General features: G+C 36.6%; 5 protein-coding genes across 5 annotated transcripts; 2 read left to right on the plus strand and 3 right to left on the minus strand.

Moving 5' to 3' along the window:
* Positions 1-11,088: 11,088 nt before the first annotated feature.
* On the minus strand, positions 11,089-12,039 carry LOC126079201 (olfactory receptor 52A5-like). The gene has a single exon (XM_049890131.1). It carries the CDS (start codon positions 12,037-12,039, stop codon positions 11,089-11,091), a length of 951 nt encoding a protein of 316 aa, XP_049746088.1.
* A 9,513-nt stretch (positions 12,040-21,552) lies between these two features.
* LOC126079993 (olfactory receptor 51V1-like) lies at positions 21,553-25,322 on the minus strand. The gene is made up of 2 exons (XM_049891325.1): positions 25,275-25,322; positions 21,553-22,533 (listed from the first exon to the last, which is right to left on the minus strand). Exons 1-2 carry the CDS (start codon positions 25,320-25,322, stop codon positions 21,553-21,555), a joined length of 1,029 nt encoding a protein of 342 aa, XP_049747282.1.
* A 187-nt stretch (positions 25,323-25,509) lies between these two features.
* Positions 25,510-32,325, plus strand: LOC126079994 (olfactory receptor 51V1-like). The gene is made up of 2 exons (XM_049891326.1): positions 25,510-25,538; positions 31,359-32,325. The coding sequence occupies exons 1-2, from the start codon at positions 25,510-25,512 to the stop codon at positions 32,323-32,325; spliced, it is 996 nt and encodes a 331-aa protein (XP_049747283.1).
* A 19,116-nt stretch (positions 32,326-51,441) lies between these two features.
* On the plus strand, positions 51,442-52,395 carry LOC126079199 (olfactory receptor 51A4-like). Its single transcript, XM_049890126.1, has one exon. The coding sequence runs from the start codon at positions 51,442-51,444 to the stop codon at positions 52,393-52,395; it is 954 nt and encodes a 317-aa protein (XP_049746083.1).
* Positions 52,396-61,038: 8,643 nt separating this feature from the next.
* On the minus strand, positions 61,039-62,013 carry LOC126079995 (olfactory receptor 51I1-like). Its single transcript, XM_049891327.1, has one exon. It carries the CDS (start codon positions 62,011-62,013, stop codon positions 61,039-61,041), a length of 975 nt encoding a protein of 324 aa, XP_049747284.1.
* Between the last annotated feature and the right edge of the window lie 10,076 nt (positions 62,014-72,089).

Consider the following 72,089-nt stretch of genomic DNA (forward strand, 5'->3'; position numbering starts at 1 on the left):
TATTTTTGTTTCTCACCCATAGAGGGCACTCCAAGCAGCTGCATTAGAGGAAAGTTTGGGGTTCATAGAAACATTACAAAAAGTATCTGTGCTCCCCTTAAGCCATCAATGAGGATGAATCACAACTGGATATTCTGTTGGGTTGCCTGATGCTGGGGAGCTGCTCTGACCAAAAACAAACAAACAAACAAATGAAACCCATGCCATCTAGTCAATTCCAACTCATAGCGACTCTTGGGGACAGAGCAGAACTGCCCCATAGGGTTTCCAAGGAGTAGCTGGTGGATTTGAACTGCTGACTTTTTGGTTAGCAGCCGAAACAGGCTCCATCCTTCCCTAAGATCATACACTAGTTCCCTGGTTTCCTAAAAGATTCCAGCCTTATCCAAAGAAAAAATTTTGTTTTGTTTTGTCTTTTCACTCCCGTTCCTCACCTTCCCTCCCCACAAAAAAAAAAAAAAAAAAAAAAAATTTTAAAGGGTACTATCAAATCATCAAGTAGGAATAGGTAAGCACAATTATAACTCCAACTCTGATAAATTCTTCATTTGGGCAAGTTTATGTGGATATGTGTTTGGCACTTACTGTTTTATAACAGTGGAAAGGAAAGAATACTAATTTGTAAATATCCTTGTAAAGCCTGATATTTTAATTGATATTATCTGCCTCTATTGTGATCCATAGAGCACTGACTGGAGCAAAGAGATTATTGTAGAGAAGAACATTTCATTATCCAACATTTTAAATCATTCAGAAGAAGTCACGTATGAGCAGAAGTGTCAGCTCAGGCACATTCCCTTCTCTTTGATATCTAAGATTTGTTATCTTCACGAACCTGAAAGTGGGAATGACCATTATTCAAAGTGAAAAAAACTAATATTCATTTCTGGACTTTTCGCTCCCTAGTCCCTCCTCACTATGTTTAAAACAAAAGCCCTCAATCCACTGGTTTTTGACTCAAGACAATATTCATATGTTTAGACAGAGAGGGACTCATAAGACCGATCTGTTGAGAAAGACTATCAAATATCCTATAACTCAAAACTTACCTCACTGTCAGAATGCTTCAAGTGTCTTGTTAGGATCCGTAGGCAATCTCAGAGTTCAATAGTCACTACAGGTTAGCTTGTCAGAGAACATTGATCTCCACCCACGCTTCCTCATTTCTTGAGGATTGAAAGTGGAAACAATAACAGTTAAAACAAAACTCATCCAATTTTGGAGAAAAGTAATTTATTTACTTGCATGCAATGTATCTGAACTTTCAAAGAAAAGGGCATCAGAATTTGTGAAATAGAGAAAAAATTGTATGGCTGTCACACCATTTAAATCAGTTTTATTCAGAAACAGAAGTTCCTAATCTCCAAAAAGAAAAACAGTGTATCACTGTTTTTCATGTCTTATCTCAGGTTACAGAGCTTTGAGATTCCCCCTACCAGTAATTTTGTTAGTTGCCTTAGAGTTCTTGCCAACTCAGAGAGATCTTATGCATAACAGAACAAAATGCACAATTTGATTGAAGCACAAAACATGTGAATGAAAGGATTTACCTTGGAATTAAGCTCTTAAACATTCAGATGACTTCATCCCCTCCTACTATCAAATTACAACTAGGTGGGAGATCTTAAGCAAGAGCTACCCAGCTGAGCCTAGTCAATCCACAGTAATGGAAATATATAAATGTGATTTTAAGCAATTCAATGTGGATTATTACATAGTAATCCATAACTGAAAAGCGTAAGTAATAAATGATGGTACCAGAACTCTAATTTGGGTCATCTGACTTCAGCATTGGAACCCATTTAGTTAAATAATCTGCTACATCCCCTCTTCATGCAAGTATTTAGCACAGTTTATTGTTTATTAAGAGTGTTATTAACATTGTTTAAAATAACAAAAAACTGAGAGAAATACAAATGTCCATCAATAGGGAATTTACTGAATAAATTATGTTACTTATATGTGAAATATAATAAAGTAGAATTTTATGGAGCCAATGAAAATTCTAATTCATATCTATGTCTTGCCACACAAATGCTCAATTTGTATATTTTTAAGTCAAAAAAGCATATTAAAAACCAGTATGATTTCATTTAATTTTGATTATCTATGAGTAGTGGGATCATAGATGACTTCCAATTTTATTTTTATTTTTCCACAGTGACTTAATGTTTTATTATGAATAAAATGTAATTATAAAAAAAAGCTATTTAGTTATTTTCAAAAGTAAAAAATTCCTAGGAAGAAAATGTTACCCATATAACACACAGAAAGAAATCTACATAGCACACAAGTATATAGAGATGTAAATATCTTAGACACTGCATTGATTCCATTATTAAAACAAAAGAATAACATTGCAACTACAACAAAAAATAATTTAAATTAGCAAAATTTAATATATTTATGTATGTCTCAAATTTTAAAAAGAAAAAAAAATCAGGGACATGGGACATGATGATGTAGGGGGAGATAATAATATTAGGACTAAAGAATCATAGTATTAGCTGTCCCTTTAAATGGACCTCTCATTTTCTTCATTATTCAATTTGTTCCTTTTTTTTTTCCCCCTGCAATGAAGTGTGGTAGTAATAGTCTACATTCAGTCTGGGTCATTTGGGTAACAAGCTTCAAAACGTAGATCTTTTTTTTTTTTTTTTTCATTCCCTCATTTGAATGTTCTTCTCAGAGAATGTCTCTATAGATTGATCAAAAGATTGATGTTTAGCTTCACCTGAGTTTTAAAGAGGTTACGGCAGACGGTTAGAAAGAATTTCAGCAAGGAGGAAAGGCTGACACCTTGTGTTGTATCTCACGCTGTCACTTGATTTCCCACTAAATATCATGACCCATGGATTTCTGAGTATTTGCAACCCTAATTCCTTTCCCTTCTCTAAGCAAATTAGTTCTAATTTGTGTCTAGCATATCTCTGATAACTGACCTTCCCTGGCCTCAGTGCTTCTCTAGTTTTTCAGATGACTTTGTTTTGCACAATGATACAGTTGTTAAACATTCCTGATTAACTCCAATTCCTAAGGTCCATTGTGCATTCATCTAATTCATAGAAATTATGGGGTGTGAGCAGATTAATGTTGTATCCGTGGAGTGGAGTGTGTGCATGAAAGAGAGAGAGTAGCAAATGCCCCAATTATGAAATTTTCTGCTTGATATCACAAGTCTCCACAGGGGCTAGCAACCAAAGCAATACACATTTCTATCAGAATACAGATAATGGAGTGCTAGCTTCACCTGGGCTCTTGAATTTAAAGACCATCTCGAGAACAGATTTGGCCCATTGAACACTAATGACTGAAGACCAGACAAGTTGTGGAATGACATCAAGACATCATACAAAAAGAAAGCAAGAGGTCATTAGAAAGGCAGGAAAGAAAGAAAAGAACAAAATGTATATCAGAAAAAGTCTCTGAGAGTTGCCTTGCATGCCCAGTAGGTAAAGGGAAAGAAGGAAATGATGAAGTAAAACAGCTGAACAGAAGATTTCAAGGGGCCTCTCCAGAAGACAAAGTATTATAATGACATGGGCAAAGACCTGGGATTAGAACACCAAAACGAAGAACATGCTCAATATTTCTCAAGCTGAAAGAAATGAAGGAAAAATTCAAGCCTCGAGTTGCAATAATGAAGAATTCTATGGAAAAATACTTAACAAAACAGGAAGCATCAAAAGAAGATGGAGGGAATAGAAAGAGTCACTGTACCAAAAAGAACTGGTGGGTGTTCAACCATTTCAGGAGGTAGCATATGATCAAGAACCGATGACGTTAAAGGAAGAAGTCCAAGCTATACTGTAGACATTAGCAAAAAAACAAGGCTCCAGCAAATGATGGAATACCAATTGTGATGTTTCAACACATGGATGCAGCCCTGGAAGAGCTCATTTGTCTATGCCGAGAAATTTGGAAGTCAGTTACCTGGCCAACAACTGGAAGAGATCCATATTTATGCCTATTTCAAAGAAAGGTGATCCAAGTATATGTGGAAATTATCAAACAATATCATTAACACCACATACAAGTGAAATTTTGCTGAAGATCATTCAACATGGTTGCAGCAGTACAACAACAGAAATTCAAGCCAGGTGCAGAAGAGGACATAGAATGAGGGATATCATTAGTGATGGCAGAAGGATTCTAGCTGAAAGCAGAGAATACCAGAAAGATGTTTACCTGTGTTTTGTTGATGATTGAAAGACATTAGACTGTGTGGATTACAACAAATTATGGACAACATTGCAAAGAATGAGAATTTCAGAACACTAAATTGTGCTCATGGGGAAACTGCATATAGATCAAGAGGCAGTCATTTGAACAGAACAAGGAGATACTGCATGGTTTAAAGTCAGGAAATGGCGTGTGTCAGGGTCGTATCCTTTAACCATACTTATTCTATCTGTATGCTAAGCAAATATTCCAAGAAGCTGGACTATGTGAAGAACAGGACATCAGAATTGAGGGAAGATGCATTAAGAATTTGCAACATGCAGAATGACACAATCTTGCTTGTTGAAAGTAAAGAAGGCTTGAAGCACTTACTGATGAAGATCAAAGACCTGAGTCTTCAGTGTGGATTACAACTCAATATAAAGAAAACAAAAATCCTCACCACTGGACCAGTAAGCAACATCATGATAAACAGAGAAAAGATTGAAGTTTTCAAGGATTTCATTTTACTTGAATCCATAATCAACACCCATGGAAGCAGCACTCAAGATATCAAACGATGTATTGCCTTGAGCAAATCTGCTGCAAAAGATCTCTTTAAAGTGTTAAAAAAGAAAGATGTCATTTTAAGGACTAAGGTGTGTGTGACTCAAACCATGATGTTTTCCATTGCCTCATATGCATGCAAAAGCTGGGCAATGAATGAGGAAGACTGATGAAGAATTGACGCCTTTGAATTATTGTGTTGGAGAAGAATATTGACTATACCACAGACTGCCAAAACAAAGAACAAATCCATTTTGGAAGAAGTACAGCCAGAATGCTGCTTAAAAGCAAGGATGTTGAGAATTTGTTTCACATACTTTGGACATGATGTCAAGAGGGATCAGTCCCTAGAGAAGGACATCATATTTGGTAGAGGGTCAGCAAAAAAGAGGAAGACCCTAAATGAGACCTATTGACACAGTGCCTGCAACAGTGGGCTCAAGCATAACAACAATCATGAGGATGATGAAGAACTGGGCAGTGCTTTGTTTTCTTGTACACAGGGTAGCTACGAGTCGGAACCCACTTCATGGCACCTAACAATAACAACAACACTAATGTTTCACCAATGAAGGAATGTTTATTAAAGGACCACTTCAGAATTTATTGTGAGTTATGGATTTTGATACTCATTATCTGGGATCCCATTTGTCCCAGTAGACCATGGATGATATAATTCTGCTGATATGAGTCAATGATAAAATAGTTTTTTTTTCCTTGAAAATTTGCAAAACATGAGGTAAAATTGAAGGCACCTGGGAATGACTGCACATACATTTTATTCTATTCTCCTTCTTCTTAGCCTTTTTATTGCTTTTCATGAAAGTTTTCCAAACATGTAACAATGTATTCTTCCTTACTGCAAAAGCAGTACTTACAGTCCAAAGGAATAAAGTCAAAGGCTTTTTTATCTCAGGAAAATTACCACTACAATACATCCTTCATTACTGTAAAAGTAGTACTTACAGGCCAAATAAATAAAACGGAAGGAATTTGAATCTCAGGAATATTATCACTACTATGTATTCTTCATCATAGCAAAAGTGGTGTAAACAGTTAAGAAGCAGAAACACCTTTCCTAGAATACAGCCAACCAAAAAACCAAACCCACTGCCGTCGAGTTGATTCCGACTCATAGTGACCCTATAGGACAGAGTAGAACTGCCCCATGGAGTTTCCAAGGAGCACCTGACGGATTTGAACTGCTGGCCTCTTGGTTAGTAGCTGTAGCACTTAACCACTACGCCACCAGGGTTTCCTAGAATACAACAGAACTGCTCAAAGGGTTGCATTTAACCTGCTAGATGTGGAAGCAATGATTGTGTCCTAAGACTGAGTGCAGGGTAAGAATAAATCACAGGAGTTCTGATTTCTTGAAAAGGACTATTGCAATGCATTATTCCTCATTGGAAAGGCATTATTTACGGTTTGAAGACAGAAAAGAATGGAACAAGTAGCACCTGGAAACAATGAATGACTGAATGAAGACTGGAAGTAGCTTATTTTTGTGATAAGTACATTCTCACAAGAACATAGCAACTGGGAAACATAGCGAGGAGGCTTATCTCACAGAACTAAAGGCAAACCTGTCGAAAGATTAGAAAATTCACACATTCTGGAGGGATCATCTAAGACAATGTTCAATCTACACAAAAATGAGGCTCCTACTCAGGAGTTTTGAGTTTCACGCATTTCAAAAGGCTCCCACCTTGAGGCTAAATGCATTAAAAATGTCCTACCCCCTTTCCAGTGAACACCAGAGGCATAAAATTGGGTGGGATACTCTATGTCCCACAGGTCTTGTTAAATGGAAGTGGTATATACAAGATCTGTCCTGAGCAGGACCTGAAAGCACAAGTAAGTTCCCTGAGTAAGTGTCCCAAATGTCCATGGTCAGCTCTCCCATCACATTACCTGCCCTGTCCCTGTCTGCACCTATGGCCTAATGGGGAGTTCCTTACGATCAGTTGACTACGGAAGATAAAACTCCTGCCGATTTACAGATGGTGCTGCAGAATATGCAGGCACCACTCAAATCGACAGCAGCTGCCCTACAGGCTCTTTCTGGGAACTCCCTGAAGAACAGCAGTAAAGGGAAGTCTTCCCAACTGGCAGAACTATTAGCACTGCACCTAGCTGTTCACTTTGTGTGCAAGGAGAAATGGCCAGATGTGCAATTGTGTACTGATTCATGAGCTATGGCCAATGGTTTGGCTGGATAATCAGGGACTTAGAAGGAACATGAGGAAAAATTGGAGAAAAGGAAATATAGGGAAGAGTTATGGGTTTGGGTAGGGAAGAGGTATGTGGATAGGCCTCTCTGAATGGGTCAAAGAAGTGAAGATATTTACCTCATCAAAGGGTAGTCTCGGCAGAGGAAGAATTTAACAATCAAGGGCATGGGATGATGTGTCCTGTGGAAGCCAGTCATCTTTTTTCCTGAGCCACTCCTCCCATCATTGCCCAAATGACTCATGAACAAAGTGGTCATGTGGCAGGGATGGAAGTTATGCATGGGCTCAGCAACATGGATTTCCACGCACCTAGGCTGTCTAGTCTACAGCCACTGATGAGTGCCCAATCAGCCAGCAGCAGAGACCAACACTGAGTCCCCCATGTGGTACTATTCCTCAAGGTGATCAGCCAGCAACCTGGTGGAAGGTTGATTACAAGGGACTGCTTTCATGATGGAAAGGACAGTGTTTTATTCTTCCTGGAATAGACGCGTACTCTGGATATGGATTTGCCTTCCCTACATGCAATGCTTCTGCCAAAACTACCATCTGTGGACTTACAGATGCCTTATCAACATCTTGGTACCCCACACTTCATCACCTAGGATCAAGGGACTCACTTCACAGCAAAAGAAGTGTGTCAATGGGCCCATGCTCATGGAATTCACTGGTTTTACCATGTTCCCTACTATCCTGAAGCAGCTGGCTTGATAGGATGATGAAATGGCCTTCTAAAGACACAACTGCAGTGCCATCTAGGTGACAATATTTTACAGATTGGGGCAATGTTCTCCAGGAGCCTGTGTATGCTCTAAACCCACATCCAATATATGGTGCTCTTTTTCCCATAACCAGGATTCATGAGTTCAAGAGTCAAGGTGTGAAAATGGGAGTGGTACCACCCACTATTATCCTTAGTGACTCCCTTGAAAAATGTTTGCTTCCTGTCTCTGCAGCCCTATGCTCTGTGGGGCTAGAAGTCTTAGTCCCAAAAGGAGGAAAGCTTCCACCAGGAGGCACAACACTGATTTCATTGAACTGGAAGTTAATAATACCGCCTGGCCACTTTGGAATTCTCATGCCTCTGGATCAACAGGCCAAGAAGGGACTTACTATATTGACTGGTGTGACTGATCCTGATTATCAAGGGGAAATTGAATTGGTATTGCATAATGGAGGTAAAGAAGAGTATATCCGGAATACAGGAAATCTCTTAGTATGTCTCAGTACTACCATACACTGCAATGAAAGTCAATAGAAAACTACAGCAACTCAATTCCACATGACCACATGACTACTAATGAAGGTTTGCATCACCCCATCAGGCAAAGAACCATAAACAACTAGGTGGTTGCTGAGGGCAAAGGAAACACAAAATGGGTGGAAGAAGGTAGCTCTAAATACCGGTTTCGACCACATGATCAGTTATGACTATTGTTATGACTATTTCTTCCTTGTATGCATGCACCAAATATTTGTGTCTACTTCACTTATAAAATATAAAGTATAAATGGGGCTAGTGAGTTTTCAGTTGAGCACATGTTAGTTGTACCATTTTAGGTACAAGTATGACATTGTACCATTTTAGGTGCAAGTATGACATTGTAATTGCTTTTATTTACAGATTGTGTATGGTTTAAGGAGGTATGTGCAGATGCCATGTTAACAAAGGGTGGACTGTGATGGTTAAGGTTGTGTATCAACTTAGCTGGGCCATGATTCTCAGTGGTTTAGCAGTTATGTAATGATGTAGCTTAATATAGCTAGTTTATACTTCTCATGCCGTTGGTCAAATCCAGACAATTAAATTAGCATTCTTTTTTTTTAAATTACTACTCAGAATGACTCCTTGGGCACAATACAGGGTGAAATTATCCACATTAACTTTAGGTCCTTTCTAAATATTTCTCTGTTTAGCTATCAGAGGCATCATTGGAGATGTGAAGATAAATTAGACAAGATCCTTTTGGGTTTTTTTGTTTTTATATGTAATTGGATACATGGTGGTGCAGTGGTTCAAAAATTGCTTAACCAAAAGGTTGGCAGGTTGAAACCACCAGTGGCTCCTTGGAAACCCTATGGGGCAGTTCTACTCTGTCTTATAGGGTCACTATGAGTCAGAATTGACGAAAACAGATTTTTTGGTATATGTAATTGACAACTGAATAGCTGTAGTAGGCTCTTCATTCTTTTCATTAAACATTTTTATAAGTGGAGTTTCTTGTACTTTCCCCCCTTCTAGAACCATCCTTCAATGTTTCTTATCGCAGTGAATATCACACCAAGTCACTGAAACCAGTAAGAGTCAGTTCAAATCACAGAGTATTTATTAAGTGCCATACATATGTAAAAAAAAAACAAGACACTAAGTGATAAACTATTAAATTACAAAATGTCCAGGATAAATCCCCAATATTATACATACATTTTGACATAATATAGTTTGAAAACTGTACAAACTATTATAAATTACAAAGAATAACTCTAAGCCCAAGAGGAAACCTCAGTCAAGGCATCCTGGAAGAGATGCTGAGAAACAATTGAGTCTAGATCTGAAATACGAGGATAGTTTTACCAGGTAAGTAATCAGGGAAAGAAGTTCCATGCAGAGAAAAAATAGTAATGAAATAGGGGGAAAAAAGATAAGAGAAGTATAAACGCTTCTAGGAGAGAATAATACCTTAAAAGCAAAATGAGAAGAAAGTTAAAAAAAAATAAAAATATAGCAGAAACGTCCAAAAAAAAAAAAAAATCTGGCTTTTGACAATATAGAGGTCATTGGAATTAAAAGACATTGAAATGTTATAAATGAAAACCATACAGTCTTGTATAGGACATATGAACACGAATTCTTATGAAAAGTCTAGTCTAAAACTTGAACATATTAATGAAATGGCAGTGCTACTTCAAATTTCCCTATGTTGTTTAATCATATGATAATGACACTAACTAGATTATATGTATCTCTGCAGTAGGCTGTGTGAAATATTTCGTAGGTAAAAAATGATTATAAATATATTTCAATGTATAAATTAAAAATCTCAATCTACATAGTGTTCAAACCATAATCATAAATAATTCAGGACTTTGTTGTTCTTGTTAGGTGTCATCGAGTTGGCTCCTATCCATAACGTTGCCTTAGCCTGGGTCTTTCTCACAATAGTAGGTATGATTGAGCCTATTGTTGTAGCCACTGTGTCAATCTAGCTCACTGAGGGTCTCCCCTTTTTTGCCCACTCTCTATTTTGCTAAATATAATGTCCTTTTCCAGGATAGCTTGTCCAAAGTAAATGAGAAGTCTGGCCATGCTTGCTTCTGAGGAGCATGCTGGCTGTACTTCTAAAACAGGTTAGAGCTTTAATGGTGATTATAATGATGATCCGCCACCTCTCAGTTTGTAATACTGTGGTGGATTAATGTTCTAATACTAGCAGAATAACCCATGGTGGACAGGTTTTAGCAGACCTTGGCAGGCTAGGAAGAAAGGCCTGGAGGTCTACTTCCAAAAAGCAGCCAATAAAAACCTTCCGAATCACAGCAGAATATCGTGCTGGAAGACGTGAGCCCTAAATTGCAAGGCACGCAAAATACACAGCAAGTGCAAAACCAGCTCAGCCTTGGAGAGGCAATGTTTCATTTTCTTTTACATGAGGTCACCATGAGTTGGAGCCAACTTGTTGGCAACTAATAACAACAATGACGACGATGAATGTGGTCATAAATGATAGCGAAAATAATTTTGATCATATACATTAGAATTACAACACATTAAACTGAATTTCTTTTTCAGGGACACCAATGCAGTAGGTATTTTAAAACAAAGGCTAACATATTAATATTCAGTTGTACTTTTAAGAAACTTCCTTCACCAAATACTAATAAATACAAATCTTCATGATCCTGCTTCTAATGTCATCTATGTACTAAATGTTATTATATCACTGTTTCCAATTATTCCAATAAAAAACAGAAATTGTTAAATGAGGAAAGAGGGCATTTATGCACGTGAGTGCAAAGCTACAACTTTATATTTCAGCATACAAGAAACTTCACATAACAAGCTCTGACTGAGTACAAGATGTTTCCACAGTGACATTTTGTTTTTTAAAATAGAATAAATGAGAAATCAAGAAGCGTCCTTAGAGTACAAAATCTTGAACACTCGATCTTGAATCCGTTTGGTCTTTATCCCATAAACTATAGGATTGAGCAAAGGGGGGACAAGAAGATAAAGGTTGGACAGAAGAATATGAATGTAGGATGGGATGTGGAACCCAAACCTGTGTGTAAAGAAGGAGAAGAAAGCCAAGAGATAAAATTCTAGGAAGACACAAATGTGGGCAATGCAGGTATTAAAGGCTTTGAGCCTTGCTTCCTTTTGAGGCAGGTTGAAGACAGTTATAAATATGCGGATGTAGGAGAGTGTGATGAAGATGATGTCAAATCCTAGTATGCTGAAAGCCACAAACAGACCATAGATCTTGTTGACGTGAACATCGTCTATTGCCAATTTTACAATGGCCATGTGCTCACAGTATGTGTGGGAGACCACAGTGGTCCTGTAGAATTTCAGGCAGCATTTGATGAGGATGAGAGATGGAGCTACAAGGAGGGCAGCTCTGAGTGTCACCGCAACCCCGATCTGAGTGAGAAGTTGGTGGGTAAAAATGGTTGCATGTCTCAGGGGGTCACAGATCGCCACAAAGCGGTCCAGGGCCATGGCCAGCAGAATACCTGACTCAATACACTGCAATGTGTGAATAAGCCACATCTGCAAGAGACAGGCTTCAAAATATATCTCTTGTAAGTGGAACCAGAATATACCTAGCATTTTGGGTAGGATGCATGTACTGAGAGCAATGTCTGTTGCTCCAAGCATTGCCAAGAAGAGATACATGGGCTCCTGGAGACTGCGTTCAGTTTTGATGATGACAAGAAGCAGGGAATTCCCAAAGATGGCAATGATGTACATGGCACAGAAAGGAATTCCAATCCAGAACTGAATAGACTCCAAGCCAGGGATCCCAGTCAGTGTCAGCAAAGGGGGCATGAAGATTGTGCCATTGAGATTGAACATGATGACTTAGGGCTGCCTGATTAAGGCTGACTGTTTCTGTTTGGATTGTCTCATCTGTTTCCTCTTTTCACCTATATTTACAGGAACAAAGAATATGACTTCAAAGGGCATTTTGTTAAAATTGTTCATTAACTGATGAGAAAATTATATTTGTATTACTTAGGCAAAAATAATACAAATAGAACTTGCAATGCCAAACAGTAGACTAGGCTAATTTATATTTCACTAAAACTTTATAGGAAACCCTGGTGGCCTAGTGGCTAAGTGCTACAGCTGCTAACCAAAGGGTCAGCAGTTCCAATCCGCCAGGCGCTCCTTGGAAGCTCTATGGGGCAGTTCTACCCTGTCCTATAGGGTCACTATGAGTCGAAATCAACTCGACGGCACTGGGACTGGGTTTTGAAATTTGATAAATAGACCAAATCTTCTTATGAAAATTTAGATCTGCAAATTATACCCAGCAAACTTTACTTAATAGAACAATGGCCAATAAGTAAAAGTTACTATGCAGTTTATTTCCCCAGGGAAATTTTCTATGATCAAAATCTGGTCAATAAATATAATTTTTATATAAAATGTATACAGGAAAGGATTGACCTTAATTAATATTATTTTAATAAAATAAATCAGAAAATATCCAAACAAGGCAAAATAGTGCTTCAAATGTACTATTCAATATAGGATAATTATTTGAGTTCAGTGGAATTCATGTTAGGATATGATCTCAATAAGATATATTTTGTTTTTATATAACCCCCACAAAAAAACCCATTGCCTTCGATACAGAGAGAATAAATAATAAAGTTTTCCTAGATGAAGTGATGTATCAATGAGTTATATAAAACTAGAGTTAATTCAAATTATTTGGAATTGTAGCTTTTAAAAAAGTGTGATATTTTGCACAACCCAACCCATCTACAGACAGTTCCTGGTTTATAAACAAGATGCATTCTCTAAGTGTGTCTTTAAGTCAAATTTTAGGTAAGCCAGAACAGGTTCATATGGTTCTTATTTAGCCTTTAGTGCAAGAAAAGACTCAAAGCCTTTTCAGTGATTTAAAATCTGTGCACGCAACAAGTAAAGGTGATTGTGATGGTGAATTTGTATCTAGTAGGGTTGGTTCAATCATTTCAAAGTGTGGACAAATTTACATAACTTTAAACGGCAAGTATGAGTTGTCCATAAATTGTACATTTGTAACCCGGGGACTCCTGTATATCCCATTTTGTCTTTCTTCAACTTTCTTTTCCTATGTAAGCCACCACTGGATATTAACATATGGCTCAGTTTTCTGTTCACTGTCAATCTGCCCTGTATGTGTTCATATTTGTTTCAATTTATATCTGTGCCTTCAAGTCAATTCCGAGTCATCACGACCCTATAGAAATGAGTAGAACTGCCTTGTAGCGTTTCCAAGAAGAGGGTGGTGGATTTGAACTGTAGACCTCTTGGTTAGCAGTTGAGCTCTTAACTACTGCACCACCAGTTGGTTGCAATTTCTATTTTTATGACAGTACTATAATCACCTGAAAGCTGATTTTTCTCCCACATATTAGAACCTGACATACCATTTATATAGAAGTCAGTTAAGTTCAACATCTTTTGTTGATCATCTTCTGTATATGAGGCACTGTGCCAAGAGTTGCATAAACAGACATGAAAGCTGCAGAACTTGCAGCAGAAAAAGAGGCTGCACTTTTTTGACTTCTTTATTTTCCTGTTTCGCTTTCATGCCAGAATATTTGGCCCTAAGATTTGATTATACCATGCATCAGAATCATCTTTAGCCTAATAATGCTGTTGTTATATGATATAAATACAAAATATTAGTTTATTTCATACTTGTAATAACTATTTTTTGGTCCTTTCTGTAGCACTATTTAATTCTACTCCATATATATATATATATATATATATATATATATATATATATATATATAGGGCCCTCAACACAAATTAGTCTCTGGGTTATGCAAATCGTTAACACACTTGGCTGCTAACTAATAGGTTGGCAGTTGGAATTCACCCAAAGATGCCTCAGAAGAAAGGTCTGACAAACTATTTCTGAAAAATCAGCCATTGAAAACCCTACTGAATACAGTTCTTGCTGACATACATGGGGTCATCTTGCATCGGTTGAATTTATGGCAACTGTCTTAACACAAATTATCCTTTCCTTTGAAGACTTTCAACATAAACACAATTCTGAGCCTGAACACATACTCCTTTGAAACACCCTGAAATGGACATATATGCAAAAGTTAGATGGCTTCCTCCAAGATTATCTCCAAGAGCTTCTGAAAGTACTGCCCTTTAAACCTTAACCGTTAAACCAAATATGTACCCTGATGCCTTCTTAAAACCTAATCATAGTTTAGCTTAACTAGCAAAGAACATCTGCCTGGAAAGTTGTGCTCTTTTAGGATCTATCTATATGGGATCAAATTGACAATAGCGACTTGAAAGATTAGATAGGAGACTTAGGGGGTAGTGAGTTTATGTTAGTGGGGGAGGAACAACTAGAAAAAGAAGAGTGAGAATGTTTGCACAACTCAAAAAATGTAAATAACGACACTGAATCGTACATATAGAAATTGTTGAGTTGGTATTATGTTCTGCAGTGTTATTCGCAACAGCAGCAATGATGAATAAAATAAACTATATATGAAAAAGGATTATCTCTGTATTGAAGTATTGATTGATTGGAAACCCACTTTTCTAATGCCCTAAGAATTCTTTTTTTTCTTTTTGTGCATATTTACTGGGTAATATGGAATTAAGTTAACTCTGTAAACATATAAAACCAAGCTTCCCATCAGTTTAGCTCTCAGATACTCTGTATCTCCGTAGATTTGAACCACATGCAAGCTCTCTGGACTGAGGTAATTACTCTGTTCCTTGGCTCTTGTTCTTCCTCCCACTCACCACTACCTACCTAATCCTGACTACTCCATTACCATTCCATCACAAATGGACACACACGCACACACACGTAAATGACTTGAAAAATGTGTCCAGTCATGTACATTTCAGTAATCACTAATATGGATGGATTCTTTTCTCTCTCCTGTGTGAGGGGAAAAAAAAAAAATGATATCTAGGGAAACGGCTTGTCACTTGCCCTACCTCCAGTTTTTCATGCTTGCTGATGACATCATTTTTGTGTGCCCTATTAGCTGTGGCAGGGCCACAGTGCAGGGAGCAATGAAGGGTGGGGGGTTAGAAAAATGGAAAACCAATTTACTAAAAATGCTAAGACTCTTAACATCTTGATGAATAAACTTTACCTGTTTTAATTAAAGTTTTATTTCCTATCTTGACCTGAGTGAGGATATATACCTATCTTAGCTGATGATTTGAGAATTTTGCTGTGGAAAAGGGAAGAAAAGAAAAAGGAAATGCTCACTAGAACAAGAAGAAAGCAGTGCTATTTGCTTATACTACCCATATCCTGGCTCAAATCCCATATGAAATATTAATCTCTTTTTCAGAATTTCTGCTTGGTGCTGACCCCTTATGCCAGATTACAGGGTGAATTCCCCACACTCCCTTTTGTAAATATTTATTTCTCTAGATTTTACAAGCACCTATGAGAACAATACTCACAAGCTTAATTCCCCAAACTTCTTGTGTGCACAGAACAGCTCAGGCTGGTGTAGAAATCCATATAAAGAAATCTGTCCCCAAGAGACCAATATTAATAAATATAGTGTCAACACTTGAGAAGGACTATGATGCAATTCACCTGAGGAATGAACAAGTGAGAAAAACAGCTTCTCTACCGGTCACCAAATTTAACTACTCCCTCCCCTTTATGTGGGTAGGTATATATGAGAGGCAATCCAGTGCTAATTGGCTTTCCCTCCATGATTTTCAGTGACTCACATTGTTCTTCCCATAAGATTTCAGGAGTATAAGTCTCAGTTCTGGGCTTCCTTTAACATTTCAGTTACTAAAAGAGAAGTCAAGAGATACAATAATCATAAACCATAGAGCATTTATCCTTGCTTTGAATGGCTCCAAAAATTGAATTCTGGATGGTGAAAAGGGTTCAACTCCAATTCCAGGACACAATTTCTAGTATACTCCAAACTTAATTTAAATTCATAAAACTCAAAGTGGTATGTGGAAATGGATTATTCTTCTGAATGAGAGCTGATCTAAAAACTCTCGATCTACTCTGTGAGTCCCATGACTTTTTTTTTTTTCACATATAACTTTTTCTTACTTCTAGAAACCACCTCTTGGGATAGTCGATTTAAAGCTAGGCAGCTCACCAGATTAAAAATCAACTACCCCGTCTTCCACATAAGCTGCCTCAAAGAGCATTTTTATTGCGGTTACAACAGAAAAATACCACTTTATGTAAAACTGAGTTGTACTGATTCATAATCCCTGTGATATCCTCAACTCATGTATTTAAAATGATTTTACCTATAATACTCTCAAGCACCAAAGACTGATTAAAAAGTCTTTGCTATTTTACATAGGAAAAGGTTTGTTGACCTGGAGATGGTTATTTCTAGTTTCTGAAGGAAGTTTTCTCCCATACATGTATTATTATTATTCCTATTATAAAATCAATGACACCATGAAGTCAGGAACTCTGCAGCTATCATACATATTTCTCTCTGAGAATAGTCCTGCTGAACAAAAAAGTAACTTATTTTTCTGGGTTCCTGGATGGTAGGGGGTATTGATCTAGTCTGTGCATTCTGAGTCATTCCTAATAAAATCTTTGGTAAATATGTGTCCAATTATTGATGGTCTTTATTCATGACATCTTTATGCCTTATCTCCTTTACTGTTAAATGATGGCATTGGGCTTCTTGATCTTGAAACCCTTGGCCTGCCCTGCCTTAACTTTCCATAACTATGTCAGTTGCCTGTGGATGCATGAAACGCCCACGAATGTGTGTGTGTGCGCACGCGCGCACACACACACACACAGACCTGAACAACCCAAACAAGAGCCTCCAGTCAGGAAGTGGGATGGAAGTCTTCAGGGGAAGGTTTTTAATCTTCACTGTAGAAGGCAAGACTGGCTGAAGGGAATTATGTATATATAATCCATGTAGTTTACAAATACCGTGGTTATTTTTTTCTAATTCCCATAATGATTTATGTAAGCTGAGAACTGCTTTCCAAATTCTGTGGCTCATAGACCTGGCTTTAGATTCTCTGTGGAGTGAGGGAATCAGAGTGGGAGAGAATAGGTCAGTCTTAGAATAAAATAATGAATTCAAGAACGGAATCTAAGGCTAGAATTCCTCCTTTAACTGTGTAAAAAATAACCTATCATATTTCTGAAGGAGATAGGTAGTAAAATTTTAAAAGATGTTATTTTTTAAATCAGTTGGAAAGTGGCTTATATCTAGGCTCTTCCTCTTATTTATGACTTTGGATAAATGATTTAAATTTGGTTTAAATATTTTTCTCATTTATGGAAACATTAATACTTAAAGTTGTGAAAACAATGCTATATAGTCTGTGAAAAGTGCTTGGCATAAAGCACTTATAAATGGTAGCTATTGTGCAAGTGGGATTGACAGGTTTCCATTTTCTGGGAAGTCCTCGCCTTATTGTGCAAGTGGGATTGACAGGTTTCCATTTTCTGGGAAGTCCTCGCCTTTAAGCTATATCCCTTACTACACTCTAACTTCGTATTTCTTCAGTAGTCAACTACCCTAGAAGATCCCTTATCTAATAAAACAGAACTCAAGTATTTTTAATTTATTATTAAAATTCAATAAATATAATCATTGAAAAACATATATATATACACATCATAGATTTTTTTAATTTTGACACATTAATGTTCATTCATTTGCGAATCTTTTCATGTAAAGATTGACAAAATTTGCTTTTGGATTATTTTCAGATTTCTATGTATGGATTTTTTTTTGCACAAATTACACCAAAAAGTCACTATACAAAATTATATTTCTTGGATCACCATCTGACTACTACACTTTCTATGTTCTACCCAATGTGGCCAAATTCTCAAATAAATCATTCATCCACATCATCTCCACATCCTAAATTAAATTTCCTTCACAAATTTTAAGATGTTGTTTCTACTCCCACTACTACAAAAATTGCTCATGATGTTCTTCAGCATTTCTACATCCAGTGGATACTCTTACCAATTTAAGTCACATTTCACAAGGTTGGTTTTGAAATAATTGATCATTACCCTCTTTGAAATACCTTTCCATTTAGATTCATTGAAACCATACTTTCCTAGTAAGTTTGGTCATCTAAGTTTTTTTTTAGTGTGGTTATGCTATATCCTTTACTTGGTTAAGTTATTCATACCCAGGATCTCAAACACCACATTTATATCCATCACTTCCAAATTCATTACTTAAGTCTACTCTTCTCTTCAGAACTTTTAATAGGTATATTCAATCCCGGGCCAGGCATCTCCTCTTACATGTATCTTTGGAAGATCAAATTAACCACACACACACAACAAAAAGGGTTATGTCTAAAACTAATCATATTGTTCTCACTTCTTTTTTATCTCATGGAGTCCCTGGGTGGCACAAAGATTAAGCACTCAACTACCAAAATATTGACTATTCATACCCACACAGAGATGCCTCAGAAGTAAAGTCTGGACGTATGTTTCAGAAAGGTTACAGCCTTGAAAACCTTAGGGAGTATAGTCCTACTCTACAAAGCATGGGGGGACACCATGAGTCAAAATCAACTTGAGAGTTACTGGTTTTCCTTATCTCAATAAATGGCAATATGACCTCTGCAGTTTCTCATTCCAAAAAGCTAAACATGATTTCGAAGTTTCCTTTTCTCTTACCCATCATAGACAATAAATTGTCAAATCTTTTCATCTTACTGATTAAACATATCTCATATGCATCCACTTCTTGCAATGCCTTTAGCACACCCTTGTTCAGGCACTGCTATGTATTTTTGATATCCTTTATCCAGTCTTCTGATGTTAACTCTTGCCCTCATCTACCCAGTAACTGGACTGATGTTCTTAACATAAATGTTTGATCATTCCACTATTCTAACTGTAATTTGTTCGAAGTTTCACATTGCCCTAATAATTAATACTAAATTAAAACCACTTTTTCTATACCTTTGTCCCTGTCTATTTTTCAGACCCTATCTGGAGCTTCTTGACCACTAATTCATCTATTTCTCATATAGTCTAATACCTTCTGAACTTAGTTCTTCAATTTTTTTTTTTTTTTTAGGCAGAAATTATTTACCTTCATTGTTCCATCCTCAATTACATATCATTTTCTCATTGAAGTTATTCCTCAAGTATTCTGTACTGGATTAGAGTTGCCTCTTTAAGTTGTCATTGCACTCCTCATTTCTTAAAAGTAACATTTCACATAGTTGTAAATACAGACACTTCTTTAATATTTTTTTAACGTCTACTATATTGTAGGCAAAAGACTTTTCTTTTTTTAATCACTGCTGGTTCTCTATATCTCAGTGCCTAGCACCATATCTAGAACCCAAGGATTCTCCCTTAATATTTTTGAATGAATATTAATAAATGTTCCACAGACACCTCCCACTTAATATGTTCAAAGGTTTCATTATCTCCTTGTGTAAGAACTGCTCTTCTTACTTCGGTTACTATCTCACTGAATGACACCAAAATTCATTTAATTTCACAAATCAGAGACCTGAACATCAACTTCAAAGCCTCCCTCTCTTCACCAAACTACAGCCAATCAGTTATTACAGTGTGTTTATACAGCCTAATTATCACTCAAATATGTTTTCATATTTCCATTCCCACAACCATTATTCTAGTTGACACCACGATCCATTCTCAACTGTGTTTCTGCAATAGTTTCCAAGTGTAACTCCTTTCTTGAAGATGTTATGAAAAAGTAAATGTGCCATAGGTAAATCCTGATGACACAATAGTAAGTGAAAAAAAATGTGGGATGAAAAATATATGTGAAGCTATAAAGCCACAAATAAACATGCAGGATCCTTAAATGTATATTTCTAAGTGAAAGAAGCCAGTCTGAAAAAGCTACATACAAAAAAAGCTATTAACTGTATCATTCCAACTATATGACATTCTTGAAAGGGAAACACCATAAAAAAAAAAAAAAGCCCAGTGCCATCGAGTCGATTCCGACTCATAGCGACCCTAGAGGACAGAGTAGAACTGCCCCATAGAGTTTCCAAGGAGCGCCTGGCAAATTCAAACTGCCGACCCTTGGGTTAGCAGCCATAGCACTTAACCAGCACACCACCAGGGTTTTCAGGAAAAACTATAGGGAGAGTGAAAATATCATTAGTTGCCAGGGGAAAGGGCAGAGGAATTGGTCCAGCAAAGGGCATTTTTAGGGCAGTGAAACTTTTCTATATGATACTGTAATGGTGGACACAGGAGACTATACATTTTGCAAAACCCATGGGATGATGCAACACAAATGTAAACACTAATGTGAACTATGGAAACACTGGTGGTGTAGTGGTTAAGAGCTATGCCTGCTAACCAAAAGTTTGGCAGTTTGAATCCACCAGGCACTTCTTGGAAATCCTATGGGACAGTTCTACTCTGCCCTATAGGGTTGCTATGAGTTGGAATTGACTTGATGGTACCTAACAACAACAATGTAAACTATGGATCTCAGTTAATAATAATGTATCAAAATCAGTTCACCAATTGTGACAAGTGTACCACAGGAATGCAAGGTGTTGATAATAGGATAATCAGCACCCAGGGATAAGAAGGCTATATGGGAACTGTCTGTACTTCTTGGACAACTTTTCTGTAAATCTAAAACCGATCTAAAAATAAAGTCTATTTTAAAAACTTTAAAAGTATATGCAATAAGCTGACTTTTTAAATTCATGGAAAGAAATTAAAAAGCAAATCTTTGGGATCAAGGGATTATAAATCTTTTTATTCCATGATTGCTTTTAATGGACTTGCATTAAGTCACTAATAAGTAAAAAACCAAAAGAGAGAGAAAAAGAGAATAGAGTGGAGAGAAGGTTCAACATCAGAGTTTCAGATGTACTCACCTCTCCCTTAGAAGAATGAGAAAAGTCCAGTTTCATTGTATCGGGTATTCTGATCATCATTACCTTAATAATCTAAACAATAGGTGGCACATTCCACAATTGTAGGTAAAAGTGTGTGGAATGAAAGTATTGATAGACTCAGAGTAACACAATTTTCCTATGGCAACCATCATTGTATGAAAATGTAAAGATTCTTATTGTCATGCCCATAATAGTTATGATTACCCTACAGCAAACTTTAGGAAACATTTTTTGGAATGTGGTTTGACAAAACAGTTCTATTATCTCTCTTGCATTAGCAAGCCACTTAAGTTATTTATCACTTGAGTCATCACACAATAACAAAAAAGTTTTAGAAAGTAGTATTCAGATTGTAAATTGTTGCCCATATAGAAACTAGCACTATTATTTTGACCTTAAATCTTTCTTACCCATGCCAATTTAACAGTTTCACTGTATTTTCACGGAGATTCAACAGTGTCAAAACATTTTTAGAGAAAACCATTTCTTCATCCTGCTTCGAATCTGCTGAGTCTTTACACTGTAGATGATTGGATTCATCAGGGGTGGAAAGAGGATATAGATATTGCCCATTAGAACATGAACCAAAGGTGAGAGATGCTTTCCAAAGCGGTGTACCATGGTGAGACCAATGATGGGGATGTAGAAAACCAGTACAGCACAGATGTGGGAAACACAGGTCTGCAAAGACTTGAGCCTCTCCTCCCGGGATGCAATTGCCAATATTGTGTGCAGAATGAAAACATAGGAGATGAGAATAAGGACAGCATCCAACAACAGGGTACAAATCACCAGAGCCAGGGCATAAAAACTGTTGAAGCGGATGTCAGAGCAGGCCAGCCGGAGTAGATCCTGGTGCAGACAAAAAGAGTGGGAGAGGATATGAGGATGGCAGTAATGGAGGAACTTTAAATGAATGATGACAGGAAGAATAGACAAAGAACTTCTCATCAAAATGGTCATCATGAAATGAATGATTCTACTATTAGTCAAAATAGATGCATATCTCAGAGGATTGCAAATTGCTGTGAAGCGATCAAAGGCCATGGCAAGTAGAACTCCCGACTCTGTGAAAGACAGACCATGGATAAAATAAGTCTGCGCAATGCAGATACCCAGATTGATCTCCTGGCTTAGCCCCCACAGGACCCCCAGCACCGTATGCACTGTGGACAGCCCCATGCACAGGTCAGTGATGGCCAGCAAGGCCAGGAAGTAGAACATGGGCTGGTGTAGGCTCGGCTCAGTACGAATTACATGGAGCACCATGCTGTTTCCTAGGAACACCATGGCATAGATTGAGGAGAAGGGAATTGAGAACCAAGGATAGTGCTTGTCCAGGCCAGGGAACCCTGTGAGGATGAATACTGAGGAATTTATAATGGAAGCTGGAGAAGAAGACATGAATATTTTAAGGGAATTTTCAAGATGAAATGAATACTACTCAGTTTTTTTCTTTTTTTTAAACCTGTCTTTGAGAACAGCCAACTATAACACAGCCACCCTGAGTATAGTACAGGTAAAACTAACTGTAGAGTTCTAGGGATGTTCAACTCTTCAGGAGAAATTGCATCATGAAATGACTTCACAGGGAACCTCCTTGGTGTTATGTCTCAGAGATTACAGGAGCAAATCAGTGTCCTGATCATTTTAGGCAAATTAGATTGTTAACAGTGTTCATGGTTGGTCTCTCTGAGCCATTTGTGCCACAAATATCAGTGTTCCTAAGCTAGCCACTGATACTTTCTCCTTTAACAGCCTTTCTGTCACAGGGAGTCAGAGCACTCAGTTTTATGAGGAAGGCGTGATGAGCCTTCTGTGAGATAGGCTAACCCAGGCTCCAGGGAAACTGCTAATCCCTGGCTGGGGATGTTGCAAGTGAGTACTTCTGCCTGGCCACTTCCAGGCTACAAATTTCCTGGGATTGTGAGAAATGTATAAATGGTAGCATATTCCCCAGAGTCCAAAGAACTTCTCGAATCATCAAGGGAGGGAAACTCAACTGCACAGCTGAAAATTTAATACCTAGGTAATGTTGGCCTCTATGAATGAATTAGAAAAAGTTCCATCTGCTTCCATTTTCTGGAAGAGAGTGTAGATAATTGGTATCATTTTTCCTTAAATGTTTTTAGAATTCATAAGTGAAACCATCTAGGCCTGGTGTTTTCTTTTTAGGAAAGTTATTAATTATTGATCCAATATCTTTAATAGACATGGAGTATTTACTTCTCTGTGAGTGAGATTTGGTAGTTTTCTATCTTTTAAGGAATTGGTTCTTTTCATCTAAGTTTTCAAATTTGAGGACATAGTCATTTATGGTATTCCTTTATTATCCTTTCCTGTTTATAGGATCAGTTGTGATGATATTTCTTTCAATTCTGTTATTAATAATGTCTATCTTTTCTCTGTTACCCTGTTGTTATTTTTATTGTTGTTAGTTGCCGTCGAATTGGTTCTGACTCATAATGACCCTGTGTATAACAGAACAAAACATTACATGGTCCTGTGACATCCACACAGTTATAGCTATATGTTTGAGCCCATTTTTGCAGCCATTGTGTCAGCCCATCTTGTTGAGGGTCTTCCTCTCTTTCACTGGCCTTCTACTTTAGCAAGCATGATGTCTTTTTCCAGGAACTGGTACTTCTGATAACACTCCAAAAGTACATAAGACAAAGTCTTGCCATCCTTGTTTCTAAGGCGCATTCTGGCTGTACTTCTTCAGAGACAGATTTGTCCATTCTTCTGGAAGTCCATGGTATCTTCAATATTCTTCACCAACACCATAATTCAAATACATGGATTCATCTTGGGTCTTCGTTACTCATTTCCAGCTTTCACGTGCATATGAGGTGATTGAAAATACTATGGCTCTAGTCAGGTGCACCTTAGTCCTCAAAGTGCCATCTTTGCTTTTTAACACTTTAAAGAGCTCCTTTGCAACAGATTTGCCCCATGGAATACATCATTTGATTTCTTGACTGCTGCTTCCATGGACGTTGTTTATGAATCCAAGTAAAATGAAATCCTTGATAACTTCTATATTTCCTTTGCTTTTTTAGGATGTTGATTACAATATGAATTTTATGGATTTTTTAAACTGGCTTTTGTTTTTATCTTTTCTATTGCTTTGTTATTTTTAATATTATTGATTTCTACTCTGATTTTTATTATTTATTTTTCTCTTCTTGCTTTTGAGTTAAATTTTTCTTCTGACTCTAATTTACTAATGTGGAAGCTTAGGTTGGTAATTTTAGATCTTCTTTTCTACTATATTCATTTAACGCTATAGATTTCTAAGTGTTTCTCTGCGGCTCACAAATTTTCATAAATTGTCTTTTCATTTAATTCAATTTTTTTTTAATTTCTCTTGAGATTTTCCTTTGGCTATATGCAGTTTAAAAGTATGTTCTTTAATCTCCAAACATTTGTCAACTATCTTTCTGTTTCTGATTTGTAGTTTAATTCCATTATGGTCTGAGGATATGGTTTATATTATTTTTTAAGGTACATTTTATGGCCCAGAATATGGTCCGTTTTGGTGAGTGTTTCATATGAGCTTGAGAAGAATATTTATTTTTTACTTGTTTAGTGGAGTTTTCTATAAATCTTAATTACATCAAGTTGATTGATTATACAGTTTAGGTGACCTATGTCTTTATTGATATTGTGGCTGCTTGTCTATCAGTTACTGAAAGAAGATTATTGAAGTCTCCAGCTATTGTAGTGGATTTGTCTATTTTTCCTTGAAGGTCTATCAGTATATGCCTCGTGTATTTTGACACTTTGTTGTTAAGTTCATACACACCATGAATTGTTACGTCTAATTCAAGAACTGATCCCTTTATTACTAGGTTATGCTGCTATACAAAACCAAACCAAAGGCAGTGCCATCGAGTCAATTCCGACTCATAGCGACTCATTAGGACAGAGTAGAACTGCCCCATAGAGTTTCCAAGGAGTGCCTGGCAGATTCGAACTGCCGACCCTTTGGTCAGCAGCTGTAGCACTAAACCACTACTCCACCAGAGTTTCCTATGCTATTTACCTTTGTTCTGATGTCTGCTTTGTCTGAAATTCATATAACTGTACCAGCTTTCTTTTTTCCTTCTAAATTTTACTTATTTTGTTGTCGTTGAGAACATACACAGTAAAACATACATCAATTCAACAGTTTCTACATGTACAATGTAGTGACAGTGACTACATTCTTCTAGTTGTGCAACCATTTTCACTCTCCTTTTCTGAGTTATCCCTCTCTCATTAACATAAACTCACTGCCCCATAACTTTACTATCTAATCTTTTGAGTTGCTGTTGTCAATTTGAGCCCATATAGATAGTTGTTAAAAGTACATAATGTTCAAGGAAGAATTTTTTTTTTACAAGTTAAGCTAAATTATTGTTTGGTTCGAAGATGACTGAAGGGGATATTTTTGGTTTAAGGTTTGAAGATTATCTCAGAGTCATAGTTTTAGGGTTTCATCTACTCTCCATGGTTCCAGAAAGTCTACAGTCCATGAGAATTTGAAATCCTGTTCTACATTGTCGCCCTTTTGATCAGAATTTGTCCATGGAATCTTTGATCAAAATGTTCACTAACAGTAGCTAGACATCATCCATTTCTTCTGGTCTCATGGCAAAGGAGGTAGTTTATCATGGAGTCAATTAGCCACAAATTCATATCCTCCTACTCCTGACTCTCTTCCTCTCTTGCTCCAGGTGAATAGAGACCAATTGTGACTTGAATGGCCACTTGCAAACTTTTAAGACTCCAGGCACTACAAAATGAACTAGGAGGTAGAATAGAAGCACTAAACATGTTATTAGCCCAGTTAACATGTTATTCGCCCAGTTAGCCTAGCTTCATATCCATGAAACCATGTCCCTAAAACTCCAAACCAAGAAACAAAACCCCATCACATCCTATCACATGTTTGATTGTCCATAAGCAGCCTCAGCACTACTTTTTTTTTTCTGTCCTTGTTGTAAATATATCCAGCACATGAGTCTTGCCAATTCAGCATTTTATAGGGGTCCAACTTATCAACTTATTCACAGGTATTATAATATCCAGCAACCCTACCCATAATCAATGTAATTTTTCCATCACTATTAACCCTCCTTTCCCACTCCCCACCCTTGGTAACCACTAATAAGCTTTGGCCTCTATACATTTGCCTTTTCTTGTCTTTTTATATAAATGAGGTCATATAATATTTGTGCTTTTGTGATTGGCTTATTTTGCTCAGCATAATGTCTTCAAGCTCCATTCATACCTTAGCATGTATTGAGACTTAATTTCTCCCACGGGCTGAGTAGTATTCCAGTGTATGTATATACCACAGTTTGTTTATCCATTCATCTGTTGATGAGCATGTAGATTGTTTACACCTTTTGAATATTGTGAATAGTACTACAATGAACATTGGCGTACAAGTCTTTGTTTCAGTCTCTGTTTTCAAGACTTTTGGGTATATACATAGGACTGAAAGTGCTAGGTCATATTGTTGTTCTGAAGCTGTGGTGGCACAGTTGTTAAGAACTAGGACTTTTAACTAAAAGGTCAGCAGTTCAAATCCACCAGCTTCTCCTTGGAGACACTATGGGGCAGTTCTAGTCAATCCTACGGGGTTGCTGTGAGTCAGAATGGACTCGATGGCAATGGGTTCAGTGGTTTGGTAGGTTGTTCTATTTTCAGTTTTTCTGAGGAAAGGCAACACTGTTTTCCAAAACTGTTGTACCATTTTGCATTCTAACCAGCAATGGATAAGGGTTCCAATTTCCCCACATCCCTGCCAACATTTGTTATTTTCTGTTTTTTTGTTTTTGTTTTTTCTTAGCCATCCTGTGAGAGTACAATGGTCTGTCACTGTGGTTTTGATTTGCATTTCTCTGATGGCTAATGATGTTGGGCATCTTTTTATCCATTTGGTATCCATTTGAATAGCCTCTTTGATGAAATGTCTTTTTAAATCCTTTGTCCATCTTATGACTGGGTTGTCTTTTGGTTGTTGTCAATATTTCATATATATTTTGTTTATTAGATTCTTGTCTGATATATGGTTTCCAAAGATATTCTTCCAGTCAGTAGCTTGTCTTTTCAATTTTTTAACAAAATCTTTTGATCAACAAAAGTTTTTAATTTTTGTGAGGTCTTATTTATTTACTTTTAGAGCCCTCGTGGCACAGTGGTCAAAAACATTTGACTGCTAACTGAAAGGTCAACAGTTCGAAACCACCAGCGGCTCCTCCAGAGAAAGATATGGTAGTCTGTTTCTATAAAGATTTACAGCCTTGGAAACCCTACAGGGTTGCTATGAGTCGAAATTGATTCAATGACAGTGGGTATTTATTTATTTTGTCTTTTGCTGTTTGTGCTTTTGTTTTTATGTAAGATAATTTATTGTTGAAAGCTAGGCCTGACAGCATTGTCCCTGCTTATTCTTCTAAGACTTTTAGGCTTTAGTTTTCAGAGTTAGGTCCTTATTTCATTTTGAATTTGTTTTTGTGTATGGTGTAACGCGTGGATCCTGTTTCATTTTTCTGCATGTGGCAATCCAATTTCCTTGCACCATTTATTGAAAAGACTCTCCTTTCCCCTTCAAATGGACTTGCACCCTTGTCAAAAATCAGTTAACCATAAATGTGTGGGTTTATCTCTGGACTCTCAATTCTATACCATTGATATATGCATCTATTGTTATACCAGTACCATGTTGTTTTGATTACTGTAGCTGTATAGTATGTTTTAAAACCAGAAGTGTGAGTACTCCTACGTTGTTCTTGTCTTTCAACACTTTTAGCTATTCAGGACATCTTTCCATTCCATATAAAGTTGAAGATTGGTTTTACTACTTCTGTAAAGAAGGCTGTTGGAATTTTGATCAGGATTGCAATGAATTTATAGATCACTTTGCATAGTATTGACATCTTAATCTCTTCAGCAATGCTTTATAGTTTTCATCGCATAAGTCCTTCACATCCCCCGTTGGATTTATTCCTAGATGCTATTGTAAATTTAATTGTTTCCCTAATTTCCCTTTCTGATTTCTCATTACTGGTGTATAAAAACCCAACTGATTTTTATTTGTTGACCTTTTATCCTACAAATTTGCTAAATTCCTCTATTAGCTCTAGAAGTTTTCTCATGGATTGTTTGAGGTTTTCTATATATAGGATCATATAATCTGCAAATAAAGATAATTTAACTTCATTTTTTCCAATCTGGGTACATTTAATTTCTTCTTCCTGTGGTATTGCTCTGGCCAGGACTTCTAATGCAATACTGAATAGAAGTGGTATCATGGATTAAATTATGTACCCCCAAAAATGTGTATATCAATTTGGCTGGGCCGTGATTCCCAATACTCTATGGTTGTCCTCCATTTTGTGATTGTAATTTTATGTTAAAGAGAATTAAGTTGGGATTGTAATACCCTTACTAAGGTCACATACCTGATCTGATTTAAAGGGAGTTCCCCTGGGGTGTGGCCTGTACCACCTTTTATCTTCTAAGAGACAAAAGGAAAGGGAAGCAAGCAGAGAGTTGGGGACCTCATACCACCAAAAATGCAGCGCTGGGAGCAGAGTGTGTCCTTTGGACCTGGGATCCCTGCGCAGAGAAGGTCCTAGTCTGGGGGAAGATTGATGAGATGGCTGACAGAGACAGAAAGCCTTCCCCTGGAGCCGATGTCCTGAATTTGGACTTTTAGCCTACTTTTCTGTGAAGAAATAAATTTCTCTTTGTTAAAGCCATTCACTTGCAATATTTTTGTCATAGCAGCACTAGATAACTAAGACAAATGGTGAGAGCTGGCACCTGTGACTTATTCCCTATTTCAAGAGGAAAACTCTCAGTCTTTCTCCATTAAGTATAATGTTGGCTGTTGGCTTTTTATATATGACCTGAATCAAATTGAGGAATTCCTCTTCTATTATTCCAACCTTCTTTAGGTTTTCATCAAGAAAAATTGTTGGGTTTTATCAAATGCTTTTTCTTCATCCATAGGGATGATCACGTGGTTATTTCTCTTTGTTTTATTGATGTGGTGTATTACGTTGATCGATTTTCTAATGTTGAACCATCCCTGCATTCCTGAAATAAATTTCACTTATTCATGGTTTATGAGTCTTTGAACATGCTGTTGGATTCTGTTCACTATTATTTTGTTGAGGATTTTTGCATCTATATTCATAAGAGATATTGGCCTGTAATTTTCTTTTCTTGTGGTGTCTTTGTCTGGTTTGGATATCAGGGTTACGTGTGTTTCATAGAATGAATTAGGGAGTATTTCTTCCTTCTCTGTCTTTTGGAAGAGTTTAATCAGTACTGTCAATTCATCTCTAAATATTTGATAGAATTCCCCAGTGAAGCCATCTGATCCAGGAATTATTTTTGTTGGGAGGCTTTAGATAACGGATTTGATCCTTCACTTGTTATGGGTTTGTTGAGATTTTCTCATTCCTCTTGAGTCAGTGTGCATAGGTTGTGTGCTTCTAAGAATTTGTTCATTTCATCTAGGTTATCCAGTTTTTTGCTGCACAGTTGTTCATAATATTCTGTTATAATTCTCTTCATTTTTGTCAGGTCAGTTATAATATTCTTTTTTTTCATTTTTTATTCTGTTTGCATCTTTTGTTTTCTTTGTCAGCCTAGCTAAAAGTTTGTCAATTTTGTTTATCAGTTCAAAGAACCAACTTCTGGTTTTATTGTTTCTCTCTTTTACTTTCTATTTATTTCTGCACTCACCTTTCTTTTTTACTTTCTTCTGGTAGGTTTAGGCTTAGTTTGCTCTTCTCTTCCAATCTCCGGGAGTTGATGAATTAGGTTGTTAATCTGAGATTTTTCTCCTTTTTTATGTAGACGTTTATTGTTATAAGTTCTTCTCTGACAGCTTTCACTGCATCACCTAGCTTTCTTTTAATTCGTTGGCATGGCATATTTTTCTCCATTCCTTTACTTTTAACCTATCTATGTTTTCAAATTTAAGATGGGTTTCTTGTAGGCAATATATATTTAGGCCTTGTTTTAATCTCTGCATATTAAATAGCATATTTAGATCATTCAAACTTAAGTTGACATTCAATGTAATATTATTCATAGTTTGTTATGATCCACACAGGCTAATGCCTTTGCATAGTCAATAAAACACAGGTAAATATCTTTCTGGTATTCTCTGCTTTCAGCCAGGGTCCATCTGACATCAGCAATGATATCCCTTGTTCCACATCCTCTTCTGAATCTGGCTTGTATTTCTTGCAGTTCCCCGTTAATATAATGCTGAAGCTGCTTTTGAATGATCTTCTGCAAAATGTTACTTGGGTGTGACATTAATGATATTGTTTGATAATTTCCTCTTTCAGCTGAATCACTTTTCTTTGGAACAGGCATAAACATGGATCTCTTCCAGTCAGTTGGCCAGGTAGTTGTCTTCAAAATTTCTTGGCATAGATGAGTGAGTGTTTTCTGCACTGCATTCATTTGTTGAAACATCTCATTTGGTATTCCATCAATTCCTAGAGCCTTGTTTTTCACCATTGCCTTCAGTGCAGCTTGAACTTCTTCCTTTAGTACCATCGGTTCCTGATCATATGGTTGAATGTTGACCAATTATTTTTGGTATAGTGACTTTGTGTACTCCTTCCATCTTCTTTTGATGCTGCCTGCATCAAAATAAGTAATTAAATAGTTAACTAAATTAAAGAGGAGTTAAATAAGTTTGTATGTGCAAAAAGCTTCTGATTCCATTTAGTTTCTTTTTTCTTGAGCTAATTTTATGATCTTCCAAATTAGATTAATTTTGCCAGTTCTCTTTCCTTTGGGATCTTATGACCTATTGGGTGTAGTAGAAGGAACAGTTGTGGTAACCAAGAAGAAAATTGCCCTTCTATTCATATTCCCCTGTGAGTGTTACAGTTCTGGCAGCAATGCATACCTTTTGTCATACATTATCTTCCTTCAGTAAATAACAGAGACTCCCAGAAGTCCAGTTCCATATCCAAATCCCATGTCCCCATTACTATTCCTGCTTCTGCATAAAACTCCTTGCTTTTCGGGCATCATTAGTCACTAGCACTAGAAATTCTGTCTAGAAAGATTTTGCCCTAAAGAGTAATCCGTAAAATAATACATAAGCTCTCTAATTTTCTGAGTTTATGACACAAAACTAAATTGAATTATATTTTATTTTCTTCTGAAAAGCAGAACATCACTCTTAGCAATTTGAGAATCATGAACCCATCTAATTGACTCTATCTCTCTAGAAATATTTTCAATCATCAATTAATATCTATGACCTTCATATCCAACTTCAGTGATTCCAGGTTTGTTCTCACTGGTTTTCCTGGCATAGAAGTTGACTACCTCTGGATCTTCATCCCTTTCTCCTCCATCTATGCCATGGTGTTCCTGGGAAACTGCATGGTGCTTCATGTTATCCAGACTGAGCTGAGCTTGCATGAACCCATGTTCTACTTCTTGGCCATGCTTGCCTTCACAGACCTGTGCATGGGGCTGTCCACAGTGCATACTGTGCTGGGGACCCTATTGGGCCTCATTAAAGAGATCACCTTGGATTCCTGCATTGCACAGTCCTATTTCATCCATGGTCTGTCCTTCATGGAGTCCTCTGTCCTTCTTGCTATGGCCCTTGACCGCTACATTGCTATTTGCAACCCATTACACTACTCCTCTATCCTAAATAATGACAAAATCATGAAAATCGGAATGGCCATTTTAGGTAGGAGTTCTTTACTCATACCTCCAGTCATTATCCGCCTGAAATTCTTAAATTATTGTCGTCCCCACATTCTTTCTCACTCTTTCTGCCTACACCAAGATTTAATTAGAATGGCCTGTTCAGATGTCCATTTCAGCAGCATCTACGGTCTGTTCCTGGTAATCAGCAACCTATTGTTGGACGCGGCTCTCATACTTATTTCCTACATCATGATTTTGCATACGGTCTTAGGCATTGCATCTCCGGAGGAGAGGATCAAGTCCTTGCAGACTTGTGTATCTCATATCTGTGCTGTTTTGGTTTTCTACGTCCCAATTATTGGTCTGACCATGGTGCATCGCTTTGGGAAACACCTCTCACCACTGGTTCATGTTCTTATGGGAAACATCTATATCCTTTTCCCACCCTTGATGAACCCTATTATTTATAGTATCAAGACTCAGCAGATACGAAGGAGAATCCAGAAACTTTTCTACCTGAAAGGTACTTAAGTTCCCTGAAATCAAATGTGACTATATTGAAAAGTCAAAAGTATGGTTCTAAAGGGTCAAAGTATATAATTAAAAATAGATTTAGTAATTTCTATATATTTTTACATGTTATAAATATATGCTTCTCCATTTTCCCACAATTTAATAAATCAGTTATTGATACAAATAGTATTGTGATCTATTTTACAAACCAGAAAATATATACACATTGGGCTGAAAATAGTATTTATCCTTGGGGAAAATTAGCTAGTAATTCTCACATCTTCCTATGGCTCATTCTTATGAAAAAGGTAAATTTTGCTAATGGCGCTTTTTGAAATATTTGCTAAAAGAGTAACCATTATTTTAGTCCATTTCCACTATTGTTTATTCTCGTTTATTATTTAGCTATTGTTCAGTTACATAGTCAAGTAATGGAGTCAGCAGCGTAGGAAGATTGGACTAATTGGATCATTTACAAAACAGTGATAAAGACAAACAAACTAGGTTCTTTCCCAAAACTCACACTATGACCTATGAACTGGAGGTATAAAAAAAAAAAAAAAAAGAACTGGAGGTATAGACAATCAGTAATTGTAGAAAGAAAGAGACTTTTGTGATAACTTAGTTAACACCAAAAAATAATACCAATAGCAACTACAATATGAAAATATTTACTATAAGTCTGTATCTATATCTTCGCTTTCTCGTTCAAACCCCCATCCCGGTTTAAGGAGCCTAAAAGAACAGGACAAACAAAATCAGATATTATTACTATGACCAAGAAATATAAATATGTATCTAGTTTAATTTATCTGCTAGTACTTGAAATAAATATAATTTTTCATTACACACATGGATACCTTAAAATACACAAAGGTTAAATGATATTGCCAATTTTTAGGCAATAACAATGGACAGGATTCGTATATGTATTTTTTAGTTTCAAATCTCTTTATCTTCTCCCTTCTTGCTGTTCTTTATCAAGAGATTATGAATTGGTTATGCAATTATTGAAAAACATTTGTATTGTAAATAAAAGTAGAAAATCACCAAAGTAACATGGGTGATATAATGTACACATTTAGATTCAATTAATATGTGTAGTTTTCCTCAAAACTTTTTAATTGTAATGATATGTTTAATTTATACCTGTTTTTGTCACTTATATTTCTATGAAAGATTTACGTAGCCATAATTGTAAATAGAAAAATTCACTCTCTTTAAAAGTATAGTTCGATGAGTTTTGAAAAGTGTTTGTAGTCATGTAACCACTACAACAATCAAAACATAGAATATTTCCATCATCCCAAAAAGGTTCCTTATGCCTCTTTTTGGTCAGTTCAATCCCACACCCCCAAGTCCTAGGCAACCACTGATCTGATTTCTGTCCTATAGTTTTATCTGTAAGAGAAGGTAATGCAAATTAAATTTTAAATAATGTAGTTTTCTGTTTTTGAGATTCAGTCGTGTAGCAAGTATTCAGAATTCCTTTCTTTTATTGTGGAGTTCTATTGTGTTGTATGATATATGACAGATTACTTATCCATCATCAATTGATAGAGATTTTATTTTTATATAGCTTTGGTTATGATAAAGCTGATATTAACATTCATACCATAAGATTATAAACATGTTTTCAGAAAAGTTGTTAGTTTTAGAGTTTATATTTAGTGTTTATATATGTTTACTACTAATAATACAATAATCACCACAGAATGTAATAGTAATAATAGCTTATGTCTATCAGATGCCTCTTATATGTTAGGAACTGTGGAAACACTCAGCAAGAATTTTTTTTATTAATCTTCAGAAGAAGCCTGTGAGATATATCATAATCTTCCCAGTTTTTAGACAACAGAATTGAGGTAAAGGGATTAAATTACTAAAAAAAAAAAAACTTGGTGAAACAATTGGTTTCACAGTTTGCTGTTTTTATTCCTGCTACTACTATTTCATGTCATGCAACAGCTATTCCCCTACTACTCTGTTTTATTTTGTTGTTGTCCACATTGTGAGTTAAGAATTCTAAATTGTATACTGATATAAATACAGATTTTCAAATGAGTTACTGCGATGATTCATTTTATGTATCAATTTGGCTAGGCTATGGTGCCCAGTTGTTTGATTAAACACTAGTTTAGATGCTTCTTGGAATGTGTTATGTTAATGTGTCTAACATTTACAACTGGTTGATTCTAAGTAACGGAGACTACCCTCCAAGCGTGAGTGGCCCTCATGCAATCATTTGAAAGCCTTAAGAGCAAAAACTAAGATTTACAAGAGAAGATATCTTGCTGGAGCTTCCGGTCTGCCTGGCATAAGGGTTTTGAATTGACAGCCCACACCACACAATTTCATGAATCATTCCTTAAAATCTCTCTCTCTCTGTAAATATATTTATTAATCCTCAGAAAAATCTATAAGGTACATCATAATCTTCCCAATTTTTTAGGTGACACAATTGAGATAAAGGGATTAAATTATTAAAAACATTTAAAAAAAAAAAAAAAAAAAAACTTGATGAAACAGTCCTCACTATCCCTGAGACTGGATAACAAGCTTTGGATCCAAACCATGACCAACTGCAGTAATGTATTGGAAGGCCACTGTACACACCAAATTACTTTAATGAGTTTTGACCTTTATACTTGTCAAGAACTGAACTGTGTCCACCCTCAAAATGTGTATCAACTTGGCTAAGCCATAATTCCCAGAATCGTGTGGTTGTCTTCCATTTTCTTATCTGATATGATTATCCTGTGTGTTGTAAATCCTAACCTCTATCATGTTAATGAGGCAGGATTAAGAGGCAGTTATGTTAAAGGTGGAAACCATGGTGGCATAGTGGTTAAGTGACACAGCTGCTAACCAAAATGTCAGCAGTTCAGATCCACCAGGCACTCCTTGGAAACTCTACGGGGCAGTTCTACTCTGTCCTATAGGGTCGCTATGAGTCAGAATCCACTCGATGGCAGTGGGTTTTGGTATGTTAAAGGCAGGACTCAATCTACAGCATTAGGTTGTATCTTGAGTCAATCTCTTTTGAGATGTAAAAGAGAGAAGCAAGCAGAGAAAAGAAAGACATCGTACAACCAAAAAAGAATCGCCATGACCTTTGCACCTGTGGTCTCTGCCCTGAGAAACTTCTAGACCAGGGGAAGATTGATGACAAGAGCCTTCCCCAGAACCTACAAGAGTTAAAGCCTTCCCCGGAAGCTGGTGTCCTGAATTCTCACATCTAGCCTAGACTGTGAGAGAATAAATTTCTGTTTCTTAAAGCAATCCTCTTATGGTATTTCTGTTATAGTAGCACTGAAAAACTAAGTCAATGTTTTAAGGCTCAGATATGGTGAGCTAAATTTTTTATTGTTCTCTTTACCTCAAAGAGAAGGTAATGCAAATTCAATTATAAATAATGTAGTCTTTTATGTTTTATGGAAACCCTGGTGTTGTAGTTGTTAAGTGCTACAGCTGCTAATCAAAAGATCAGCAGTTTGAATCCGCCAGGTGTTCCTTGGAAACTCTAGGGGGTGGTTCTACTCTGTCCTATAGGGTCTCTAAGAGTCGGAATCGACTTGATGGCCGTGGGTGGGTTTTATTGAATGTTTACCTTGTCCCAGGCAATATTGTAAATGCATATATATATTTCTCCGTTAAAAAAAAAATGTATACATAAACAAAATAACTTTCCAAAAGTTTTATAATTAGAAGCAATGGAGCAGAGATTTGATTACTAGCAAACGACTCCAATTCCACTCTTAATCACAAGCCTGTGTCTTAATCCCTAAAACTTGTATTTTCTGATTAATGTATAATCAATTGAGTGTACTTTTAACAAAATTATTCAGAGATCCAAGCTTTCCATCTTAGATTTTACTCTGATTTTGTATGTTCTATGAGCTATCCTGTTTTGTAATCTCCAATCACAGTTACATTTTTCTGACTCCACTGTTATAATATTTTCTTTTCTCTTTTTTTTTTTATAGAAGTAGATTACCACCCCTTCTTCAGAGGCACCTCTAGATGGACTCAAACTTCCAACCTTTCCATTATCATCCAAACTCATTGTGCAAGTGTATTTGTTTTCAATGTATATGGCTGACTACCTGAGTAGAATTTAGATTTCTGGCATAATATATGAGGGAGTGGTCAGACCTCATGAAGTATCTTATCTCTCCACCAGGAAGACTTTTCCAAGAATTTGAAAGATGGAAAGTTTCCAAGATGGTGGTCAGCAGTGAGAAAAGTTGAAAGATTATTTGCATCTAAAATATGGACAGTTGGGGGCAAGATTTGACATTTGTGGGAAGAGAGACAAAATTCTGTTTATGAATGATATTGGTCAGCAGTTTGCTTATCTTGTAATTACATAGCCTGAGTTTGGTATTGACGTAAAGCTATCTCATAAAATGATTCGGGAAAGGTACCCTCCTTCAGCATTTTTTGAAAAAAGTCTGTATAGAATTCACCATTTCCCTTTTAATGTTTGATTGTATTCACCCAGTCAATTCATCTGGATCTGGTAATTTCCTGCGGGAAGCATTCCGACTACGATTGCTCTAATAGACATGAACCCACTCAGATTATCTATTTTTCTAAAATGAGATTTGGTAGTTTTTGTACTCCAAAAATTTGCCCATTTTATCTGTTATCTAATTTACTGCAATAAATTTGATAAATAATTGGTAATTTGTATCTTTAATTATCTCATTCCTGACGCATTTGGCTAAAAGTTTAAAATTTAGATTGATCTTTAAAAAGAAGCACCTTGTTCTGGAATTCATATAAATTCTAAGGAGATGTATGTAATATAAACAATTGAATTATGTTAATCACTGTGTATAAATATGTAACAATATAGGCCTAAAATGGAATGTCAAATTACAAAATTAAGTCCCAGAGTGGTTAAGTGCTACGGCTGCTAACCAAAGGGTCAGCAGTTCAAATCTGCCAGGCGCTCCTTGGAAACTCTATGGGGCAGTTCTACTCTGTCCTACAGGGTGGCTATGAGTCAGAAACGACGTGACAGCACTGGGTTTGGTTTTTTGGATACATGGATCCACAAACATAAAATTTTCCAAAAGAGTTGACTTTACAAAGTTTTAGATTTACAGAAAAACTGTGCAGAGTGTACAAAAGTTTCCATATGCCCCTTCTTCACCTGCACACCGCTTCTTCTATTATTAATATTTTGCATTCCTGTGGTTCATTTTTTTTTTAAATCTTTATTGTGCTTTAAGTGAAAGTTTACAAATCAAGTCAGTCTCTCACACAAAAACCCATACACACCTTGCTACACACTCCCAATTACTCTCCCCCTAATGAGACAGCTTGCTCTTTCCCTCCACTCTCTCTTTTCCTGTCCTTTTTGCCAGCTTCTAACCCCCTCCACCCTCTCATCTCCCCTCCAGGCAGGAGATGCTAACCTAGTCTCAAGTGCCCACCTGATCCAAGAAGCTCACTCCTTACCAGCATCCCTCCCCAACCCACTGTCCAGTCCAATCCATGTCTGAACAGTTGGCTTCAGGGATGGTTCCTGTCCTGGGCGAACAGAAGGTCTGGGGGCCATGACCACTGGGGTCCTCCTAGCCTCAGTCAGACTATTAAGTCTGGTCTTATGAGAATTTGGGGTCTGCATCCCACTGCTCTCCTGCTCCCTCAGGGGTTCTCAGTTGTGTTCCCTGTCAGGGCAGTCATGGATTGTAGCCAGGCACCATCTAGTTCTTCTGGTCTCAGGATGATGTAGACTCCGGTTCATGTGGCCCTTTCTGTCTCTTGGGTTCATAATCGCCTTGTGTCCTTGGTGTTCTTCATTCTCCTTTGATCCAGGTGGGTTGAGACCAATTGAGGCATCTTAGATGGCTGCTTGCTAGTGTTTAAGACCCCAGATGCCACTCTTCAAAGTGGGATGCAGAATGTTTTCTTAATAGATTTTATTATGCCAATTGACTTAGATGTCCCCTGAAACCATGGTCCCCAGACCCCTGCCCCTGCTACTCTGGCCTTCGAAGCATTCAGTTTATTCAGGAAACATCTTTGCTTTTGGTTTAGTTTAATTGTGCTGACCTCCCCTGTATTCTGTGCTGTCTTGCCCTTCACCTAAAGTAGTTCTTATCTACTATCTAATTCGTGAGTTCTCCTCTCCCACCTTCCCTCCCTCCCCCCTCTCTTAACCACAAAAGAATGTTTTCTTCTCAGTTTAAACTATTTCTCAAGTTTTTATAATAGTGGTCTTATACAATATTTGTCCTTTAGAAACTGACTAATTTCACTTAGCATAATGCCTCCGAGGTTCCTCCATGTTATGAAATGTTTCACGGATTCCTCAATGTTCTTTATCGATGCTTAGTATTCCATTGTGTGAATATACCATAATTTATTTATCTGTTCATCCATTGATGGGCACCTTGGTTGCTTCTATGTTTTTGCTATTGTAAACAGTGCTGCAGTAAACGTGGGTGTGCATATATCTGTTCGTGTAAAGGCTCTTATTTCTCTAGGATATATTCCAAGGAGTGTGATTACTGGATCCTATGGTAGTTCTATTTCTAGCTTTTGAAGCAAGCACCAAATCGATTTCCAAAGTGGTTGTACCATTTGACATTCCCACCAGCAGTGTATAAGTGTTGCAATCTGTCCACAGCCTCTCCAACATTTATTATTTTGTGTTTTTGGATTAATGCCAGCCTTGTTGGAGTGAGATGAAATCTCATTGTAGTTTTTGATCTAATGGCTAATGATCATGAATATTTCCTCATGTATCTGTTAGCTACCTGAATGTCTTCTTTAATGAAGTGTCTATGCATATCTTTTGCACATTTTTTAATTGGGCTATTTGTCCTTTTGTAGTTGAGTTTTTGCACTATCATGTAGATTTTAGAGATCAAGCACTGATTGGAAATGTCATAGCTAAAAACTTTTTCTCAGTCTGTAGGTAGTCCTTTTACTCTTTTGGTGAAGTCTTTGAATGAGCATAGGTGTTTGATTTTTAGGAGCTCCCAGTTATCTAGTTTTTCTTCTGCATTCTTAATAATGTTTCTTACATTGTTTATGCCATGTCTTAGGGCTCCTAAGTTGTTGCTATTTTTTTCTTCCATGATCTTTATCGTTTCAGATTTTATATTTAGGCCTTTGAACCATTTTGAGTTAGTTTTTTGTGCATGGAGTGAGGTATGGGTCTTGTTTTATTTTTTTGCAGATGGACATCCAGTTATGCCAGCACCATTTGTTAAAAAGACTGTCTTTTCCCCATTTAACTGTTTTGAGGCCTTTGTCAAATATCAACTGCTCATATGTGGATGGATTTATGTCTGGATTCTCAATTCTGTTCCATTGGTCCATGTATCTGTTGTTGTACCAGTACCAGGCAGTTTTGACTACTGTGGCCATATAAATAGGTTCTAAAATCAGGTAAAGTAAGGCCCGCCACTTTGTCCTTCTATTTCAGTAATACCTTATTTATCCGGGGACTCTTTCCCACCCATATGAAATTTGTTTTTCCATCTCATTAAAGAATGTCGTTGGGGTTTGGATCGGAATTGCATTAAATGTATAGATCGCTTTGGTAGAAGAGACATTTTTATAATGTTAAGTCTTCCTATCCAGGAGCAAGGTGTGTTCTTCCACTTATGTAAGTCTCTTTTGGTTTCTTGCAGAAGTGTACTGTAATTTTCTCTGTATAAGTCTTTTACATCTCTGGTAAGATTTATCCCTAAGTATTTTTTCTTCTTGGGGGCTACTGTAAATGGGATGGATTTGGTGATTTCCTCTTCGATGTTCTTTTTGTTGGTGTAGAGGAATCCAACTGATTTTTGTATGTTTATCTTGTATCCCGGTACTCTGCTGAAATCTTCTATTGGTTTCAGTAGTTTTCTGGAGGATTCCTTAGGGTTTTCTGTGTATAAGATCATGTCATCTGCAAATAGAGATACTTTTGCTTCTTCCTTGCCAATCTGGATGCCCTTTATTTCTTTATCTAGCCTAATTGCTCTGGCTAGGACTTCCAGCACAATGTTAAATAAGAGTGGTGATAAAGGGCATCCTTGTCTGGTTCCTGATCTCAATGGGAATGTTTCAGGCTCTCTCCATTTAGGGTGATGTTGGCTGTTGGCTTTGTATAAATGCTCTTTATTATGTTGAGCAATTTTCCTTCTATTCCTATTTTGCTGAGAGTTTTTATCATGAATGAGTGTTGAACTTTGTCAAATGCCTTTTCTGCATCAATTGATAAAATCATGTGATTCTTGTCTTTTGGTTTATTTATGTGGTGGATTACATTAACTGCTTTTCTAATGTTGAACCATCCCTGCATACCTGGTATGAATCCCATTTGGTCATGGTGAATTATTTTTTTGATGTGTTGGTGCATCTCTTGGCTAGAATTTTGTTGAGGATTTTTGCATCTACATTCATGAGGGATATAGGTCTATAATTTTCTTCTCTTGTGGTGCCTTTACCTGGCCTTGGTATCAGGGATATGTTGGCTTCATAGAATGAATTTGGTAGTATTTCTCCCTTTTCTATGCTCTGAAATACCTTTAGTAGTAGTGGTGTTAACTCTTCTCTGAAAGTTTGGTAGAACTCTGCAGTGAAGCCGTCCGGACCAGGGCTTTTTTTGTTGGGAGTTTTTTGATTACCTTTTCAATCTCTTCTTTTGTTGTGGGTTTATTTAGTTGTTCTACCTCTGTTTGTGTTAGTTTAGGCAGGTAGTGTGTTTCTAGGAATTCATCCATTTCTTCTAGGTTTTCAAATTTCTTTGAGTATAATTTTTTATAATAATCTGATATGATTCTTTTAATTTCAGTTGGGTCTGTTGTAATATCGCCCCTCTCACATCTTATCCAGGTTATTTGCTTCCTCTCCTGTTTATCTTTTGTCAGTTTGGCCAGTGATTTATCAATTTTGTTGATTTTTTCAAAAAAACAGCTTTTGGTCTTGTTAATTCTTTCAATTGTTTTTCTGTTTTCTATTTCATGTAGTTCAGCTCTAATTTTTATTATTTGTTTTCTTCTGGTGCCTGTGGTTTTCTTTTGTTGCTCACTTTCTATTTGTTCAAGTTATAGGGATAATTTTTCCTGTGGCTCATTTTTTACAATTTATGAACCTATATTGGTACCCTATGTAGGGTGTCACACCCAACTTGATTAAGGAGGGAATTTGTACTTGGGAGAGAACAGTAGCAATGTGAGATTGGTTACACACAGGGAGATTAATTAGATAAGGAAAGTTATTAAACGTAATGTGAGTCAGGTTTTTCACTGACTCTGAAGAGAGTCACAATTATAACATGTGAGGGAGGGGATTAAAATGTCTCATTAGAATAGGTGGTATCTGTAAGAACTCAAAATTTTCAAAATATGCAGTTAAATCTATACCTTAATTTTGCTTAACATCTGTGTGAATATCTGTCATTTATCTATCAGCTAGCTAGCTAGTTAGCTGTCATCAATTTATTCAATCTAAAACTCCTCAAAATATTTGCATTGCCATTTTACCCTTCCAAGGTAATATATATATGCTTGGAGAGGTAAAATGGTAATAAAAAATAATATTTTATTGAGTTTTTGGTGAAAGTTTACACATCAAGTTAAGTTCCCTTTTGACAATGTCCACACAAATTTTTCAGTGACATTTGTTAACATTTAGTGCAATTTGTCAATATTCTCTTTCATTGTGTCCTGTTTGTTCCATTTCCACTATTCTAGTTTCCCTGCCCCCTTATCTTCTAATCTTTGCTTTTGAATAATTGTTGGCTTTTTGGTCTCATACAGATGGCTTTTAAGTAGAGCACCTTTATTTTGTTTGCCACTCTGTTAATTCCGTAAAAGATGATCTCACTAGATAGGGCCTCAGGTCTAGGTTTAAGGAGCATCTCAGGACAATAGTCTTTGGGGGTCCTCTGCTCTCAACAGTTCCAGTTAAACAAGTTTTTTTTTTTTTTTTAATAAGAATTTGAGTCCTGCTTCACATTTTTTTCCCATTACATCTGAGGCCATCTATTGTGACCCTGGTCAGAACTGTAGGTTGTGGTAGTAAGGCACCATGTAATTCTTCCAGTCTCAGGGTAGGTGAAGTAGTGGCTCCTGTAGACTTTTTCTTCTCTGAACTTTTGGTAACCTTCTTACTGCTTCGCTCTTGGTGAATAGAGACTTGTAATTGTGATTGGATGGCCACTCACAAGCTTTTAACATCCCAGATACTACTTAGTGCAGTAGGTTGCTGGTTATGAATTTTGTGAACCATTATGCCAATTGACTGAGTTATTCCATGAGACAATGGTCTTAAGTTTTCAAACCCAGAAAACAAATTTTGGAAGGTGTTTAGTTATATCTGCAGAGCATCTATATTTTTGTCTTCAATGAATATATGTGCCTGCACCCTCATATTTGTATTTACACATATTTTTTTTTATAGATACAGAGGAAACTGTGACGGTGCAGTGGTTAAGTGCTACAGCTGCTAACCAAAGGGCTGGCAGTTTGAATCCAATGGGTACTCCTCAGAAACTCTACAGGGTAGTTCTACTCTGTCCTATAGGGTTGCTATGAGTTGGAATCAACTCCATGGCAATGGTTTGGTTTGTTTGTTTTTTAATAGATACAGAAAGTGGAATGATGAATAGGGAAGATGAAAGAAGAATTGATGTGTTTGAATTATGGTGTTGGTGAAGAATATTGAATATACCATGGACTGCCAGAAGAATGAACAAACCTGTTTTGGAAGAAATACAACCAGAATGCTCCTTTGAAGCAAGGATGGCAAGACTTTGTCTCACATATTTTGGACATGTTATCTGGAGGGATCAGTCCCTGGAGAAAGACATGCTTGGTAGAGTAGAGGGTCAGCAAAGGAGAGGAAGACCCTCAGTGAGATGGATTAACAGAGTGGCTTCAACAATGGGCTCAAGCATGACAAGGATTTTGAAGATGGCACAGGACCAGGCAGTGTTTCGTTCTGTTGTACTTAGGGTTGCTATGAGTCAGAACTGACTTGATGGCACCTAACAACAACAACATAGGTACTTATATCTGTTCTCACCTAAGTAAACACCTGTACCTACCTGTGTACCAATATGTATATACTCATCCGTATGTGCTCACTCATTTTTACTTTGGTTGTGCTGTGCTCACTACATCCACAATTGGTGCCACTTTTCCCATCGCCAAAAAAAATAACATGTCTCTTTGGTCTCAAGTATACTTTCTTTTCGCCTCTCCTTTCCCTGGAACGTTGGTCTTTCCTTATATATCTATTCTTGTCTTCTTATAAAAGAGGGAAAATACATTTATCTTCATATGCTTGACTTATTTCACTTAGCGTTATGGCCTCCAGGACCATTCATGTTATGATGCAATTCTTGAACTCATAATTATTCTTTCTGGCTGTGTAGTATTCCGTGGTATGTATGTACCACAATTTGCTCATCAATTAATCTGTTGATGGGCACTTCTGCTGTTTTCATTTATGTACTTTTGTGAATAAAGCACCAATGAACATAGGCATGCATATGTATGTTCCTGTCATTATTTTTAGAACTCTGGAGTCCTAGTACTTCGAATCCATCAGCCATTTCTTGGAAACCCTGTGAATCAGTTCTATTGTATCTTATAGGATTGCTATGAATTGGAATCAACTCAGCAGCAATGGGTTTTTTTGTTCCTTTGTTTGTTTTGGCAGGGTATATACATAGGAGTTCAACTGCTAGATCATAAAGCATTCTATTTCAAGTTTTTTGAAAAAGCACCATACCATTTTCCATAGCGGTTGTGCCAATTCACAGTCCCACCAGCAATGGATAAGGGTTCTAATCTCCCCACATCCTTGCCAACATCAATTGTTATTTGTCAATGCTGTTTTTAATCAGTGCTATTTATTCTAGCCAGTGTAAGAAGGTTTTTCATTGCACTTTTGATTTGCATCCTTCTAATAGCTAATGATCCTAAAGATATTTTCATATGTTTATTGGCTACTTAGATGTCCTCTTTGGTGAAGGTACTGTTCATGTCCTTTGCCAATTTTGTCATTGGGTTGTTTGTCTTTTTATTGTTGACCTGTAGCACTTTTCTATAGATTTTAGAGATTAGACCCTTATTGGGTAAGTCATTTCTCAAGACTTTTCCCAGTCTACAGATTCTCTATTTATTCTTTTAATAGTCTTTTGATGTGCATGATTTTTAATTATTAAAAGGTCCCATTTGTCTATTTTGTCTTCTATTTGTGCATTTTTTGTTTTTTGTTATCCCATTTTTAGAAAAGATTAGGTCCCACAGTTTCTCCCTATGTTTTCTTCCAGGAAATTTATGGTTTTAGGTTTAATATTTAGATCTTTGATTCAAATTTAGTTTGTTTCTGTGTATAGTTTGAGGTATGGGCCCTGTTTCATTTGTCCATGGGTAGACTCCAGTTTTGCCAGCACCATTTATGAAGTGTTTCTGCCCCACTGAATGGACTTTGGCCCCTGTCGAAAATTGTTTGTCCATGGATTGCTGGGTTTAATTCTGGTTTTTCAGTTCTATTCCACTGGTCTTTTTGTCCATCGTTGAACCAGACTGTTTTGACTACGATGGCTAAATAGTATGTTTGATATCAGGGAGCATGAGGCTTCTTGGTTTGTTCTTTTTCTTCAGTATTGCTTTGGTTATTTGAGGTTTCTTTCCTTTCCATATGAAGTTGGCAATTAGTTCTTTAATTTCAGTAAAGAATGTTTTTGGGATTTGATAGGGATTATGTTGTGTCTATAGAATTGACATTTTCACTACATTAAGTCTTCTAATCCATGAACATGGTATGTCTTTCCATATTTATAGGCATCTTTTAGTCTCTTGTAATTGTGTTTTACAAGTTTCATTCTAAAATTATTTTATGCCCCTGGTTAGTTCCTAGATATTTTATCAATTCGGCAATTATTGTAAATGGTATCGTTTTCTTGATTTCTTTTTTGCAGTAGTCTTTGTTAGTGTAGAGGAACCCAACTGATTTATATGTGTTCATCTTCTACGCTGCAATGTTGCTAAATTCTTGTATTAGTTCCAGCACTTTGTGTGCGTGTGTGTGTGTGCGTGTGTGTGTGTGTAATCTTTAGGGTCTTCTATATATAGGATCAGAAACCCTGATGGCATAATAGTTAAGAGCAGTGGTTGCTAACCAAAAGGTTGGCAGTTCGAATCCACCAGGCACTCCTTGGAAATTGTATGGGGTGGTTCTATTCTGTCCTGTCGGGTCACTGTGAGTATGAGTCGACTCAATGGCAGCAGATTTGGTTTTTATTGAATGATTAGGTGCTTTCCCTCGCTGGATTCTCAACAATGGTCCTCAGCTCAGGGAGTTTCCCCTCCCTGTTCTGAGACTGGGAATCTCTCTCAAGGCAGTAACTGGGGAAATCTTAGGACTTATTACATTTGTTTTCCTGTTTCTAAGAAAGAATTATCTTTTGTTGCCATATATTCAGTACCTTAAAAACTGTTGGTTTATACATTTTATTTCATTAGTTTGGTTATTTCAGGTGGGAGGGTAAATTAAATTCTTATCACTCCATTTCGGCCAAAAGCAGAATTGCCCATCCATTCACTCTTTATTGATTCAATGTATTTGAACAACAGTCACTGTTCTGGACATTCTGGATAAAGTAGGAAATAAATGATAAAACCTTGAAAGAAAAGGGAAAAAGTAGTTACAACCAACAGATTTATGGGAAACAAGGAAGGGAGGAACCTAAAACCTTTAAAGAGGCAACACTAACTGAAAATAACATAAATAGTCCTATTCCTTTCCTCATATCTAGAACATTGTAATCTTGCAAAACAGTATAATAATGAGAACTAATAACAATGGTTATTAAAAGCTGGATGAATTCAAAAGCTGGACAATAAGTAAGGAACACCAAAGAAGAATTGATGCTTTTGAATTATTCCGTTGGTGAAAAATATTGACTATACATGGACTGCCAGAAGAAGGAACAAATCTGTCTTTGAAGAAGTACAAATGAAATGCTCCTTAGAAGCAAGGATGGCCAGACTTTGTCTCATATACTTTGGACATGTTATCAGGAGGGGCCAGTCCCTGGAAAAGGACATCATGCTTGGTAAAGTAGAGAGTCAGAGAAAAAGAAGAAAACCCTCAACGAGACGGATTGATATGGTCACTGAAACAATGGGCTCAAGCATAACAATGATTTTGAGAATGGCAAAGGACCAGGCAGAGTTTTGTTCTGTTGTACATAAGGTCACTATAAGTCAGAATCAACTCAAGGGCACCTAACGACAAAAACAATAACAATGGTAATGGAAGAGATAATTTCCAACTATTAGTTTCACAGAAATCAATTAGAGAATAATATTTAGAAGAGATTTACTTTAAGAATGATCCAAACCAAGTGTTTTATCAGAAACAATCACTTTCAAAGAACAGCTTATCATATGTTTGTGGTAGACAGTAGAGATACAACTAGTTTCGTGTTTAAATGTGTGGTAAATTACAAGTGTTCTGGAGTTGGAAAAGTTTTGGCATGGCCTTGGTTATAATTAATTTGTTTTTATAGCATCTTATGTACAGCATGTTGAAACTAGTATCTCATGGGAATATTTTGATTAACTCTCTCTGGTCCTTTCTCTCTGGAAGACTTCATTAGTTGCAATAAATAACTCTAAATGTCAGGCATATGCACTCTCAGAGATTTCTTATATCTCTTAAGAAGCCATCCATTCTCTGCCTATTCCAAGGGTGGTGAAAGAAAAGAGCTGAAAGAGAAGAACAGTACTCCTGAACTCACCGCCAACCCTTACTGCAGGTGCTGGTTACACGATGAGGAGATGGTACACTTAAAGTTAACTGTTGAAATTATTTTCATGAAAACAACAGAGATGGAGCACCATCTTTAGGAAATGATTAAATAAAATGTTCTTTAGACATGCAGCAGAATGAAAAATCATAGAATCTCAGTGTCCCTATAGAGGGAAGGTAAAGGAAGTGAGAAAATGTGAAAGTACTAATCCAGGACTGAAGAAGTTTATAGGAGTTCAAGCTTTAATGATGGGGATTCACTGTACTAGGAGAAGGCTGGAAAAACCGTATGCTTGAGAAAACACCAAGTTGTCACCAGACAGCCAAGAAAAGGATTTAAAGGATTTTTTAGAGATTAGAAGTAGATTATAGTCCATTGGAGTAGTTAAATGTTTTTGGATCTCCAGAAATATTCTTTGGGTAATCCACCAGACAGATAAATGGAAATCTAGTGCAAGGATAATTGGAGACCTATCAGACATAAATAGCAAAATGAATATTCCCTACCTGATGATACAACTTTACTCTTCTCCTTTAAGTTTAGTAGTATCTACTGTTCAGCTCAAAATGAACCTCATTTGGGATGAAGGCCTAAACATTTCCTGCATCACAGTTTAAATGGATCCTAGGACAACCGATGAGTTTTATGTCTTTGTTAGGGGTTTAGAAAACATATGATTCAGTAGGAGTCTCTGAACTAGTATTTTTTTTTTAATTTAAACAAAATTTATTAGGTACCATCTATACCCAAGCACTGTTGGGCTACACTTTTGAGAGATGTGAAAAATGCAGGCCCAATCTTAAAAGCATTTAAAATCAAGTTGAATAAGGGAAACTCATTTAGGTAACAGAAGATAATATGAAATCATATGTGGTAGATTGCAAATGTAGGAAAAAAGCAGTAAACTTTTTAGGGATTTAATAGTTGGTGAAATTATTAAATGAAATATTCATGGGAAGCTGTTTATAGAATTTTAAAAGTAAGCTGGTTTTTAAACAATAGATTTAATTACCATTGGTTAAGATAAGGCATGATCACATTTGAGAATTTGATTAGAAGGCATACAAATATTTTGATGTAGGAATGAGTTAGTTATACATGGTGAAATGAAGTAACAAAACTAACTAGAATGGAGAGTGAGTAGAGAAAAATCTAAATTAGTTGAAAGAAAAGGAATTCTTATTGGAGAGTGTTGGGCTATGGGGCATAAGAGATTTAAAAAAAAAACAAAATAGGCAGCACTCTGTACTAAGTATATACATAAATTTTATATTGGTAGTCACAGTGGTTTTGATGGTGGTATTGAAGCTAGTGGTAGCACTAGTAATGGCTAGGTCAGTGCTAAAAACATAAGGAAAAGGTGAAAATAAAGGAGAAGAAAGTGAATTCCAAGATGTTCCGAAATATAGCTGAAGCAAAGGGAGTAAAGGTGATTATATGTGCGTATATGAACCTGTAGTATATTTATTTGTGTAGGTGTAAATGAAGTGTGTGATATATATACTGTGTAGAGTGTTTTGTCTTAGTGTAGTGAGCAGCAGTGTGTTGAATGACTATGACTATGTGTAGTATATGTACATGGTGAGGTTGGTTGCCCCAGCATTTTATCCACTATGCCTGTTTCTTTTCATAATGAGTGATCGTAATTTTCCATGTGTAAAGCTAAAAAAAAAATAAAACAGAATATATTTTATTTATTATTCTAAATTCCTGGGAAGTCTGACTTTTTATTAGGGGTTGTGAATGCTGCTTGTGACTCAGACCCTTAGATAAGAGGGCACACTTTGTATATTAATTTTTACCATCCACACCATGAAAAAATATAGGAGGATATAGTAGGCACTTGATGTCAAGGATATGTGAGTGGAAGCAAGAACCAGAATAGACAGATACATCAGTGGATGAAAATATATAAATTAAGATTTATCTGGGATTTGGTCTTCAAAGATACAATTGCATCTATAAAAAATAATATTTTGTATATTTGCATGTACAGGGTTCTAAAGCAGTACAGAAGTTATAATTTTGGCTGAGAATAAAAATTGTAGGCCCTTGTCCTTCAGAAGGAATCACTAATTTATTTCCTTTTTTTTTTTTTTTTGGCCATATTTTCAAAGAACACAATCCTACAAAAGATATTGTATCTGGATTTCATGTTCTTCAAGATAACAGTGTAGCTCAGTTATATTACCTGCCTCCCAAGCAACCAAATGTAGTTACACGTTTATCTTTTTTTTCCGGCATGGTAAACTCAGCAATTTTAAACAAAATACATAAAAGTTATTCAGTCCACCATAAATAATATACCTTTCCTCCAATTATGCCATTTTAAAGATGTTTACTAAGATACAGGATATTTGTGGTTTTAAACATGTTTTATTTACATTTTGATATGCAAAACATATTTCAGTTTTTTTCAAGAAGTTATCTGTTGATGTTTTATACTGTTCTAAGTCAAAGTCTAAGAAGTAATGACAATACTCACTATGATTATTGTATCACTTGCTCATATTTTGATGATTACCCTCTTGAAAAGTTAACATATCACTTAGAAAGATAAATCAAATGGCTTAGAAGAATAGTGTCATATGTAAGTTTGTTTTGTTTTTTAATGACTTGTGATTTAGGTGGGCTATTGAAATATTCTGTTTTCTTTCTTCAGGTAGAAATAAATATGCTCATGTATACAGATGCCTGAATATTTATAGGTATGAAGTTGATATGGCAGAAAGTGCAGGAACTTCTTTTAGATTTTCAGCAAAACTGACTGAATATGCGGATGAATGTATAAAAAAATTATGGTACATACCAAAACCAAACCAAACCCACTGCCATCGAGTTGATTCCAACTCATAGCAACCTTATATGGAATATTAAGCAACACTAAAGAACAGTGATGAATCCTTAAAACGTCTCACAACATGGTTGAATCTGGATGCCATTATGCTGAGAGAAGTCAGTCAGTCACAAAAGGTCAAATATTGTATGAGACCACTATTATAAGAACTCAAGAAAAGGTTTAGACACAGAAAAATACATACTTTGATGATTAAAGGGGGAGGGGGGAGGGGAAGTCGCTAACTAGGTAGCAGACAAGTGTCAACTTTGGCGAAGGGAAAGACAACACTCAATGTAGGGGAAGTCAGCAAAACTAGACCAAAGCAAAAGCATAGAAGTTTCCTAGATGCATCCAAACACTTTGAGGGACCAAGTAGCTTGGTCTGGGGGCTGGGGACCATAGTCTCTGGGCACCTCTGGGTCAATTGACATAACACAGTTCATAAAGAAAATGTTCTACAAGTGGCCATCTAAGATACACCTATTGGTTTCACTCTTCTGGAGCAAAGCAGAATGAAGAAAACCAAAGACACAAGGAAAATATTATCCCAAAGGACTAAAGGATTGCATGAACCAGAGACCCCAGCAGCTTGAGACCAGAAGAACTAGATGGTGCCTGGCTACCACCAATGACCGCTCTGAAGGGCTCACAACAGAGTCACAGATAAAGAGGGAGAAAAATGTAGAGCAGAATTCAAATTCATTGAAGAAAGACCAGACTTACTGGTCTGACAGAGACTGAAAGAATCCCTGAGACTATCGTCCCTGAACACTCTGCTAAATCAGAACTGACACCATTCCTGAAGCCCACTTTTCATACAGATTAGACGGGTCTATAAAACAAAAATAACACACCTGAGGAATGTGCTTCTTAGTTCAATCAAATATGTGAGACCAAAAGGGCAACTCCTGTTCAAAAGCAAGACAAGAAGGCAGAAAGGGGCAGGAAGTGGATGAATGGACACAATAAACCTGGGATGGAAAGGAGGAGCGTGCTGTCATATTGTAGGGATTGCAACTAATGTTACAAAACAATACGTGTTAAAAATTTTTGAATGAGAAATTAGCTTGAGCTGTAAACTTCCACTTAAAACACAATAAAATTAAAAAAAAAGACAATATAAAAGTAGATTCAAACATAGGTAAACTAAGCTATGAAAAAATAAAGAGGTCTGAGAATGAAATTTTTCTAAGATTTATAATACAAAAGAAAATTAGGTTCTTAATTTTCATTGTCACTTGATCAATGATTGAGTGTTCTAGGCCGAAGGAACTCTACTAGATTTTACATTTGATAGCAGTTTTCCAAATTCTAACTCCTGATAGTTATTCAGAAAGGGTTGGAAACCTTCCAAAGATCAAGTCCTTGATGTAAAGATTAGTGTTGTCAAAGAGAAGTTAGTGTTTCTCAAGAGAAGTTAAATGCATTATCTTTAAATCTGTAATTTTTTTTCCTTTTTTTTTCCCCATAGGAACAACTGGAAACTGGTTTGGGCTGGCCTCCAAGAAATATCTTCATGGAGCTTATAAATAGTAGCTGGTTTCAGCCACCTATTCTCTTTCTAACAGGCATCCCTGGACTGGAGACTGTACTAATATGGATCTCTTTCCCACTGGGTGTCATATACCTAATTGCCCTCCTAGGGAACTGCACCATCCTCTTTGTTATCAAAACCACTTCCAGCCTTCATGAGCCTCAGTATATCTTCCTATCTATGTTGGCAGCTACAGATGTGGGTCTGTCTTTAACAACTCTAACCACAGTACTTAATGTCTTCCTCCTGAATCACAGAGAGATTGAGTTCCACTGCTGCCTAACACAGATGTTCTTCATCCATACTTTCTCTTCCATAGAATCAGCCATCCTGCTGGCCATGGCTTTTGATCGCTTTGTAGCTATTTGCAACCCGCTGCACTACACTGTGGTCTTAACCCCTCCTAGGATTACTGGAATGGGACTTGTGGCTGTGACTAGAGCTGTGGCATTGATGGCCCCATTGTCAATCCTACTCAAGCGATTGTCCTTCTGTAAGGGTATCATTCTATCCCATTGTTACTGCTACCACCCCGATGTTATGAAGTTGGCTTGTGGCCCTGTCAGAGTCAATGTCATCTATGGCTTATGCCTTGTCCTCTGCTCCTTTGGAGTTGACTCTACATTCATTATAATTTCATACATCCTAATTTTGAAAACAGTGCTGGGTATTGCCTCAAAAAGTGGTCAGCTCAAGGCACTCAATACTTGTGTTTCCCACATCTTTACTGTCTTCATCTTTTATGTGCCACTCATCGTGCTTGCCTTAATTCATAGGTTTGGTACATTTACATCTCCTCTTCTGCATGTAACCATGGCAAATCTCTTCCTCTTCTTAACCCCTGTCCTTAACCCCTTGGTTTATAGCCTAAAAACAAAACAGATAAGGTCAACATTGCACAAGATATTCAAGGGGAAGGAGAATGTGCTAAAGTAATCAAGTATGACCTTAGTGAAAAAGATACCCTAACTCTTTCTCATTTATCTGTCTGTTTCTATCAGAAATACAACACCATTTCAAGGTATGGTTTTGTGAGAATTGGTGAGGTATTTGCTCTTTGTCTGACAAGAAAACAGTAGTTTTGTAGTTATTTTCTCAATTCATCAATAGCACTGCTTAAGAAATCTTTCTAATTTTTTTTTCTTTACTGTCTGTCCCTTTTTATATATTTAATTACAAGCGATTAAGTCGTTACCAATTCTAGATGATAAAAGCCAAATTATTAACATATTTTAGAAAGTTTTCAGGTTTTTTTTTTTTTTTACCCCTGCCTGTTTGCCAGCCTCAATTCCAACTACACAATACCTCTTCTCCTCAATATATTTTTACAAACCTATACCAGCTGTTATATGACTCCAAGTTTTAACAAGCTCTGGCTTCAAAATTTAGGACACACCTTAAACACAACTACTCTATTAAGAACTATTAAGAATTTCATTTTTTTAATTTAGTAGAATTGTGTTCCATTTGTCTTTCAGAGTACCTCATAAATAAATTTATATATTTACAGCACAATTTTACTTACATCTTTATGTGTATCTTCTCCAAGTGGTTAAAAGCTACTGCTGCCAACCATTTGGATGGCAGTTCGAATCCACCAGGTGCTCCTTGGAAACTTTATGGGGCAGTTCTACTCTGTCCTATAGGGCCGCTGTGAGTTAAAATTAACTCGACAGCAACAGGTTTGGTTTTTTGCTTTTTTGGGGGGCGGGGGGAAGGTACTGTTCTGATTTCTTTCTGAACTCACTAGTGGGTACTCTAACCAGTGACACAGGTCAGGCTGAATTATTTACTTATTTTTATTTACAAGTAAATGAATGTTCATGTATACAGGTAACTACCCTTGGTTGTTACAACACTTGTCACATGATAATATAACCGCTGTTTAACATATCTTTCCTTCTAAAGAACCCAGACCCTGTTTGCTGTCTTTTTCATTGCATCTTTGGCACATAACAAGTATCTGTAATATTATATACAATAAATATGTATTGATGAATAAATAGATCAATTAATAAATATGGTAACTGAGAGATATAATTGATGACAGCCTGTACCTCCAAAAATATGTATTTTTTTCACATTCAAATGTAACTATAACATGATGAGGGGCACTGTTATGATTTCAAAAATATATGTCAATTTGGCTAGTCCATTATTTCCAGTATTGTGTGATTTTTCACAATTTTGTCAACTAATGTGATTTTTCTATGTGCTGTGAATCCTACATCTATGATGCTAATGATTAGGATTAGAAGCAGTTAATGAGACAGAACTCAATCTATAAGATCAGGTTGTGTCTTAAGACAATCTCTTTTGAGATATAAAAGAGAAAAGTGAGAAGAAAGACAAAGGGACCTCATATCACGAAGAAACAAGAGCCAGGAGAACAGAATGTCCTTTAGACCCGGGATCCCTGTGCTGAAAAGTTCCTCGGTCAGTGGAAGACTGATAACAAAGACCTTCCTCCAGAGCTGACAGAGGCAGAAAACCTTCCCTTGGAGGTGACGCCCTGAATTTGGATTTCTAACCTACTAGACTGTGAGAGAATAAACTGTTTGTTGAAGCCATTCATTTGTGGTATTTCTGTTATAACAGCACTAGAAAACTAGGACAGGTGTCTTTAAAACATTTTATTCATAAAAGGAGAAAGGTATTTTGAATCAAGTGTCTACCTCAGGCTCTAAACATTACATTACCACGTATTTCTCCCATAAACCAAATGAGTTAAGTTTTATTAGTTTCATTTTATAAATAAGGAGAACAAGAGTAAATGATACTTAGTAATTGCCAGTATCTTCTCAAAGATCTCTGTACCTTGGATTCAAAACTACCACATATTATATCTAAGAATACACTAATTCCAATAAATCAGGCTTTTTGTCCCATGTAAGATTTAATGATATGAAAAGACACAGGCATCAATGAGTCCCATTATATTTATTTATAATCATTATAACATCATTTTGCTTTTCTTCATGTCATTTAGACTTACTATGAATTCCCTGAATCCAGCAAAGAAATATTTGTCTTGTTCAAAGATATAATATTTTTATTATAAATCTATATATGTATGAAATATACAGTGCTCAAGAAAGAGCTAGAGGTAGAAATAGTATTTAAACTCACGTCCGTACTGCTTCAAAGCCTCTTAACTCCACAACATATTAAGTGGCTACAAAAGCAAGGTCTAAAAACAAAATGCCAAAATACGTAGTAGCACCACATAGTGAAATGAGAGATAAGCAAAGGTCAGTGTGGAGTATACGTATTTTTGTTTTGTTTGTTTTTATTTAGAAATATTTAGAATATGCAAATTGAAACACTGTGGAGACAAAGTAGTTAATACTTCTCTTTTGGAGAATGCAAATGAAACCAAGATTAGCCAGCACAAGGGGAAAAAAATTACGTTGCCCCTGTAAAGGGAAAAAAAAATTATCTTGCCCTTGTAAATTTCAAATTATTTATCCAAAATAACATTCTTGAACACAAACAATTGAAACATCTGATCATGGAGTTCTACAGGCTTCTTTTTAATTCATTAGACATTAGAAATTGCAACTTGACTGGTTCTATGAGTTTTTTTTTTTTTTTTTTATGAATCAAGTATTAAACCATCCATGACAACCAAGAAGGACCTGACCAAACAGGTTTAATTGTATATTAATGGGTTGTGGAACAAAGGGCCTATCCTTACAGGTACTACTCAGCTTAAATCCTGCCTTCATCATGAATACATGCATGTTCTTGGACAATTATCTTCATCACTCCGAAGATGTGATTTTGTCACATGGTATAAAATAATGTCAACGTAAATATAAGATCTCAGGTTTTTAACTGGAAAATAAAAATAAACACCTAGAGTCTAGATTCTGCACCTGTAAATGGAGCAAATAATGTTGAGAGCTAATTAACATAAAAACATGCAAAGTACTTAGCAGATACCTAGAACTAAAATTGCTATTACATCTGTAATTAATATTATCTTCCATCGCTAGGCATCTGCATGGAATGAACTACAGAAGACTTCAGTAGGGCACTGCCATGGATTGCATTGTGTCCCACAAAAATTTCTGTCAACTTGACTAGGCCATGATTCCCAGTATTGCCTGATCGTCCACCATTTCGTCATCTAATGTAATTATTCCATGTTTTGTAAACCCTATCTCTATGATATTGATGAGGTGGGACTAGTGGCAGTTATGTTAATGAGGCAGGACTCAACATAAAAGATTAGGTTGTGTCTTGAGGCAATCTCTTTTGAGATATAAAAGAAAGAAGGGAACAGAGAGACAGGGGACCTCAGACCGCTAAAAAAAAACAGCACTGGAAGCAGAGCACGCACGTCCTTTGGACCAGGGTTCGTCCACTGAGAAGCTTCTTGTCCAGGGGAAGATTGATGACAGGAACCTTCCTAAGGGTCTACAGAAAGAAAAACATTCCGCTGGAGCTAACACCCTAGATTTGGACTTCTAGCCTGCTTAATAGTGAGAGAATAAATCTCTGTTTGTTAAAGCCATCCACTTGTGGTATTACTGTCACAGCAGCATTAGATAACCAAGACAGCCAGATATAGGAAAAAAAAAAATTGGATAATATATCTATGCCTCTAAGTATACAAGGCAAACTCTGGTGGCTTAGTGGCTAAGAGCTATGGCTGTTAACTAAAAGGCTGGCAGTTCAAATCTACCAGGTGCTTCTTGGAAGCCTTACAGGGCAGTTTTGCCCTGTCCTATAGGATCTCTATGAGTCAGAATCGACTCAACAGCAATGGGTATGGGTACGGTAAGTATAAAAGATATAAAATGGAAAAAAAAATCAAACAAAGGGAAAAAAAGAATGAAGGAAGGAAGAATTACCTATGGTACAAATACCAGAAGAGAAACTAGATAACTGGGAGCTCCTAAAAATAAAACACTTACGCTTGTCAAAAAACTTAACCAAAAGAATAAGACAACCTACAGGCAGGGAAAAAAAAAAATTTGCTATGACATATCCAATCAGTGTCTAACCTCTAAAATCTATAAGATACTGCAAAACCTCAGCAACAAAAAGACAAATAATCCAATTAAAAAAATGGGCAAAGAATATGAATAGACAATACACCAAAGAAGACATTCAGGTAGCTAACAGATACATGAAGAAATGCTCATGATCGTCAGCTATTAGAGAAATGCAAATTAAAACTACAAATGAGATACCATCTCACACTAGCAAGACTAGCACTAATCCAAACAACACAAAATAATAAATGTTGGAGAGGTTGCGGAGAGACTGGAACACTTATATACTGCTGATCGGAATGTAAAATGGTACAATCACTTCGGAAATCGATTTGGTGCTTCCTTAAAAAGCTAGAAATAGAACTACCATGTGATCCAGTAATCCCACCTTAATTTTATATAATATTTATAACACAATTTCACTTACATCTTCTTGTATATCTTCCCCAATTAATTACACATTATTTTGGGAAGGTACTGGGCTGATTGCTCTCTGAATACCTGGTAGGTACGCTAACCAGTGACACCGTAGATGCTGACTTTTTTTTAATTTATAAGTGAACAAATGTTCATGTGTATAGATAACTGCCCTTGTCCATCACAACTCTTGTCACGTGTTAATATAACTGTTATTTAACATAGCTTTCCTTCGAAAGAACCAAGACCCTGCCCGTTGTCATTTTTCATTGCATCTTTGGCACCTAACAAAGTATCTGTAATGTTATACACAATAAATATATATTGACAAATAAATGGATCAATTAAGAAATGCGTTAACTGTAAATTTCAAATTATTTGTCCAAATAACATCCTTGAACACAAACAAGTGAAACATCTGATGAGGAGAAAATTTCTACAGGCTTCTTTTTAGTTCAGTAGACACTAAAAATTGCAATATGATTGGTTCTATGAATCAGGGATTAAAACATCCATGAGAACTGAGAAGGACTGGGACAAAATGAATTGTGTAAAATCTCTCAGTGGTTTGTGGAACAAAGTGCCTATTGTTACAGAGGCTACTCTGAGCTCAGATCTTGCCTCCATCATGAATAGATGCATGTTCTTGAACAATTATCTTCGACTCTCTGAAGATGCAATTTTTTTTCACATGGTGGTAAAATAATGTTAATATAAATATAAAATAAGATCTTAGGTGTTTATTTGGAAAATAAAAGGTAAGTTTTTATTTCTATTTTCTGCAACTGTAAAACTAGGGAAAAGATGCAATGAGGACTAATTAACATAAAACATCCAAAATGCTTAGGAGATACGCAGAACTGAAATTGCTACTACATTTGTAATTAGTATTACCTTTCATTGCTTTACACCTGCATGGAATCAATTGCAGAATGTTTCAGTAGGGCAGAAATAGAAAAAAAAAAAATGGCTTATGTATCTGTCTCTAAGTGTAAAAGATATAAAATGGAAGAAGAATGAAAAAAAAAAGAAGGAAGGAAGAGTTACCTACAGTAACTAAATCCACTGTTTACAACATTTACTTGTTAAAACCAATTTACTTCCAAAAATTCTATAAAAAAGCTTCCCATGGCTATTTCATCTCATACAAATTCCTCCAACCACTAAATCCTTACAGAATGTACTTCTTTTTTCCTACAGTTAGCATTTACCACATATTATTTCATATTTTTCTATAATTTATTCTGAGACACTCCTTATGCCCCTTCATATGAATCAGAGTCTAAAAAGTGATTTGGTTTGCTGTTTCTAGTTGCTAGATATATGCTTGCCTTTGTATAATTTCTGCAAATGCATATCTCTGTTCAACCACCAGTAAAAACAAATACAAAATATTTTTAATAAGGGAGATTATTAATCCTTAAAGTCCTTGTTAAAACTGCCTTTCTTTCATCTTCCACATCAATTTCCTGACCAAATATTTCTTTATTGCTGCTGCTAATGCATTTAGTCCTTGTAATCTGTTAACTAGCTTTTTTTAATTTATTTTTTTAACCAAGTAGCTCAATAGCACCCAAGAACAAACCACAAAAGTATTTATAGGAATACAAAAACATATAGTGCCCAACAAGTTATTTACAAGCATTCAATTAAAAAATAAATAAATAAATAAAAACCAGACCAAATCCGTTGCCTACTTACAGCAACCCTATAGGACACAGAAGAACTGCCACATAGGGTTTTCAAGCCTGTCATCTTTATGGGAGCTTATCGCTATGTCTTTTCTCATGTGAAGAGGCTGGCAGATTCGAATCATTGACCTTTTGATTAGTGCTGAGCACTTAACCACTGCACCAACAGAGTTCTCTTCCAGGCATACAAAGGTGAATAGCAATATAGCCCATAATGGGGGGAAAAAATCAGTCAATCGAAATTGATCCAACTGGATGATTGACAGAATGTTATAAGAAAACTATGTTTAGGAGTCTTTGGGACCACAAAGAAACTGGAATCATTGAAATTTTGGAAGGTATAAAAGGTTTAATATAAGATACTGTAATCAGTTCTTAAAATATGAGCAAGAATTTTCTGATTGAAAGGATAAAAACTGCATATCAGATATAGAGAGTACTGAGGACAGATTTGAAAGAACATATACTCTTCAGAGACTTGAAGACATTTTGGTAATTTTGGGATATGGAAAAAGGTACATAACATGCAAAAGGTTAAATTTATCATATATCATATGCATTGTCTTGCCCAATTCTAAATAAAGATTCAATACAATAGTATTTGTTTTACAAAGGTTTTGTAGTGATATAAATGACATTTTGGATATGGTGTATTACTAGGAGAAGAAAAATTCAACTGTTAAAATAGATAACAGAGAGAATGCAATCTTGAATTACAGAGGGCACTACAGAGATGTAGACAAGTGAACATATTTAGTATGTATTTAGGAGATATAAGTGAATGAAATTAATGAAGATTAAATGTCAGGAAAATGTAAGAGAAGTATATAGAGATAATAGAATTTTTTTCGCTATAGTAAAAGAGAAGACAAATCAACACTGATGTACTGAAGGAAATTAGTAGAAAAAAGCATTTGGAGGAGTTAATAAACTCAGTTTTGAGTTATGTTGAATTTGAGAAGATCGTTATCAAGAAGAACATATGTCTGTAGATACATCTTCCAGAAATACAAAGGAGTAGAAACTTCTCAAAATGATTATATAAAATGCATTCTATGACTACGACAAAGTCAATGAAATAATTTAAATGTTATAACTTAGAGGAGAATGGGCTAAATATTTTTCGAAGAATATGAATTTTCATAAACTGGGAATGGTAGGCATAGATTTCTTGGATGTCTTGAGCAAGTACACAAAATAGCATATAAAATAACGTATAAAATTGTTACTATTATACAGGCAATTTTATACAGTAAGAGTTGTGTATAAGATATAGATTTTGTTCTAATGGAGATTTTAGTGCAGAAGTAAGACAAAAAAAATCAAATATAAAAATATGGTAGAAAGACAAAAAACAAACTAGAAAGTTGGAGGATGGTGATGGGGATGTATTGAACTGTCTCTTATCTTTATAAAGTTGTTGAATTATAAACTATATTAGGAAATAGGAAAATGCACTAGGCCTGTCTTATGACAAAGAGATTGTTTAGACTCTATCCAAGAATCTCTCATTTATTTCAAGATTTGTTCTCAAGATATTTCAAATCATATATTAAATGAAAAAATGGAAGAAAATATCCTGAATATAAAAATGTATATTTTCATTCCTAAAAATTATCATTTACAACATTCCATCCTATTTTCATATCTATATCCATATCCCATATCTAAAATGACAACAAAGTTTAACTATTCTTGAAGAACATCAGAATCGACAGTTACAGTTTGTTTCCCAACTAAATTGATACTACCCCTTGTCATGGACTAAATTGTGTCCCCCCAAAATATATGTCAACATGGTTAGGCCATGACTCCCAGTATTGTGTAGTTGTCCTCCATTTTGTGAATATAATTTTAGGATAAAGAGGATTAGGGTGAGATTGTAACACCACTACTAGGGTCACATCCCTGATCCAGCGTAAAAGGAGTTTCCCTGGAGTGTGGCCTGTAAAGCCTTTTATCTTCCTAGAGATAAAAGGAAAGGGAAGCAAGCAGAGGGGAGGGACATCATGCCATCAACAAAGAAGCACTGAGAGAAGAACACATACTTTGGACCTGGAGTTCCTAGGGGGAAGATTGATGAGAAGGCCTACAAGGAGAAAAAACCTTCCCCTGGAGCTGACACCCTGAATTTGGACCTTTAGCCTACTTTACTGTGAAGAAATAAATTTCTCTTTGTTAAAGCCATCCCCTTGTGGTGTTTCTGTTACAGCACCACTAGTTGACTAAGACAACCATTCTACCCATTGCTGTGAAGTTGATTCTAACTCATAGGACCCTACCTACAGTACAGAACTGAACTGCCCCATAGGATTTCTAAGGCTGCAATCTTTACAGAAGCAGACTGCCGTATCTTTCTCCCACAGAGCAGCTGATGGGTTTGATCCACCCATCTTTCAGTTAGCAGCCGAGTGCTTAATCACTATACCACCACGTCGCCATAAACAGATATTAAGTTCCCTAAATCTTCAACTTCTCTGGATCTTGAAATATTTCCTCAGGGCAGCACAGATCTGCTTAGTCTTCAGGCTGTACATTATTGGGTTGAGCAATGGAGGCATAAAGAGGTAGATGTTTCCCAGGACAGCATGGACTAGTGGAGAACTTCTGTTGTTGATTCGATGCATGACAGTAATTGCCAGAAGAGGCCCATAGTAAATAAGAACAATAAAGATGTGAGACAAACATGTGTTGAGTGCCTTCATCTGGCCTTCTCTGGAGGCAATACCTAGCACTGCTTTGAAGATCAGTACATAAGAAATGGCTATTAGCAGGAAATCAAATCCAAAAGAAAAGATAACTAGAACCAACCCATAGAAAATGTTGATTGTGACTTGGCCACAAGCTAGCTTCATGACATTTGGATGGATACAGTAGGAATAGGTAAGTGTTTGGCCCTTGCAGAAAGGAAGCCTCTTGAGCAGGATAGGTAATGGAATCATGAGTGTTACACCCCTCAGCAAAGCTGCCAGTCCCATTTTGGTGACTCGGGAGTTGGTGAGTATGGCGGTGTATTGTAGGGGGCGACTGATGGCCACAAAACGGTCAAAGGCCATGGCCAATAGGATTCCTGAGCCCAGGGAAGAGAATGTATGGATGAAAAAGAGTTGACTGAGGCATCCATCAAATGTAACTTTATAGAGGCCAAGGATAAAGACCTTGAGTACAGAGAAAAGTGTGGAGACAGAAAGAATAATGTCAGCTCCAGCCAACATAGACAAGAAAAGATACTGGGGCTCTTGTAAACTATGCTCAGTTTTCACTAAGTATAACACTGTGCAGTTCTCCACCATCGTAGAGATGTACATCAAGCTCAGAAGTGGTCCCAGCCACAGGCGTGCACCCACCAGCCCTCTGAGACCAGTGAGGGTGAAGACAGCAGGTTGAAATGTTGTGGTGTTGGACTCAGACACAGGAAACTGTGAAAAGCCCTTCCCAGACATAGATCCTAAGGAGGAAGAGAAAATGAAATGTCAAATTCGGGAAGTCCACAAATTTGGCTAATTGTTCCCAATAAACGTTTGAGGGAATTACCAATGGGGAAATGATATCAATAGTTCTTGTGATTCAAAATGAAAACTTTCTTTTTCTTTAGGGGTTCCTTTATTAGTAATCTGCATAAATGGCAACTTGCACACTCAAAGAAGGTGAAGGCTTTTTTTTTTTAATCCTGTCCCCCAAACTTCTACACTTTCAGAAATAAAATAAGATGAGCCCTTCAAATGGTCCCCATCCTACAAGAAGTAAGTTCTCCATTGTTTCTCAGACAGCCCTATGTGCCATCATAACCCCTTCAAAGTAAACGATAGCTCCCTTTTCTTTTGGGGGATTTATTTATTCGTTATTTCACCCACTCAGTACTTACTGGACATGCTATACTCTGGGCATACGGTGGAGAAGTTATCATTCACTTCCATCATAGTGTATATAGCATTATAAATCTACTCCTACAGCTTTAATCCATCAAAAAGTTTTTCATGTTAATAATTTATAATAAAACCTGGAAGTCTAGAGGTATTGTTCTTTCTCAATCTTAGGTTAAAATATTTCAAAATTTCTGGAAATAAAACTAAAGTTAAATGGTTTTCACGTATCCTGAAATCATTATCATGCAGAAAAGGAGATTATTGGCTAGACAAATACGATGATAGTCTTAAAATGTACTAAAAGGCAAAAGAGAAATTTGGTAACATCCAGTTGCTATTTGGATCATTCTAACAATTTCCAGCAGAAGTCCACACTTTTTTCATTCAAGAATTCTTGTGACAAAATACATTATACCACTGAGATATAGCTTTTACCTTGCTAAACCGTCGACACATCCAGATTTAAGAAAAACCTCATGTGCAGTCACCCCCTTTGTGTCCATGGAGTCTTGGGTGTTGCTACGATGCTGAATAGGTTTTAGCAGAGCTTTCAGACTAAGACAGACTAGGAAGAAAGGCCTGACAATCTGCTTCTGAAAATCACCCAGTGAAAACCTTATAGATCACAAAATCTAACTCCAAACCTGTCATTGGAGTGGTGCAGGAGCAGACTGTACCGTTGTCTATGAGGTCTCCATTAGTTATGGACCAACTCAAAGGCAGCTAGCAACAGCAACACCAATAGTTATTTGCAGTTCTTTAATTATCGGTTCTCTCTCACAGAGGCCCAGGAGAACACGCACAAGTGTTAACACATGTACGTAGGATGAAAGGAAGAAAAAGGGCTATACAGGAAAATGCACAGGAAAGAGAATTCCGGTCAGAGGAAAGGCAGCAGGAGTGACCTCGATGTATCTGTGAGAGAGAAACTGAAAGAAAAACCTAGGTTACTGGAATAGAGAACATGACTGAAATAGTAGTGAAATGAAGCTGGCTGTTTTACAAGATTGGGAAGGACCTTGGAAAACCAATGAAGGTTTAAACAGGGAGTGATAGAGTCACATTTTCACTTCTGGATGTTGTGTGGAGAATGGCTTGAAAGCAAACGACTGAATCAAAAGAAACAAATCTTGAGGCTGTTTCATTTTGCCAGGGAAGAGCCTTGGGTTAGGATTGCGTCTAATTATATTAGTAAAAGTGAATGGACTAAAGCTATATTCTGGAAGAAACACCAGTACAACATTTTTAACCACTGGTATAACACTAATTCTTCCTGATATCACTTAACTTTATGTCCAAGTAATGCATAAGTTACATCTTGGTACCATGGTCCCTCAATAAAGGCATTGTTGTCTCATGTGTGGATAGTCTAATGTTACCTAAGGATAGCCAAGCCCAAGGAAACAACTTTTAGGCCTTAACATCTGAGAGCTATTCGGTGCTCATAAAAAGAAAATAACTTCTGGCCCCTACATTCCTATCAGTTTTACTTATGTATATATGTATATATATATATATATATATATATATATATATATATATATATATATATATATAAAATTTGATTCTCCATCCATATTTCATGTTGGTTCCCAGGTACTCAAAAATATAGGCTTACTTCAATGTCTGTGGCTGGAAAACTTGGATAAAGCTGGCACAACAGTACCAGTGTCTGAATATTGGTGGGAGTACTTATTGCTTTGGCTAATGGTCCCAGCGGGATTACATGGAAAATTTTAGTCTGTTCTTCTCTCTCCTTCTCTATCTCTCATGTTCTTATTCTAAGCAAATGTACATACATACACGTAAAGACATTTAAACCCTTGAGACACTCTAGTCTTGCCTTTCTCAGGGTCTGTGGAGTGAAGGTGGTGGGAAAAGAATTGTTTAGGGATTTTTAGCTGCTGAATGGGATCATCATATAAAAAAAAAAAGGAAAAGTCTATTGAATATTCTGGAACCACTAAACCCAGAGATACCCAGTTGTCAGAAACATCCCAGACACAATTGAAATCTAATTTTCTGACAGCATGGAAAGGAAAGAACATCGTAAAGGTAGAGATAATCACTGCATGGAGGATGCATGGTATTGGGAGAGGTATCAAAAGACAGCATGAGTTATCACCCAAACTGACTGCTGGTTTGTCTGCTGAAGTACCTCTTTCTGATGTCTCTCATTGATCTCTGTCAAGGAGCGCTCTGAGAGTTTATAAATGTGGATATCAGTCTACCCTATAACTGTGCCCTACTAGATCACTTTTTGTGGAGAGAAGGAACCAAGGTCTACTGACTGGGAATTGTTACCCTGAGAAAGGCGCAAATGCAAACAGAGCATAGAACCCTACTACCAAAGCCTTGGCTCAGATAAGTTTTCAAATGATAAAAGAAAACAAAGCAAAACTAAACAAATGAAACAGACAAAAATCTATAGGCCCTTTCAAATAGGAAGAACAAAATATATATGTGCTTTTTTTTTTTTAACTCCTGTTGTGGAAGCCTCTATTTTTAGAACACGTCTGTCAAAAACATGCTGCAGACTCTCTTTGTAAACGTCAGTATGATCAGTGCACAAGTCAGAATTTGAGTTACGGAAGCTGAGAAAGCGTTCAGTTTTAAGTGCACTGGAAGTAGGAGTGCTTGTCAGCAATAATCTCCTTGGTGTGATCAAGCAATAAAGGCAGAAGCCAAGGAATGAAATATAAGCAGGATTACAACCAATCCACAAATTAACAAGATAATAAAGATAAATTGTTTTTTCTTATTAGGATGAGATAAAAGTGGAAAACAGTGTAATTATACTTGGCAAGCATGCTTAAAGTGTGTGAAGACAGAACATGGATGAATCCAAGACTAAGGAGCATGATGTATAATTGCAAAATTGCACTTTGCTAAGAAAAATATCTGATATGAGAAAATAAGACAAGAAGGCAGAGGACAAGGTGTCCATTCTAGACCACACTTGAACGTCAGAGGTAACTGCAAGCCCTGATTCCTAAAATGAGTCATGAAAACCGGGGGGATTTTCTGTGTGTGTGTGGGAAGAGGGATAACTCAGTTTCTGAAAAGAAAAAAAGGCCCAAATTTATCCAACTTAGATTATAAGAGCCATTTAATAACTTGAGCTAAGAAATATGCTTTATTTTCTCTGTTTCACTGGCCTGATCCACATTTTGGTACATGATTAAAACAAAACAAAACAAACAAAAACCTTCCAAAATTAATCTTTTAATTTTAATGTCAGTTTTTTTAGAAATAATTTACATACAGTAACATTCTCCCAATTTAAAATTACAATTAGATGAATTTTGACAAAGGTATACAGTCGTTTAACCATCACGATTACAAAGATATAAAATATTTTGATGACCTCAAAAAGTTCCCTTGTTCCACTTTGCAGTTAACTCCTCTCCCTACCCAACGTCCTGCTCAGGACTCTACCTCTGTTGTTGCTTTTAAATCACAATAATTTTATCTATTTTTTAATGTCAAAATTGAATCATACAGAAATAGCATGATGCTTTTGAGATTCATTCACATGTTTGAGTACATCGGGAACTCATTCCCTTTATTGCATTGTTCGTGTTATGTCCAGTTTATAGCCATTATGAAGACAGCTACTCTGAATATCCAGGGACATATATGTGTTTATTTAGCTTGGGTAGATACTAGGAGTGGAATTGTTGGGCAATACGATAAATGTACATTTAGCACTGTAAGAAACTCCCAAACTCTTATTTTCCCCCAAAGTGTCTACATATTATGCCTTCCACCAGGAATGTATCTCTGTTTGATTTTGCTGTTTATTATTTTATCCCAGGCACTGCGAAATGGCGTGTTAACTTATAAATTTCTGTCCAAATGTTAGGTTTTATTGCACTATAGGTTATTAAGCATATTTACATCAAACTCAAACTCCCAAGATTATTTTATGCATATAAATACTCAGCCCAAAATAATTCTTGAAGCAATATTATTATTTTATAGATTTTATCATTGAGTTAAACATTTTGACAAGTACTTACTTTATATTTGTGCGGCAGTCATGTCCTTACCTTTCTGAATATTATCTTTAGACAATTTTTTTTTGAGAAAGCAGTCTATATTCAAATGTCTCTGGGGAATCTTCACAATTTCTAGAACACAAAATATGAATTCTACACATTTCAACATACTAAAATTGAATGGTACCATTTTCAGCGTGTGTTACATCTCAATAAGGGTGAGTCAATAAATATTTTAAAAGATAAAGTCTGCCACACATTTTTAGTGTTTTGATCATCCTAACCAAATTTGGAATAATAATTCTCCATGCATGCAATAATTATTTGGGAAAAAGCTTGATTATTTCTTTCCATTCCTACCAGACTCCATTTGCTCAGGGAAGAGCCCAGGGAGATTTCCACAGACAAGAAGAGGAAATGCTCTCTATTTTCTCACACTGATTGTATGTTCATTTTTTAAAGTTTTTCCCCTTTTTATTGAGGTATAGCATATATGTAAACACACGTGACATGTACTCATGTAAACATGAAGTCTTCAGTGTCAACTTGATGAATTTTTACAGATAGACAATCTCAAGATCAAGACAGAGATCATTTTAGCGGCCTAAAAAGTTTCCACATGTCCACACTTATTTAATGCCCACACCCTCCAAAACACAGAACAAAACAAAACAAAATATACAGATAACTACTATTTCTGATTCCTTACCACAGGTTACTTGTTTTTTTTTTTTATTATTTTTTATTTTTTATCGAACTTTAGATGAAGGTTTACAGAACAAACTAGTTTTTCATCAAAGAGTTAGTACACATTGGTTAAACCCCACAACATCTCAACACACTCCCTTCTCAACACTGGGTTCACTATTACCAGCTTTCCTGTTCCCTCCTGCCTTCCAGTCCCTGCCCCAGGGCTGGTGTGCCCTTTAGTCATGTTTTGTTCTGTGGGCCTGTTCAATCTTTGGCTGAAGGGTGAACTTCAGGAGTGATCTCATCACTGAGCTGAAAACGTGTCTGGGGCCATACTCTCAGGGTTTCTCCAGTCTCTGTCAGGCCAGCAATTCTGGTCTTTCTTTTTGAATTAGAATTTTGTTCTACATTTTTCTCCAGCTCCGTTTGGGACCCTCTGTTGTTATCCCTGTCAGGGCGGTCAGTGGTGGTAGCTGGGTATCATCTAGTTTTACTTGGACTCAGTCTGGTAAAGGCCATGGTAGATGTGGTCCATTAGTCCTTTGGAGTAATCTTTCCCTTGTGTCTTTAGTTTTCTTCAGTCTTCCTTGCTCCCAAAGAGGTGAGACCATTGAGGGATCCTAGATGGCCGCTTACAGGCTTTTAAGAACTCAGATGCTACTCACCAAAGTAGAATGTAGAACATTTTCTTTATAAACTCTGTTATGCCAATTGATCTAGATGTTCCCTGAGACCATGGACTCTGCAGCCCTCGGCCCAGCAATTCAGTCTCTCAGGGAGTTTGGATGTGTCTGCGGAGCTACCATGGCCTTGCCTTGTACAGGTTGTGCTGGCTTCCCCAGTATTGTGTACTGTCTTACCTCTCACTAAAGTTACCGCTTATCTATTGTCTACCTGGGTGTTTGGGATTGTCTACCTAAGTGTTTTTCCATCTCCACCCCTCCCCTCCCTCGTAAACATCAAATATTGTTTCTTTTGTATGTAAACCTTTTCATGAGTTTTTACAGTAGTGGTCTCATGCAATATTTGTCCTTTTGTGATTGACTTATTTCATTCAGCATAATGTCCTCCACATGCATCCATGTGATGAGATACTTCACAGATTCATTGCTTCTCTTTATTGTTGCATCTCTTTTTTGTGGTGCTAACATTTTCTTTGTACCTCTTACTCTCCTGTGCTGAGTTCCTTTTGTTTGGTGGATTTCTTTTTCATTTCATTTTTGTAGATTTTGTTTCTGTTGAGACTTTATGCTTTTCTTCTTTATTTTTGATGAGTAGTTTTGTGAACTTGCTTTGTGAAATTTACCCTTATCTTCCTAGGTTTGAACCAGTCTATTATTACTTGGTGTTGCCTTGTGTTCCTATCCATTAGAAAGCTCTATACCTATACCTTTTATTGTTCTGACATTGTTGTCATTTACAGATTAACCTCTCTGGTTCACTGCTGCAATTGTATTGGTTTTGGATAGTCCTTGAGAGTTCATTTCCTAGGTTGGTATCTGGCTGGTACAATCTTGAGTCCTAGATTCAGGCTGCTGTCTGATGTTGTTTATTCTCAGACTGAAGGCTCCCTTTAATAATTCTTGTAAGTTTGGTTTGGTTTTTACATATTCTCTTAATTTCTGTTTATCTGGAAATTTCCTAATTTCACCATCATATTTGAACAATAGTTTTGCAGGATATATTATTCTAGGTTGGCAATTTTTTTTTTTCTTTCAAAGTTTTATATGTCATCCCATTGCCTTCTTGCCTGCATGATTTCTGCCAAATAATCAGAGCTTGGTCTTATTGTTTATCCTCTGTATATGACTTTTTGTTTTTCTCGAGCTGCTCGCAGGATTTTTTCTTTGTCTTTGGTTTGTGTGATTATGATATGCCTTGGTGTTTTTCTTTTGGGGTCTATCCTATATCCTATATGGGGTTCGCTGAGGTTCTTGGATGGTCAGCTTTTCATCACTCATGATATTAGGGAAGTTTTCTGTCAGCAATTCTTCAATGATCCTCTCTGTGTTTTCCATTTTTTTTTTCCCTGTTCTGGAACTCCAATCACTAGCAGATTTTTGCTTTTGATTGTATCCCACATAATTCTCAGCGTTTTTTCTTTTTTCTGATTTTTCCTCAGAGTTGTGTCCAAGTGTTTGTCTTCAGTTTTGCTGATTCCGTCTTTCATAGTTTCAAACCTGTTCCTCAGTCCTTCTGTGACACTGTCCATTTCTGATATCTTGTTTATCTTTTAGATTGCTAACTGTTTTTGTATGATTTCTAGATGTGAATTTATTTTGGCATTTTTTTTTTCTGTATTACTTTCCTGAATTGTTCCATTTTTTTGTCTGTATTTTCCATGAATTTGTCAATTGTTTTCTCACTTTTGTCGCTTTTTGCTTCAACTCTTGGATTGCTCTGAATGTTAGAGATTTCAGTTCCCTGTCAGGTAGTCCTAGCACCTTTTTTCTACTGGAAAGTCATGTGGTATTTTATTTTGGATACCTACTGGAACCATCCTGTCCTTTTTTTTTTTTTTTATGTTTTGATATTGTCCACTGTCTTTGGGACATTCAATAGTTATTTTCTTCATTTCTTGATTGTAGATTTGTTTGTTTTGTCCTGCTTTTTTATTTTATTTCATTATGGCTGAGCAGGCGGGCTGTCTGTTCTTTTTTGTTTGCTCTTCTGTAGTCACGATACCTTTTACCTCCTTGTCCAATGGGCGGGGTCAGTCATTCATCTATGGTGCAGTAGGGCAGGCCCAGCAGGCGTTCTGTCTCCTGCTGGGAACTTCATGAAGCTATTTTCCTGTACCCTCTGTCTGCCAATCTCCAACGTGAGTTGGGTGAATCCAAGTGGCACCTACCCTGCACTTCCCCGCAGGCCGAGCCACCACATCCAGCCAGGAAGCTTGGAGGCAGAGCAGTGGGGAGAAAATGGGGGCGGGGGGCAGGTAGGAAAGTCTGTATCGCTGGTTACCATGTGCTCTGCTTCCTGTTAGGAGTTCAGCGAAGCTGCTTTCCTGTGCTCCCTGTCTGCGGATCCCCGGCAGGAGACCAAAATAGCTGATCCATGCTGTGTTAGCTGATGGGGCCCTCCACACTTATCTCCCTTCTCTCTGTCAGTTTCTTATTCCATTCAGTGCTTGGCTGAGTTTGTTAACTCTTCACTTGGCACTTCAGTTTCCAGGAATGAAGTTTGCCTTTGTTTCACTTATTTTTTCGGGACTTTGCTGTGGAGGGGCAGCTTGGTGCTTCTGTCTATAGTGCCATGTTGACCAGAAGTCCAGTTATTTTTTTTTTTTAATTTTGTGTAGATGGAATCACATTGTATAGTTATTATCTATCTCTCCCACCCACACACACACGTTATATCTCTCACATTCATCCTGGTTGTTTTATTTCCAGTAGATTGCTCTTTCACCATGCTCTATTGTGTCTTATTGTATGAATATATTGTAATTTATTGATTCTTCCTACTATTGAAGTATATACACAGAAATTGTTTATTCTTTATTTTTTTTAGCTATTATACGTAGTGTTGCAGTGAATGTGCTTTTACAAATCTTTTTGTTCCCAGAGTGGCCAAAGTAGTTTTACCAATTCATTCTTCTTTAAACCTTTTATGAAAATGTCCTAGTAAACACTTGGGCACATTATACCTTGGATTAATTTGTATGATAGAATAATTAATTGAGAATACTGGATTCAAGATAACGAGAGGGGAGTCAGTGCAAACAGTCAATTCAGACAGCATTTTCCTGGTGATTTGCTATCAAAAGAAGCAGAGAAAGGAGGCTTATGGGTGGAGTGTTCCGAGCAGACATTTTCCTGTTTGTAGGGAGTAATCCAGTAAGAGGACATATGGAAAATGCAATGTAGGAAAGAAGCAATTTTAGTTACATAAATCCTTAGGTTGGTGTATGTGAGGAAATGGAATTCAGAACATCTGTGGACTGATTACCTTAGGTATGGGCAAGGCCATTTCTTTCTAGTCACTATTTGAGTGAAGACTTAGGGGAAGGTCTTTAGATTTCAAGGATTTCTGCTTGATGCAGCTTGGAAGTCTCGACACTAGAACTGGAGGCTCAGACCCTCACCAATGTTTCTCCTGATGCAAACATGGCCTAAAGCTAACAGCTATAGACCTGGGAAAACCATCGAGAAGGGTCAGAGGAGTATTTCAGTAATAACGAATGCACACAGATAACCAGTTATTGAAAAAGGCCTCTTCAAAAGGCTGACACTTAAGTACTTGAAAACTTTACATTAATCCAGGAATAAAGGAGCACTAAAGGCCTGAGTCAGAATCGACTTGCCAGCAACAGGTTTGGTTTGGTTTGGTTTAAAGGCCTGATAGAAAATTCCTCCTGAAGAGTAAGGATGACAATTTAGATTTGGCTCTGGGTTTTGTTAAAAAAAAAAAAAAATTTTTTTTTTTTTTTTGTTAGGAAAGAATGTTTATTTCCCACTCCTAATGATTCCTGCCCCACATGTCTGTCAGTTCCTCGTACTGTGGTGGCTTGCATGTTGTTGTGCTGCTAGAAGCTATGGCACCAGTATTTTAAATACCAGCAGGGCCACCAATGGTGGACAGGCTTAAGCTGAGCATAACACTAAGACAGACTAGGAAACAGGGCTTGGTGGCCTACCTCTGAAAAAAGTTAGTCAGTGAAAACCTTACAATTAGGAGTGGAACATTGTCTAATATACTGTTGGAAGATGAGCCCCTCAGTTGGAAGGCACTCAAAATACCACTGGGGATGAAGAAGTAGAAGTAGACGATGATGACAAGGCAGAACACAAGCTTTTGTGACCTTTATTTGCTGATGTGACACAACTCAAAATGAGAATAAACAGCTGCAGACATTCATTAATAATAGGAATGTGGAAGGTAGGAAGCATAAATCTAGGAAAATTGAAAAATGTCAAAAATGATTTGGAACCCATAAAGATTGATATCCTAGGTACTAATGAG

Source organism: Elephas maximus, chromosome 7 (genome assembly GCF_024166365.1).
Source record: "Elephas maximus indicus isolate mEleMax1 chromosome 7, mEleMax1 primary haplotype, whole genome shotgun sequence".
Taxonomy (NCBI): Eukaryota; Metazoa; Chordata; class Mammalia; order Proboscidea; family Elephantidae; genus Elephas; species Elephas maximus.

Excerpts from the sequence above, each read along its gene's own strand:
- LOC126079199 (XM_049890126.1), top strand. The coding sequence starts at position 51,442 with ATGGAGCTTATAAATAGTAGCTGGTTTCAGCCACCTATTCTCTTTCTA.
- LOC126079994 (XM_049891326.1), top strand. The coding sequence starts at position 25,510 with ATGACTGAAGGGGATATTTTTGGTTTAAG. Across the intron at positions 25,539-31,358 it reads GGGGATATTTTTGGTTTAAG|AAATATTTTCAATCATCAAT; the intron begins GTTTGAAGATTA and ends CTATCTCTCTAG.
- LOC126079993 (XM_049891325.1), bottom strand. The coding sequence starts at position 25,322 with ATGGTTGCACAACTAGAAGAATGTAGTCACTGTCACTACATTGTACAT. Across the intron at positions 22,534-25,274 it reads ACTGTCACTACATTGTACAT|TATTCATTTCATCTTGAAAA; the intron begins GTAGAAACTGTT and ends AAAACTGAGTAG.
- LOC126079995 (XM_049891327.1), bottom strand. The coding sequence starts at position 62,013 with ATGTCTGGGAAGGGCTTTTCACAGTTTCCTGTGTCTGAGTCCAACACC.
- LOC126079201 (XM_049890131.1), bottom strand. The coding sequence starts at position 12,039 with ATGTTCAATCTCAATGGCACAATCTTCATGCCCCCTTTGCTGACACTG.